The 56,769-nt window shown below is 40.2% G+C and overlaps 1 protein-coding gene across 1 annotated transcript; it reads left to right on the forward strand.

Annotated features, from left to right (window-relative positions):
• The first annotated feature begins 19,106 nt into the window (after positions 1-19,106).
• Positions 19,107-30,715, forward strand: LOC124261477. The gene is made up of 7 exons (XM_046695798.1): positions 19,107-19,168; positions 23,641-23,774; positions 24,415-24,632; positions 24,980-25,186; positions 25,340-25,536; positions 26,911-27,135; positions 28,443-30,715. The coding sequence occupies exons 2-7, from the start codon at positions 23,660-23,662 to the stop codon at positions 30,379-30,381; spliced, it is 2,901 nt and encodes a 966-aa protein (XP_046551754.1). The 5' UTR covers positions 19,107-19,168; positions 23,641-23,659; the 3' UTR covers positions 30,382-30,715.
• Positions 30,716-56,769: the final 26,054 nt, after the last annotated feature.

Consider the following 56,769-nt stretch of genomic DNA (forward strand, 5'->3'; position numbering starts at 1 on the left):
GTGTTTATTGGTTTACGGCGAAGGTCGCGGGTTGCATACCAAAGACGTTACGGCGACGTTGTAATCAGGCCAGGGAGAGGGATAACGTCGTATTAGACTAACAACAAGTCTCTGAAAAAAAGTTCATAGTAAAAAATATATATATATAATGAAAAGGAGCCCTGAAACTTTCTTTATTTTCAGAAGCTGAGGAAATCTAGACTTGCCACATTTTCTAGACTTGCGTGGGCTTTCTTGGATATATTCATTTCAGGGTCTGTACGACGGACTAACGTCGTATGTATCACGCGGGTTAATGTCAAGGTCGAAACACGTGTAGATAGTAGTCGTGTAAAGAAAGCATTCAATGGTTAAATTCTCTAGACTTAACGCTTAGTCCTCGAAAACATTTTTGAAACAAACAAACATAAGTATTATTACAGTTTAATTTGCATTAACCTGAGGAAATTTGAGACTTCCTTCATATAGGGATTTTCCTGTAGAGATAAGTAATCTGAGACAATACATTTCCAACAGATATGTTTGAAATCAATACTTTCTTAGAGTTAACAACTGTTCAGATCAAGTAATAAAAGGTACATGGTGATAACGTATCATTTGATTCAGAAGCATGTTTGTTCCAGTGACAGTGCAATATGCCAATATGTTATTTGAAACACCATACACACAGCGTCACATTTCCATACGTTTGTATGTATGTATGTATGTATATATGTATGTACGTACGTACGTATACGTACGTATGTATGTATGTATGTATGTATGTATGTATGTATGTATGTATGTATGTATGTACGTATGTATGTATGTATGTATGTATGTATGTATGTATGTATGTATGTATGTATGTATGTATGTATGTATGTATGTATGTATGTATGTATGTATGTATGTATATGTAGTATGTATGTATGTATGTATGTATGTATGTATGTATGTATGTATGTATATGTAGTATATACGTACACGTGTGTGTGTGTGTGTGTGTGTGTGTGTGCGTGTGTTTTAACTTTTAGTGAGTACTTTAGTGATGGTTGTAATGTCGCATTTTGAGGTGGATAGGCTGCTTGATAACATCGTCAGTGTGGACGAACCCCATCAACATCCTCCCACCCAGCACAGACAATAACTGTTATATTCTAACAGTACACAAACGTCACCCTTGTACCTATCCAAGCAGCACAACCCATATGGTGGAATGCACGTACACAACCCCAATCTGACTCACGCAGACATTACTCTGCTGCTGATGCAGGTTTACATGACGAAGGAGACAGGTAAAGATGTTCCTGTATACTCCTGACATAATGCATCCCTGACATCCCACGCCCCACTTGCAGTCACGAAGCACACTACGCGACATAAAACCGAATTCAGTTTGAGCACATCACTTCGCCAACAACGCCTATTGTTTGTTTTAAATATAGCCGTTAACGGGAGATTGCATCAGATGTTGCTATGACAAATCGTGTTTGTGTTAGGAGCGAGCATTTGCTGAGGGCAAAGAGTATACATGTACAGTATGATGCAAATCACTGTTTCATTTTACTTATCACACTCCTGCATTTAACTTGCCAAACCTTCAAGACAAGCCTATATATTTCTGTGTCCACCTGTCCTGTGAAACCATTATACGTAGATATGGTAGCAGCTGTTCAATTCAGTCGCCAATAACAATAGAATGCCACTATGAATAAGAATAGTGTGCATTCCAAGCCTGCAGCTTTAAAGGGTGAAGCTGTAAAAAGAGCGAGTACCTGAAAAATACTTCGTCACTGGCGAAAATACCTCTGTTAGCTGTATGTCACGGTAACCTCACTTACAACAATGGTTTGAAATAGTTGTGGCATGTTGATGTCCCTAATCCTTGTGCTGGTACTCGTGACATTTGTGTACTTGTAAGTTAACAGTTTCACCGTATGTACATCTACCGTCTTACTCTCTGTACATGAACCATCTTACCCTCTGTCCAACTACCATCTAACCCTCTGTTCATCTACATTTTGACCCTCTGTACTTCTACCATCTTACCCTCTGTACATCTACCATCTTAATCTTTGTAATATGCCATCTTACCCTGTACATCTACCACCGTACCCTCTGTAATGTACCGTCTTACCCTCTGTACATCTACAATCTGACCCTCTGTATTTCTACCCTCTTACTCCTGTATATCTACCATCTTACCTGTTCATCTACCATCTCACCCTCTGTACATCTACCATATTACCCCCTGTACATCTTCTATCTTACCCTCTGTGCATCCATTATTTTACCCTCTGTACATCTGCCATCTCACCTCAGAGCATATGCCATCTAAAATCTGTACATCTGTCATCTTACCCTCTGTACATCTACTATCTTACTCTTTGTGCACCTAACCATCGTACCCTCTATATATCTACCATCCTACCTGTTCAACTACCATCTTGCCTCTGATATCTACCTTCTTACCCTGTTTATCTACCATCTTACCCACTGTATATATATACCATCTTACCCTGTTCATCTGCCATCTTATCCTCTGTACATCTGGGGCGGTGGGGTAGCCTAGTGGTTAAGGCGTCCGCTCGTCACGCCGAAGACCCGATTCGATTCCCCACATGGGTACAATGTGTGGAGCCCATTTCTGGTGTCCCCCGCCGTGATATTGTTGGAATATTGCTAAAAGCGGCGTAAAACCAAACTCACTCACTCACTCACTCTGTACATCTGCCAACTTACCTCTGTACATCTACCTTCTTACCCTGTTCATTTGCCATCTTACCCTCTGTATATCTATCATCATACCCTGTTCATCTACCATCTAACCCTGTGCATCTACCGTCTTACCCTCTGTAATCTACCCTCTTACCCTGTTCATCTACCTTCTTACCCTGTTCATCTGCCATCTTACCCCCTGTATCTCTGTATATCTACAATCTCACCCTGTTCATCTACCATCTCACCCTGTTCATCTACCATCTTACCTCTGTAATCTACCTTCTTACCCTGTTCATCTACCATCTATCTATCATTTTACCCTGTTCATCTACCATCTTACCCTTTGTACATCTGCCATGTTACTTCTGTATATCTACCTTCTTACCCTGTTCATCTACCATCTTACCATCTGTACATCTGCCATGTTACTTCTGTATATCTACCTTCTTACCCTGTTCATCTACCATCTTACCATCTGTACATCTGCCATGTTACTTCTGTATATCTACCTTTTTAACCTATTCATCTGCCATCTTACCCCCGTATCTCTGTATATCTACCATCTCACCCTGTTCATCTACCATCTCACCCTGTTCATCTACCATCTTACCCTCTATAATCTACCTTCCTACCCTGTTCATCTACCTTTTTACCCTGTTCATCTGCCATCTTACCCTCTGTATGTCTACCATCTCACCCTGTTCATCTACCATCTCACCCTGTTCATCTACCATCTTATCCTCTGTAATCTACTTTCTTACCCTGTTCATCTGCCATCTTACCCTCTGTTTATCTACCATCTTATCCTCTGTAATCTACCTTCTTAACCTGTTCATCTACCATCTTTCCCTCTGTACATCTACCTTCTTACCCTGTTCATCTGCCATCTTACCCTCTGTTTATCTACCATCTTATCCTCTGTAATCTACCTTCTTACCCTGTTCATCTACCATCTTACCCTCTGTACATCTGCCTTCTTACCCTGTTCATCTGCCATCTTACCCTCTGTTTATCTACCATCTTACCCTCTGTACATCTACCTTCTTACCCTGTTCATCTACCATCTTACCCTCTGTACATCTGCCATCTTTCCCTGTTCATCTACCATCTTACCTCTGTTCATCTGTCATTTCACCCTCTGTATATCTACCATCTCACCCTCTGTATATCTGCCATGTTTTCTGCATCTACCATTTCACCTTCTGTAGACCTACCATCTCAGATTATGTACGTCTACCATCTCATCTGCTATACATCCACAACATAACCCTGATTCGGCTGCTTAGTTCGCATAGACGTGTTTAGGAAAGCTGTGAATTAATGTACCTGTCACTTGAATATTGTTGATGCTCATCTCCTAGTGCTGTACCAACACTTGTAATGGCTCTTTGGAGTTTTGGTACGCCTGTGTGTTTATCTTTCGCAATTTCGTGCTTAATGACTGTGTTGAAAGAAGAGCCAAATGCAGTATTCACCCGACTTGAGGTGTAGATATAAATTCTCAATATTTTATTTACTTTATTTCATGCCCAGCCGTCTCCTCGAGCATTTGGTTGCCCCAGCACTGACATTTAGTCCAGAAATAAAGTTATCTTATTAAACATATGTATCTTCAAAATAGCAATAAAAATCCTAATGTAGCTCAGAACAATCCTTAAGTTAGAGCTTAGGCAATCTAGACTTCAAAACATTCTAGACTTGAGTTGGACTCCTTTTCAATGTATTCTCCGGAGACAAGGAGACGGACAAAGTTGCCCTTGATCACAGATCATCAGATCATATATTGAAAACCCATTCACCCCAGTCTTTTCTAGGTCCCTTCTCAGTTCTACATAACCTTATTTCAGGGACTATACTGTAAATCACAAGACCAAGACCTGTGTCTCATTCCTACTTTTGTTTAATGACTGAATGGTATATTACATCACTTATTGTTTTTGAACTATATTTCCTGAACCATATTATTTTCCCCACTTTCAAGCCCTAAATGAAGCAAGTAAAACTGTTCCTCGGTTCTGAATCTCCCACCTCCCAGGGCCCCATTTTCAGATTAAGAGGAGTTGATACTAGACTTAAGTCTAGACTTCTAGCAAAATTAGATATTTCCAGAGACTAAGCGTTAGTCCACTAACATCATTTTCATCTGCCACCTTGAGCAGCTCACAAATCACCGTCACACGTTCCCTTTACATTACGGTCAGCTTTGCTCCAAGGCTATACTGAATGCTAAGCCCATGGATGTATAGTACTTCTATCCTTTAAAGAGGCAAGTCTAGATAAGCGGATGGTACAAGGATGCCAGTCTGGTAGAGGGGTATTTATATTTTTTAGAAATTATCATTCAAACTATCAATTATTATCTTAGAGACTTGTGCCAGTTTACATTACGGTCAATCAAAATAGCAATGTGTTTGACGCTAACGTGCCCCTATGGTTTACGTCAAACTATCTGAGAATGTTGATATTATGGTATTTCCTGTTAATTACTTGTATGTCTCTGCCTCGTGTACCGTGGTAGTTTGATCAAGCAACCAATCTGCATACAAGTGATAATAATATACTTCTTGCCAACCAAAGCGCACTATAGGTCAATAATCTCATCTTGAACCATCCCTGAAGATATCAGACATTACAATGCCGTAGAGTTAAATACTTAAGCTCAGTTTCATTTTATTAGCTTAATCTTCAAAAATAAAGGTAATTAACATGTTTGTTCAATTTACATTGCTATCTCGGAAGAATGATATTTACAAACAAAACAAGAGAACGTCTCGGCAACAGCTTTGAAGATGGAGCTCAGAGGTTTGAACACACCGGTCATAGCCTCGTTATGACCCCAATCACCATTACCGGAAGTCAAATAAAGAGTATGGTCAAACAAAGTGATAAAAATACATGCGTCGTTTCATCTTGAAAAGGCCATGAAATGAAGATATGGCAAATCCGACTATGTTCTGGTGGTCTGCTGACAGTGGATGAGAGCTGTATTAAGTTTTAGTACTCGAACTGATCCTAGTACCCACATGGCATCTGAAGGTCCAGTTCAGGTGGGCAGTAGTTTGAAGTATCGTTCCATCAACAGTAAAGTGAACGAAACCTTAATTAGTGATCTGTTTTGTTTGTTGTTTAACGTCGCACTCACCAATATATGGCGGTGGTATGAAAATAATTGAGCATGGACCACACAATCCAGTGAGCAAAATCATGAGCATCGATCAACGCAATTGGGATATGATGACATGTGTCAACCAAGTCAGCGAGCCTGACCACTCGATCCCGTTGGTCGTCTCTTCGATTATTTACACACCGCCGCCATATAGCTGGAATATTGCTGAGTGCAGCGTGAAACAACAAACAAACAATACACACGATTGACTTCTCATCTTCATGTTCTCGTTCAGAGGGAGATTGCCTCTGTACAACGTAGAACAATGAAAATAGCCTTTGGATGTGGGTGTGACCTTTTTCAGACATTGACGGTCATTTTGACTATTAATCTTGCGATAATTCACTCGTGACATCTCAATTGTTCTATGTTCATAATGCAACCGTAGCGGGATTCATAGTTAGATTAACAGAGAAACAAACGATAAGGAAAATATAACCAGAATGACATCCCTGCTATGAATACCTTCAATAAAATCTTTTTTAAAATGGCACATAAGTTAATTTCTTTTTCCAAGATGTCATATATTCAGGCAGGTGAATGAACGGATATAGAAACATATTTCTATATTTTTGACAGACAAAAATTCAAGTTCGGGAAGAAATGGGAAATACAAAACAACAGAAACCAAATTGTAATTGTAAGCATGTGTACATAATAAAACCTAGTTATCTAAAAAATGTTTTTTGTGCCATGACATAATAACAGACATCGGCTTGTACTTCTTTCACCCAACAGGATTTTTAATATACAAAAAAGCGTTTTAATATTAGGTCCTAAATAAATTGTGCTTAGCAAGTAATGTTCTTAACGGACGTTAAGGTGAAGAAAACTGTTTATCTTCAGTTCAAATTAATGATAGGTAACACGTTAATAGGGGAAGACGCCTCTCATAAGCCGTCTTCTAGCTCACACGACGATTGGTTGTTGTTTTTTGTAAATTGATGAGATTGATTGATACATACATTCTTATAGTTCAGATCATCTTAAACCCCGATAGGATCAGGGCTAGAATTGGTCTTCGGCGGAGAATTTGGTAGATACCCGATGTATATTAAATTAAACAAAAGACTTACATATTTTTGGCATAAAATGGTAACAAACACCCGCCAAGCCAAATTATCATATCATATCTATTCTATCATGTTGCTAGTTAGTTCTGAATTTAATGTATTTCGCTGGATTGAGACCAATCTACAGAAATGGCATGACTCCATGATACAGAGCTCCAAATTTTCTTTTTATCGTATCCTAAAAAACAATATAGAATTTGAGATATATCTCTTTCTGCCAAAACATATCTGTTTCCGGATTTTAAGATTTTAAGTAATCACCTCCCTATAGAAGTTGGCCGTTGGGCAAATGTACGATAGAGAATATTGTCTTTGTAATTTATGTAACTCTCAAGCTGTGGAAGATGAACTCCATTATCTGTTCAAATGCTATGCTTTACTACTGTATAGACAAACATATTTACCTTCTTATCTGAAATCAGTTACCTTATGGAAAGTCCTCATACTGTTCTCGTCTAAACAAACCCTTAATCTTAAAAATCTTGCTATGTATATTAATGTAATATTTAAGTCCACGAAAAAACATTTACTTTTCGTTTTTTTTTGCTTTTATCTGCTATCTTTGCATATTAATTTATATGAAAATAGTAATATTTCATTCTCATGTACCACCGTTGGTGGTGTTTCGAGAAATAAATTGAATTGAATTGGCAACCCATGCTTATCGTAAGAGACGACTAACTATATCGGGTGATAAAGCTTGGCTGACAACGTATCCCAGTTTAGCAGATCGATGCTCATGATGTAAATCACTAGATTGTATGGTCCAGGTTGTACATTTGACAGACCGGCATCATATAGCGCGAACATTGCTAAGTGTGGGGTTTAAAGATAAGAGAAGAAACACAACCAAAAACTTTATGTTCCTTTCTGTACATATATTATTTACTTGTGTACTTCCTAAACATGGCAATGACAAAGATGAGGAGCATGAGGATGAGAATCAAGCATCTTCTGACTGTTAGTGGAGAGTGGCAGGTTTCACGTAGGTACGAGTTACGTCATGCGCCGTGGTATGTTTGCTGATAACAGAGGTGCTAAATTTGATCAAAATGTAGACATTCCAACACAAGTGTACCGACCGACTAACACCACGAGACAGGCTCCTAAAGACTTTAAGTCTGTTTTTTAACAACTGTTTGGCAGCAACGAAATGACTACGTACCTGCATCCTGGGGTGTGGGGTGTGGGTGTTGGGGGAGACCCTCTAAGTAATGGCGGTTTTGTTTGTTTGTTTGTTTGTTTGTTTATCGCAGAACTCAGGAACACCCCAGTTATATAACGGCGGTCTGTAAATAATCGAGACTGGACCTGGCAATCCAGTGAATGACATCATGACCATCTATCCCGTTAGAGGCGACTAAAGGTATCGGGTGGCAATGCTCGCTGACTTGGTTAACACATGTCATTGTATCCCAATTGCGTAGAACGATGTTCATGATGTTGATCACTGGATTGTCTGGTCCAGACTCGATTAATTGCAGACCGCCGCCATATAGCTAGAATATTGCTGAGTGCGGGTTAGTGAAAGATTAAGTGAGTGAATGTAAGGATCACTGAGCGAATGAATAAGTGCATCAATTAACGTCTAAGTGAGTGAATACTCGGATTAGAGAAGTATTTAGCGAGTAGAAAGACTGATTAGTGCGTGACTGAGCGAGTAAACACGTGGCTAAGTTAATAGCGGAATGGGATCATATAATATAATTCCACATCAACTCCTTGCTACTTATATTCAAGAATTCAATATTTATCTGTTGTGATATTACTAAATAAAACCCGAAAACATTTTGAGTTATTCGTACTTACGAAACAAACGGTATGTCAGTGTTATACCGCCATGCCGTCAAGTTTTCAGCTTTCACCATTAAGTAACAACGTCTTAAACGATATTGGATTGCCTGAAGGCGAGCATTTATGGATGTTAATTTCTTCATTTTGAGGAACACGAGGTTTTTCAGTATATCATATATTGTATATATTCTATTAATCAAATAAACTGAATGGTTGTCAGTCAAAGCTGTTGCAAAATAACTGTCAACTGTTGTGTTGTAAGAATATACTCCCAAACGTAGTGTTGGTCAAATAGAGAAGTTGACATCAATAAATTCTAGCATTTATCTGTATCACATCTAAATGCCGTTTAAAGACCTTGGATAGTTTGGTTTGTTAAAACGTGTCAGCGCCAAATCGTAGGCCTGGGTTCGATATGTGTGGAGTCATTGCTGGTGTCTTCCGTTGCAAGAATTTCTAAATGTGGCGTATAAGCACACTCACCTAAACATGTCGAGATAATAGAGTTCAAAGTGGCGAGGTTTTACTTTATGCTGCACAGAATACATGAACACTTTCTGTTTGTCAAATAAAGTAAATGTTTGTCCGTCCAAGCTGTAGCAGAATTGCTACAAATTGTTGTTTGTGTTGTTTCTGTGATTGTTGTTATTGGTGCTGTTCGTGTTGGGAATCAGTCTCCAGGATCTATATTCACCTCATAGTGCCGGCTCGTAACAACACGGTGAGTGAGTTAGACCAGGTTAAACACCTCGTTAAAGAGGTATTGTTTTGATCCGGCATAACGCAATATTCTCATAAACATGGGGTAGTTCTAACGACTTGCGTATTGTGCTGTCAGAATATGCCAAGAATAACATGCACAGGGGTGAATTACATATTCTCAGGCTTCTCAGGAAACGCTCTATTCTTTACGGATCAGTGGGGTAGTCTAGATGTTAAAGACTTCACTCGTCTCAACGAAGACCCGGGTTCGATTCCCCAATATGGGTACATTTTGTGAAGCCCATTTCCGGCGTCCACAACTATGATATTGGTGGTGTATTGCTAAAAGCGGCGTAAAACACGAGTTACCTTCTCATTCTTACCCTTTTACATCAGCAAGAGCACCGGAAACAATATGAACATAGTTCGGTTACACACACACATTAGTTTGTTTGTTTGTTTCACGCCGTACTCATCAATGTTCCAGTTGTACGACGGCTGTCTGTAACTGGACCACAGCATCCAGTGATTGACATCATGAACATGGATTTGCGCCACTGGGATACGAAGACATGGTTCAGACAACTTAGCAAGCCTGAACACCCGATGGCAACTTTGTACTCGGACAGTTATGACTAACATTGGCGGATCCAGGAATTTTGAGAGGGGGTGGGGGGTGGTTAAGGGGTTTCGAACCCCCTGACCCCCATTGGCTCCCCAACGAAAAAAAAATATATCTTCAATGCTTCAATGTGGTCTTAAGTCATTTTCAAAGGGGTGGGGTTCGAACCCCCTGAACCCCCCTCTGGATCCGCCAATGACTAATGTTAACAGGGATGGCATCGTCGTTCAAGTCGTGTCTCCTTATCTCGATATTTCGATGTGAATCCAGTTTCTTCCATATTTATGCTTCTCCACCGATGTAAAAGTAAACGTGATGGCTGTCTGCATACACATTTATACCACTAGTCTTTCCCGCTGACCGCAGAGAATAAAACATGCACATTCGATCTTTCCCCTTATCCTTCTTCGCTCTGGCAGTCTGTATTCATCCCTTCAGGGGCCCTAAGGTTGGTGACTTGGGTATAGTTTAACCCCGCTTTTCACATTATCCCAGGTATATCACGACGTGTCAGTATAATTTTGGAGGAATGTCTGCTTTGCCACACTCAGCTGTGTCAGGATCTGCTGTATGTCGCACCGAGATAAACAGAATCTGCCACAAGTATTCGTCAATAAACAATACTCCACATTAATCTGTCTCACAGTCCCAGAAGCACAAAATCTTCCCTTGCCCTCCCTGCAATGCTAAAGCCCTAAATGAAGCAAGTCTACATTTCCTCAGGTTCTTCCAATTTCAATTTAAATGAGATTATTTGCAACTATTATGTATAATTATATATATTTTGTTCTATACTCCAAATATGCATGCCGACATTCTGCGGGTCAGAAACGTGAAACATGTCACCTAAGGCATAGGTACAACCGCCATGTGTTATCGTCACGTGCGATACGGCTCTGTCACAGATGAGTACACTTACCCTTTCCTAATGATTGCACCGTGAAAGAAAGAAAACCCATCAACCCACAAACCAATGCCTGATAACCATGTCAATGCCAGAACCTGATATTTCATCAAAGGTTTCCCAATACCATGGACCAGCTATTGCCTACACAGACTGTTACGCTATTCGTATGTTTCGGGATGCTGAAAGTTCTTCCCTGGCGATGAGATTAATATTGATATGCCAGCCATGTAGCTCATCCTTTGGCAACATCCTAATTTGCCCTTGCCGAGAATGTGTTTCCAGACTATGTCTTTTACAGGGATATGTTGGAGGAATGGTCATGATGGATGAGGAATAGTCATACTGGATATGGTTCCTCTTGTTAACTATATTGATACCATACTGATCCGATTTCAGACATCCGCTGCCCCAGAGTGTTTCGTACACGTTGTTTGTTGTTTAACGCCGCACTCAACAATATTCCAGCTATATGGCGGCTGTCTGTAAATAATCGGGTCTGGACCAGACAATTCAGTGATCAACAGCATTGACCTGCGTAATTGGGAACCGATGACATGTGTCAACACAGTCGGCGAGCCTGACCACCCCATCCCGTTAGTCGCCCCTTACGACAGGCATGGGTTGCTGATATTCACGGGTCGTTTCTTATACTCATTCCTAACCCCAAGTCCTAACCCACCAACTCCTTGCTAAAGCCATCGTAAAATCGTAATTGTAATGAGATCATTGACTCTGGCGTCATACCCATGAACCGTTTTCAAATTATTCTCTAGCCATTCCTTCTCGTCCTGACGAAGGGTGAACGAAATGTTTTGAGCCTAACTGCAATGGACGTACCATGCATCATTAACCGGCTGTATTTGAACTAAATACAAAACCAAGCAGCCAGTTTCTTCAGGCATCCAAGTGACTACCAGTAGATATTTTCTATTGACGAAAATGGTAGGAAATGGCCACCACGCTGTCATCCAGTACCTCCAACTGAAAGGTCCATGTGCCCTCCGTGCTATTGTGGCAACTCTAGGGGATGGTGCACCTTCTTTTGTTATTTTTCAACCGCCACTGTAAAGAGGCAGACATCGAGTTATTGGGGGAAGAGACACTTTTGTTGCTTCACTATCCCTCTGAGTATGCCACACTATCTCTATGCTGAAGCCCTAAAGGTTTCTAAACTTCTTCGTTTGTTTTTAGAAACAAGAATATCAAGCCGCCTCCTGTCACCGACAGTCGATTTTCTGGGCCTCCCTGCGCCTCCCTGGTGCTCAATGCCATGTCCATTTGCAATATTTTTCAAAACACGATAAACAGTGGACAAAGGGATGCCTGTTCTACTTGAAATCACTTTAGCTGATCTGATGTCCTTGTTATAATACTCTCAAATCAACTTCCTCTTCTCCAAATCACCCATACTGAGTATCACTTAAAATGTCGTCTGCTAGCAAGTAAACAAAGGGGGATAACTCTTCACAAACTAATGAAAAAGGATTAACGGAGTTGTCTCTCTTGAATGAAACCAAGCACTTGACAGCTGGTCAAGGTTGTTTATACTAGAAATCCAATTAAACATATTCCTAAAATTCTCAATAATTTCTGGTCATACTAATTGTTCCACTATCCACATCATTAGTTTTCCCTACTCCTATCCTTATGTCCTGTTCTTATATCTCCTATCCTTATATGCACATCATTAGTTTTCCCTACTCCAATCCGTATGCCCTTTTCCTATGTTCCACTACCCACATCATTAGTTTTCACTACTCCTATCCTTATGTCCTGTTCTTATGTCTCCTATCCTTATATGCACATCATTAGTTTTCCCTACTCCAATCCGTATGCCCTTTTCCTATGTTCCACTACCCACATCATTAGTTTTCCCTACTCCAATCCTTATTCCCTGTTCATATGTTCCACTATCCACATTAGTAGTTTTCCCTACGCCAATCCTTATGCCCTACTCTTATGTTCCAATACCCACATCATTAGTTTTCCCTATTCCTATCCTTATGCCCTGTTCGTATGGTCCACTATCCACATTAGTAGTTTTCCCTACTCCTATCCTTATGCCCTACCCTTATAGTCCACTATCGACATTAGTAGTTGTCCCTATTCCTATCCTTATGCCCTGTTCGTTTGGTCCACTACCCATAGTAATAGTTTTCCTTACTCCAATCCTTATGCCCTATTCTTATGTTCAACTACCCACATCTGTAGTTTTCCTTAACATGACTGCTGATACGAGGTCACAACGAAGTCCCGGGTTCTGATGCTGATGCTGTACCTGTACCGTCCTCTGTATCGGATTGATGGAAGACTAATGATTCAAGCACCTGTTTACGAGCAGAACGTGTACACAGATCCCAGCGATGAGCCCCTGTAACAACAGCTGAGAGATTCACACCTGCCATTTTGTTCCTCTTGGTATACTTTTCAGAATTCTCGAAGCACTTTTCTCTCATAAACGAGATAAAGAACCTTATCTCTGCAAGTGTTCTTCGAGGTAAAATTGATGCTTGCTGCGTCCACGTCACACATTAGTTTTTTAAAGTAATTGTTATCTTTTGTTTTCCTTCTTGGCAAAACGTGTGTTTTCCCGCTATGAAGGCATGGTGTTTTAATCTGTTATCAAGAGCAATATGAGCGGAACGATGTTAGACAAACCACAGCAAACGTTGACTTTGACAGCTATTAGATTACCTGGCACCACGTTATCGATAGGATCAACAACAGTACTGTGTGTTTCTGTTTTCTATGCTTGGGCTGGTTTAAGTTGCCAATGCACTGTAACTCAATGGACGTTATGGTAGCTCAGTGGTTAATGCGTCAGCTTGTTACATCTCAGGTATGAGTTCGATTCCGAATATGTGTACAACTGTGACCTTTTCGGTTTGGTGTCCGCCCACAGAGATATTGCTGTCTGCTTTATCAAGGCTACACATTCTTCTTTAAGTACGGCTGCAACGTCTGAGGTGGTTGATACTGCCACTACGACAGCGTTTACTACTGTGTGACAGCAGTTGCTACTACAGCTACAGCTAGTGCTAATGTTGCTGCTGTTGAACCGATACGATAGCAGTTACATAAGTTTTGACAATGCCTCCATAACCACGCTTACTACAGCTGTTCCTGCTTCAATCACGACACCACCGGTAACTCGACAATTCCATTTTCAGGAACCTTTACTATAATTAATGACAGACAGACAGAAATGTTTTATTTAAGTGTCACAGGTCAGTTACATAAGAAATATACATACTTAATAAACATTCATGAAGAAAAGAAAACACTGTCATCCAGCCATGTATTGGTGTACGAGATACTAAACTATAAAAGCTAAATTTATCGTAAAAGTACATTTTGAAATAGATAATGGTTGCTGTTATAAAATATATGTCTGTCTGTCTGTGTGCATGTATGTATGTATGTATGTATGTATGTATGTATGTATGTATGTATGTATGTATGTATGTATGTATGTATGTATGTATGTATGTATGTATGTATGTATGTATGTCTGTATGTATGTGTGTGCGTGTATACATGTATGCATGAATGCATGTATGTATTTACGTACGTATGTATGTATGTATGTGCATGTGTGTGTATGCATGTATGCATGTAAGTGTGTGTGCATGCATGTATGCATGTATGTATGTATGCAAATATGCATGTGTGCATGTATGCAAGTATTTATGTATGTATTTATGTTATGTATGTAATTTGTATATGCATGTGTGCATGTATATATGTATGTATGTATGTATGCATGCATGTGTGTGTATGCATGTGTGTGTGTATGTGGGGCGGTGGGGTAGCTTAATGGTTAAAGCGTTGGCTCGTCACGCCGAAGACCCGGGTTCGAATCCTCACATGGGCACAATGTGTGAAGCCCATTTCTGGTGTCCCCCGCCGTGATGTTGCTGGAATATTGTTAAAAGCGGCGTAAAACCAAACTCAGTCAGTCAGTGTGTGTATGTATGTATGTATGCATGTATGCATGTATGTCTGCGTGCGTGCGTGCGTAGGTGCGTGCGTGCGTATGTGTATGTATCTGCGTGCGTGCGTGCGTGCATGCATGCGTGCGTGCGTGCGTGCGTGCGTGCATGTATGTATGTATGTATGTATGTATGTCTGCGTGCGTGCGTGCGTGCATGTATGTATGTATGTATGTACATATGTATGTATGTATTGTATGTATTGTATGTATTGTATGTATCTATGTATGTATGTATGTATGTATGTATGTATGTATGTATGTATGTATGTATGTATGCATGCATGCATGCATGCATGTATGCATGTATGTATGTATGTATGTATTGGCTATCCACACACCATTATCACTCTCTTGAATCTCCTCCGCTAGGCCGTTGATGTATAGTGAGAATATATAATGTCGGCGACAGTACACATCGCTGTTTAACTCCCCTTTTCACGGTGAAAAATTGTCCCATAGCATCATTCTATCGCACAGTTCAAGTATTATTTTCATACAGCGTTTTGATAGTATTGAAGATTCACCCTTCACGCCGAATTTTCTTAGTTTTAACCATAGGCAATCTCTGTCAACGTTATTGAATGCTTTATTTAGATCAATAAAACATGTAAACGTCTCTTGTTTGCTATCAAGCCTGCTTTTGATGATAGTGTAAAGACCGTACATATGTTGAAAACAACTTTTCGAAAACCATTTTGCTGTTCCGCTAAAATATTTGAGGACTCAAGCCATGAGTTTATCCGTATATTCAAGATAGCACAGTATATTGTGCATGGTACAAAATCAGGGATATTCCTCTGTGCGTCACAGGATATTTTTTTTATCTGTCTTAGGTTTAACTATTGGCTTTATGACAGACTCTCGCCATGCACTTGCTACGATATTTCTCTCAAAACAAACATTAAACAGTTCATGGAAAGTTTTACACAGTCACTATTTTTCAATATTTCCGCAGGAATGTTATCTAATCCAACAGCTTTCTTATTTTTTGCCCTTTCGACAGCGTTTTGTACTTCTGCTGTGATAGGAATGTTCAGTGCATCATCACAATTCCCATTAGAACAAAGTAGATTAATCCTACTTCTTGTCCCACAACAACTACCACCACTACTAGCAGCAGTTGCCATCACTGCCATTACATCGTGGAGACGCTGCAGCATGTGCCCGCACACTGAATCCATCAGGGTGATAAAGATGCCAGCATGTGTTATTTGCAACATCTGTAACACGTTCCCGCTCAAGACAAACATATTATTAACCAGCTGTAGTTGATCCGAAAAACTGTGTCATACTTAGAATGTATATTCCTCCATCTTTTTCATGTTTAATTTGCATGCAGAGCTACAAATAACCTTTTGGGTCATTGAGTTATGTACTCACTTGTGTTCATCTCAATTGGGTATCCGAATTTTCCTTTGAGTAACCAAATAAATTGTACTCACCTCACTCAAACTCAATTGGGTATTTTGCCATTTTCCATTAAGTTTGAAAATATAATAAAGTTTAAATGTTAGTGTTTGTTATTTATATTTGATCTGTAATATGAAAAACGATAAGAAAGACTGCAAGTTGTCAAGTTCATGTCCTGACATAGAACCTCTCAGTATACCTCAGTTATTTTATCTATTCACCTGTACACAAGCTAAGATTTGACACTTTTTAGTGTACGCATTTAAGATCACATTTATTGAGTATTTACACAAATTCAAGTGTACTTGTACGCAATAGATTTAATAGAAATTGAGTTTTCACATAAATATTTGCGTAATTTACGCAGATACACAGCTTATCTGTACCTCTGTGCATGGCAATGTATTTTGTACATGAATCATATCGGGAGCTCTCTGCAGGCACGATGACATGTACTTGGTAACTCTGTGACAGTCTACGACAAGGTAATATCAATCTCAATGTCACACGCCACATATCAATGTCACACATCACAAATCAATGTCACACACTACAAATCAATGTCTCCGCCAATCAGTCACAAATCTCAAACCAATGTCACATATCTCAAATATATGTCACACACTACAAATCCATATCACACACCACAATTCAATATCTCACACCACAGTTCAATATCTCCGCCAATCAAAGTCACACACTGTAAATACACATCACACACCACAAATCAATGTCTCCGCTAATCTGTGCCATACACTTCAAATCAATGGCTCCGCCAATCAGTCACACATCTCAAACCAATGTCACATATCTCAAATATATATCACAAAACACACACCTCAAATCAATGTCACACACCGCAATTCCATATCACACACCTCAAATCCATATTACACCCCACAAATCAATGTCTCCGCCATTCAGAGTCACACATATCAAACCAATGTCACACATCAAATATATATCACAAAACACACACCTCAAATCGATATCGCACATCTTAAATCAATGTCACACACCGCAATTCCATGTCACACACCACAAATCAATGTCTAAGGTAATCTGTGCCATACACTTCAAATCAATGGCTCCGCCAATCAGTCACACATCTCAAACCAATGTCACACATCTCAAATATATATCATAAAACATTACCTCAAATCAATGTCACACACCTTAACTCAATGTCTCCGCCAATCAGAGTCATACATCTCAAATTCATATCACACACCTCAAATCCATGTCACACACCAGTTACACAGGCTCCACGACTACCGTTTTACGTCCGCATGCATACGAATACCTCCTCACTCCCAGTGTAACTAACATGAGTGATAACCAGTCAGTGACCAGATCACGACAGCATGTAATTTAACTGTCAGGTCATGGCCGACAGAAGGAATCCAACATTCTTAGCTTATTTTAAATGCGTTGATTCTTCGAAGTAAAATGAGAGGATTTTACGACGTTTAAAAAACCTTGCAAAACACCATTGCTGAAAACACGAGTATGTTGTGTCAACGTCCGAGTCAACAATACATAAACGTCAATACTCGCAGCTTGCAATAAATGGATTCAGAGCCATACCAACTGCTTTAAAACATGAACAATCAACAGCATCGCCGACAACGTGGTAGCCGTTAACCAAGCCACTGCAGCCAGCTGCACAGAGTTGCCTCCCATAAGTGTACCTACCATTAACATGCATGGAAGCGGGGGTCCAAATACGTGTTAGCCCTGATTATCCACGGGCGGATTTAGAGGGATTGAAATAAATAATTTATCATCGTTTGGTACATGTTATGTTGATACATTTCTTTGTCTTTGCCTGGTTTTGGTGTCATTAAATACATTTGCCACTTACTTCACCGCATTGGATAGCGAAGTGGTTACAACGTTCGGTCGTCACACCGAATTCGCTTTTTCGATTCCCCACACGGGTAAAATGTATGAAACCCGTTTGTTGTGCCCCCCGCCTTGATATTGCTGGAATATTGCCAGAGGTGGCGTAAACCCAGACTCACTCAGTTTATTGTTAGACGTTAACATAGTCTATGTGGTTGATAATACCACAACAACATTTTGAAAGAATGAAATATTTCAAATTTGCGTTTTATTTTTAGCTTCATATTTTGAATCTTTGAATTGCATGTTTAATGTTTTGGCATATTGCCAGCGGAAAATGCATCGGAAAAGGTTGAAAATAACGGAAATTAGTGTCCTGATTGCTATAATAGACAAATTCTGCGATTTTTCTGCATGGTACATTTTCTGGATGTTTATAGATGTTCGCAGAACTCTTCTAAGACTGGTGTACACACAATGTCATACCAACTTTTGATAATCGCTTTTATAACTAGGTAAAAGTGAGTGAGTTGTGTTTGAGGCTGCTTTTAGCAATATTCCAGCAATATCACGGCGGGGGGGGAACCAGAAATGGGTTTTACACATTGTACCCATTTGGGGAATCGAACCCGGGGTCTTAGGGGCGTGACGAGCAGACGCTTTATCCACTAGGCTACCCCACCGAACCGTAACTTGGTAACAATCCCATATGATAACATATTTTGTTTGTTATGTAACGGCAGAGAGAGAGAGACTTTCAGTCAGTGACTTTCATGTCATCGGCTATTATCGCAGCTGCAACGTAACGATAACGGTTGTGTAAGCTCCGTACATGATATGTATAGTTTGAAGTGATCAAAGGTTGCGATAAGCATATAGATACATACACCAAAGGCTTGTCACGTGGTGTTCTTTTCCCGGAACTTGATATCAGGGGCGTTTCACGAGGAGGGTAAGTGATCCACGTCAATATAAAATATGGTAGTTTGTAATTAATAATATTTGTATCGATACATGTTTATGTTAATAATACATACAGTGTGATGTAACACCTTCCCGCGAAGCGGAGTTGGTGTGGGTTGGCAAGGAATGTGTGAGAGTGGTGGGGTTGCTTGCCCTGTTTTACAGACTATTTTCCCTAAGTCTCAAGAACGGAACCAATTCATCACACAGGTGAGCCGTACAAGGAAAATAAGCCTTTCTCTCAATGTAACTTTGTTTTGAAGGCCTGTCAAGATATATACATATATAGTCAAATGATACTTTATGTCCAAATCGTCTACGGGAATATCACTCACATCGGAAGTGACTCCGGGTATTTTTCATATACGTTTAGCATATTACGGCGGTCTGTTTTAATACATCACAACTTGAGGTTGGGGTCCGATCCACAAAATGTTCGTAGCACAACGTCATTCATAATCCTATGGTAAACTATATAGTGCCGTAGCTCGTAACGTTACGAACGTTTTGTGGATCGGGAGTCTGGCCTTGTTATTAACACGTTTTATTCAGGACAGGGTCGGGACAGATTTCCCTCATGCATACACTGTACATAAACATGAGAACAATGTTATTCCTAGCCGAAGTTGATCATCTCAGGCAGATCAGGAGACGTATCTTGTGTCCACAACGTATGAAGTCCTATGCCAATATTGACCGTTTAGATTCGTTGTCTAACGTCTTACCATGGTTGTCTGATAGGAGCAAAGGTATGTAAGGTTGATATAAGTTTAAAATTAAAGAATTATTGAGACCATGATGGGCGCATTGTACAAGGGGCCGAACGTTGTCGTTTTCAGTATAGAAGGTTAATTGGAGGAAGGTTTTTTTAGCTCAAAGTAATCACATTTCTATTATCTTCTGAACAGCTAAATGAATACTGATTACATGCATTGGCTAAGATGTTAGATGAACGCTTTGCCTCTGACAACGTATAATGTTGATAGAAACAACTCCGTTTGAATTGAAAAGGAGACCCAGTGAGGCGGGGCATGCAGAACTGGAACCTGAGGAAAATCTAGACTTGCTTGGTTTAGGCCTTCCATGTCAGTGAAGTTTGGATGGAGGGAAAAATAATACGGTTCAGGAGCCGTGAAACAAACTTGCTAAAATGTGAGCCATGGCGGGACGAGTGTAGTATTGCTTCTGTGATACTCTACGATTGTGTCTGACTTATAATTAATTATTAAAATGTAGGGGCGATAAAATATTATTTAAAAATACAGTTCGCTCTACCACCATGTATAGTGTAATAAAGCACACTTTCGCTGGTAGAGCGAACTGTATTTCTTTTCTAAGATGCCAAATTTAATACTTTCTAAGGATAATTACGATTAATTTAAGGCAAAAAAAAAGAACGGTGTCGGTGACCTAAATTATTTCCTCGCACAGGGCTAACTGGCTCGATGTTCTATTGACGTGTCTGCCCTCTAAATATCTTCTCCGAATTATGTTAATTACATCTGTCATTAACGTAAACCATATGGGGCAATATGAACGTCGCATTTCTTCTACCAACGTTAGTTTAGATCAGTACATCCAGATGAAGCTGAGTAGTCAAGCTACATTCCACGATTGCATTGTGGGAATGTAAACATTGCGAACGTTACCGTGTTGCTGAAAACTTGTGAGTCGAATTGACACATTTTAACCGTCGTAAAACATAAACGTAATGTTTCCACGCAAGCGTCCTCGTACTTTAACTTTAATAGTTCAGGGCGAAAGTGTGGTTTATTACTCTATACATGGTGGTAGAGCAAACTGTATTTCTTAAATAAAATATTGTCGGCTCCTTTGATCTTTCGCAGAAGCATCTTAGGAACAGCGATACAATACAGTGTGGAAGATGTTCCATTCAATCCCTACTCCATCCTAATCCTCAAACAACTATGGTTTGATACAAGTACCGTTTAAAAGACTCTGTCACATAGGCACTGATGCATAATATTCTTACAAATGTCTAAACTCACGATGAATATGCATATACGAGGGGCGTCCCAAAAGTAGTCGGCCTAACTATATTCTCGATGTCTAATGTTAGAAGAGCTTCCATTTTATTTAGACGGAATCATTAGCAAACCCATATCCAAAGTTCACATATGGGGGTAATGTGGTTAACAAGATATTAGTCATCACAACACATTGGGGTATAATATTTCTTTAAAATTTGCAGACAGTGAAAAACGATCTGTCATTTTGTACCTCTTGGATAATGGCATGCCCTCAGATAATATCATATAAAATATGTTCAGTATTGTACTGGATGACTTTCCGTCATAATCAACTTTCAAAGATTTGGATTGCTTGATTTATTTTTAGACGGGGCTGTTTTTAAAGGAGACCCCCATTTTAATCTTTCAAAATTGTGTCCCGAAATTAAAGCTGGCACTGTTTACAATATATTTAGTGTTGACACTTGTGTGACCATTCAGTATTTAGTTTGAACCCTTGGCATCATGTATGAATAAGTGAAAACATTAGAATAAGTTATGTCCTTATGTTTACCTCATCTGAAAGGGGTTGGGTAGTGTCTCCAAAACAAGCTCTTTAAGTAAACATCATGGGGGGATCTGTTTGATTGGCATTTAGAAGTTGGTGACTAATAAGAAAGTAAGAGAGTTTATAGCATCATATATAATAAAGAAGTTGTTATCCATAAACTCTCTTACTTTATCATGGGGGGAATCACTTTAACAAGCGATTGTAGTTTCAAATTGCATTTTTATGCACTTTAATATCTACGTTTGATTCTAGAGGATTTCTGCCTATCTCAAACACACAAAATGTTTCTTGCATATTTTGTGTCCTGAAGTTTGTGATGCATTTATTGCAGATTTTGCGTCTTTTGAGGGTACCAAGATATAGAGTCAAACAAAACTTGGATCGTGATGCTGGAACATGGTTAACAGATAACATGTACAAGTATCAAACATAAAAGCAGCAGCATTTGTATACTGTTCTAGTTGAGGCCGACTACTTTTGTGACGCCCCTCTTTTAACAAATATTCGAAACGTCTCCGTCACCTGCATATGTGTAATCTCGAATGTCTCAGTGCATGAAATCCAATACTACAGCAACGTGTATAACATTACATACGTTAGTACATAACGTTCATCACTAAGTGAAACTGAAACTGATAGTTTTCCACGAAAGGTTGACTCACAGGTTCAGACCTCGGAATTGCTGGTCAGCAGTAGGTATAAAGTTTAAGTATCAACATAAAGTTTAAGTATCTATATAAAGTTCTAGTATAGATTAGCTTATAGATTATGTATCGATAAAGTAGAAGTATTGTTTTACAGTTGAAGGGTCCATATATAGTTTAAGCATCAATAGAAAGTTAAAATATCGAAGTCAAAATGTGACAGCACCTTTGTGTTGAGTGTCCTTTGGTTTGGGGTCGATGATGTAATATCGTTATAGTTTGTGTGTCCTGATGATTCCACCGATATTTGTTTTGTTCAGGAGTTAGATACTTTAGTTATGTCTCTGTTATACACAATAAATATACCGCCTTGATAAGATTGCACAGTTTAGTCAAACAAGTTAATGCCACACGAAGAAAACCAATGCCAAATGCCACACGTCAGTGTCAAACACCTAAAATCACATATATCCTCTACATAGAGACATGTCTAATCGACAAAGTCATCCATCATAACTACCGTTATGTGCAGTATGGATGGACTGAGTAAGGATCACAACACAATCAGATGTCTACAGCCTATTAACCAAACACATGTATGGAGTTCCTTAACCTATCCAGACTTACGAATTTCGGGTACATTGCCTACTATATAACTGTCGTTCCCTTCAGGACATGTCCGAATAACATCCGGTGATTGATAGAGGCAGTATAATTATATTTGTTGTATTTCATAAATTCCTATTTATTTGTTTGTTCGTTCGTTCGTTCGTTCGTTCGTTCGTTCGTTCATTTATTTATTTATTTAATAATTTATTATTTATTTATTTATTTATTTATATGTTTTTGTTTGTTTGTTTGTTTGTTTATTTTATATATTTATCTAATTTTATATATTTTTTTGGTATTTTGTTTTCTTTGTGTGGGGGATGGGTTATATTCCTTACTTTGAATCATTTTAGCAGATATAATGCACTGGTTGATCAAGAGCAGAAATCAAGCACCAAACACATTCTTGGGTGATAGGTACGAAAACATTACATGTTGCAGATGTTTTAAAACCTTGCAGCATGTGCCATATATGTTTTGAGACAATGTGTGAAGCTTTACATGTGCAATTCAGTATGCCAGGGTATGGTCGCCTGTTTGGACCCAAAAGTCCCAAATTCTGAAGATTGAATTCCGTTTCATTACTGCTCATGTGTATGTAATGCTCAGCGATGCACAATAGGTCGGCCCATTCTTATATTGAGGGAAGTATACTTCTCTTCAACAGGGAATGTCGAAGGGATAAGATGAGTGGATTTAAGAACAGAACCCGACCGGGTGGGCGGAGAAGGTGGAAGGACACAGAGAATGTGACAGAAGACAGCCCTACGAAAAGTAGTGACTATGCAACAAAAATATCAGGTAAGAATCGTTATGATCATCATTATTATAAAAACACTGTTCCTGGGGCCTTTCACTATACAACACTGCCGCACTACTTCAACTTGGCCACCAACATACAGGATGGGGATGGGGTAAAGCAGTGGTTAAAATACAAAACAATGGGGTTGTAATTCCATTATGAGGTCAGTGCACGAAAAGACATATTTGAGTAACCTGTATGGATTTCCACAAATGATCCCAAGCTGTACACTCACTACGTGAAATTCACTCACTCACTCCAGGGTTCAGGTTCGACACACAGTCCTCCACTCTACTTCCCAAGAAAAATAAGTAGGTCAGACGATTCCATTACTAGGCTGGTTTCGGGTCGTGTGGAGTTGCGATTATAAAAAACCAAGCTCTTTGGACGGAATAGCAGTTTTTATGTTGCAATCAAAAAATACGAACTCCACTCCCTTCACAGACGAGTTCGGTCCCATGCCGGATTACGCCGTCTTCCGCAGGACGAGGAAGTTCGATGTTAAATCGGTTATGAGTAGAATCACTCACTCACTCACAAAACAATGGGGCTGTAATTCCATTATGAGGTCAGTGCACGAAAAAGACACCTCACTCACTCACCACCTCACTCACTCACTCAGATATTAATGTCTTGCAGTCAAGACTTCAAGACACAGTTTGACTCAAGGTTCCAGCGATCTGTGTGAACTATACGTCAGTGGACCTTGCTACTGCTCTCGTTTGCATCACCAAAAAAGGTCCCCGTACGTCTGGCAATACCAGATAAAGCCTGATGTATGGAGCCTACTGTCAACCGTTCAGATGGAACTGCTAGAGCAAGCTTTCTGCAACAATGAGGAAAGAACAGTCGTGGAGGTGAGATCAATACGGGTTTGGTGTGAGCTCAATAAGAGTTCTCCTTTCGTAATGTGAGAAGCAAACATTGGAGTTAGTGAGTTCACTTTTACTCCGCACTCAGTATTCTATGCAATTGGGATACGATGACAAGTTCTAACCAAGTCTGCGAGTCTGACCACCCGATCCCATTAGTCGCCTCTTATGACAAGCATGCCATTGGGTTAATGAAGATCAGTTCTAACCCGCATCTTCACGGGTAGCAAACCATGGAACAAAGATATCCTTTACGCTAGATATTTCTGGGGCACCTCATACCACAACACACATTTTTGTCATATCCACATCCGTTGGTTCTTTGCTTCCAGATAAAGAGATTTGGAGATGTCAAAGAAACTACTGTCACGTTTGACGAAATTCTGGACCCACCTTCGAGAAGTTCAGTCAATAAATTCAGTTTCCAAAGACTGTCAACTCGGTCCTACGCTGAGGCCGGAAGTGACCCCATAGTCCTCTACACTCAGTGGGTGTGGTACTGGAAAGATAACAATGACAAGTGGTCTTCCTTTGTTCCGGTAAGTCGGATGTACTTTTGTTGATCCCTCAACTCATTCTGAATATTCTTCAAATACAAATTGTCTGCTGTGCTTCCAAATATCAGTCTTATATTTACTGTTCCGTTCATCAACTATCTGCTACTCTGATAATCCTACTGGCGATTGCTACAGCCGGAACTTCAGCTGACCCTGGAGACCAAGTACCTGGCTGGACAGAACACCTACTTCTACACTATCGCAGATCAGGAATACCGCCTGGACTTCACCTCTCTGGTTCAGGTCAACAGGAAGTATCTAACTCGGAGGCCAGTTCAGAGGAGGCCGATGTTTGTATATCTTGATGACGCCAGGAGCCGCCAACAGACGTGGTAAGATATCTGAGGAATGAGTGCTATGTAGGTTCATTGGAATCTTTCATTAGAGTCAGGTGTTGTGTCTATTGACAACGCCTAACAACCCCGCCAAATGTGGTAAGGCATCACTGAAATTAAATGTGTTCAGTGAGGCCTTTCACTGGAGACCTGGATGACTTTCACAGATCTGTGACGTCTGCTGGCGAGATCCAGCACCGCCACTAGATGTGGTAAGATATCCGTGACATGTACGTTCATTGAAGACTTTCACAAGAGACATGTGACCTTGTCTGCTGGCGAGGCCCCAACACCGCCACTAGATGTGGTAAGATATCCGTGACATGTACGTTCATTGAAGACTTTCACAAGAGACATGTGACCTTGTCTGCTGGCGAGGCCCCAACACCGCCACTAGATGTGGTAAGATATCCGTGACATGTACGTTCATTGAAGACTTTCACAAGAGACATGTGACCTTGTCTGCTGGCGAGATCCAGCACCGCCACTAGATGTGGTAAGATATCCGTGACATGTACGTTCATTGAAGACTTTCACAAGAGACATGTGACCTTGTCTGCTGGCGAGATCCAGCACCGCCACTAGATGTGGTAAGATATCCGTGACATGTACGTTCATTGAAGACTTTCACAAGAGACATGTGACCTTGTCTGCTGGCGAGGCCCCAACACAGCCAGAAGATGTGGTAAGATATCCGTGACATGTACGTTCATTGAAGACTTTCACAAGAGACATGTGACCTTGTCTGCTGGCGAGATCCAGCACCGCCACTAGATGTGGTAAGATATCCGTGGCATGTACGTTCATTGAAGACTTTCACAAAAGACATGTGACCTTGTCTGTTGGCGAGGCCCCAACACAGCCAAAAGATGTGGTAAGTGACATGTACGTTCATTGAGGCCTTTCACAAGAGACATGTGACCAGTGTCCAAGCAGACATGTTTGTCGTTAAAATATATCTATGTAGGGGTTCAAAACCACGGACAAGTAAGATACTTGTCCCTAATTTTCCACTTTGATTTTTATGACATAATCATTTTTATGTAATTATGAAAGAACTGAAGCAGCAAAGAAGGATTGTCCATTTTGAGCAGATATGAAATGAAGTCCAAGTTTAAGAAACGGTAAGCAGAGATTATCTAGTAGCCCACGGCGATCGCCCCGAAATGAAAACTGACTTGTCCCGGGCGTCGGGCGATGGGATTTTTTAACCCCTGCTGCTAAAACCCTAGAAAGGTGCCATATTCAAGAATGATCTCCATTAACAATTCCGTTGATATGAAAATACCCTACGATTCAGTCCACTTGCGCAGCACAAAACCATGCATGATGCCAAACGAGAACGTTGTAATGTCCAGACCTGTAATTCAGTTCCAGTCTATTGATGTCCCCGGCGGCGGTCACACCAACTGACGTCCCCTCGAACTGGGCTCCGCTTGACCGTTATCAGGACAGTGAAAAAGTGGAATTGGATGCAAGCTCCGATGAATTTACCACTGTGATGTCATCCATCTACAAAACTCTGTCAGCGGAGAGATGTCAAGTCCAGCGACTATACAGACTGCAGAATGCTTTACTTTGGCACAATTTCCTCAGGTAAAGTATTACAATTTCAATCTTTATTCTCATAAATTTAGTATTTTAAACCTTCCGACCCAACTTCCGTGAGGGCCGACATCGTTTCTTCAGGTAATAATTTCTTCTTGGCTGGTTGAGAAAAACGAGTATTGCGATATGTCCATTTGCCCGGTTGCGAAATAAAACGATTCCTACCCAAGGAGATTCGTACCCCAAGAAGCTGTTTTTGTTGCATTCGTTCGTCATTGGGGTGAACAGTGCACGAAGTTGGAGCACCCGCACAAAAGTATGGACTCATACCTATCTGTTGTAAAGCGGTATCGTTCATTCATCAACATTTACACCGACCTTTATTCATTATATGGTTTCATTCATTAACTCCACCAATGTCCTCAAGTGGCCCTGGCAGATAAACTCAATCAGCATCTGAAATGGTAGGTTTATTGCTTTATCTGGCAGTCTGTAATATATTGGTAACAATGTCGTTCATTTATCAACATTTACACCGACCTTTATACATTATATGGTTTCATTCATTAAAATCAATCAACCAATTAACTCCACCAATGTCTGTGACTTGTAGTCTTCAAGCTGCCTTTATCAGATAAAATTAAAATCAATCAACGCAATCAGTATCTGAAATTGTAGTTTTATTTCTTATCTGGCAGTCTGTAACGTACTGGCAACATGGGGTAATACATAACCAAATAAGTCATGATGTCCTTGAAGTCGATCGGTGGAAGGAGTTGACAGTCGATGTGAAACTACATATGTGTTGTTTTGTGAAACACAGATTCAAGTCGATTATTGTCTCAAATCCTATCATTTTATTTTTTGGTACGAGTCATCCAGTTGATTAGATATGAGTGGGTACATGCTATCGAATATGTGGGTACGAGACCGCCGAAAACGTTCAGGTTCATATCTTCGTGGGTACGGGTTGTCTCCAACCCTGGTTCCGAATTCAAAACGGATCACTTGCCACTCTCAAGGCAATCGACAGTGACTTGTTTCTGAAAACTCGGATGTGTTTTAGGGCGTGTTATGTATTGTTACTGTGACAGATTTTAACCATTGTCGTGGGTTTTTGCGTGCTGTCAAAATCCTGTGTGTAACAATATATCTTATGAAACATGCCATTTACTGATTTCATATTTAGCTCTGAACGAAACAAAATTAATGCTGGGCTAACCTTCAGACCACATTCTGCTAGAATTATTAGAAAACGGAAAATGGGTTTATTAACATGTACAAAAACTATATTTCATATATGTATAACAAAGCGGTGAGAAATCACCTATTTAAATACAAATATGATGTTTCAGTATGAGGAAGACACTTCAGATGTCTCATAGCACAGAGAGCATTGATCAGCGACAACTCTTCCACGGCACAGACACTCTAGACGTGGTCAACAACATCTGCATCAACAACTTTGACTTCAGAGTCAGCGGCAAGAACGCCACTGTGTACGGCAAGGGGGCGTACTTCGCCCGTGACGCTAAGTATAGTCACAATTACACCAAAGGCAGGAATAAGTACATGTTCCTAGCCCGAGTGCTTGTTGGAAAGTACACACTGGGAGACAGCAGCTACACGAGGCCTCCACCGAGAAAAGGCCACGTGTTGTACGATTCTTGCGTCAACGACATTAACAACCCTTCAATATTTATTATATTTGAGCGAAATCAGTGCTACCCCGAGTACCTTGTCGAGTACAGAGATGGAAGTGTTGATGAATCCGTGTCTGTAAACAGAAGAAATGGACCACAGGGAGCCGCTGGTACTAGTGTTACCAGTGCTTCCAAACACTCTTCTCCTTTACAGCCTGTCCCGGCTGCAACATCCCCGACAAAAACACCCTCTGTGAAATCTACTGGAAACTCTTCTCTAAACCAGAATCAAACAATACCTGCAACAAGTACCAGTGTTATGGGTGCTTTGAAACACTCGTCTCCTGTGCAGCCTGTCCCAGCTGCACCATCCCAGACAACAGCACCCTCCATGAAATCTACTGGAAACTCGTCTCTAAACCTGAACCAAACATTACCTGCAACAAATACCAGTGTTACCGGTGCTTTGAAACACTCTTTTCCTGTACAGCCTGTCTCAGCTGCGCCATCCACGGCGAAAACACCCTCCGTGAAATCTACTGGGAACTCGTCGTTTCTAATGCAGAATCAAACAATACCTGCAACACCTGCAACAATACCTGCAACAAATACAGTTTCAGCTTCTTCCAGCTCCAGCAATCAACGCCAGGTTAACCCTGGGCAAAGCAACACAAGCGTTTCACCCATACACACTCCGCCCAGAAAGAGATCATCTGTAGGAAATGGAGCTGTCCTTGGATTGGGAAGTCGTGGTCGTGGTCAAGGTATTGATGATCAACACACAGGAAACGCGTCTCTAAACCAGAATCAAACAATGCCTGCAACAAGTACCAGTGTTACGGGTGCTTTTAAACACTCTTCTCCTGTGCAGTCTGTCCCGGCTGCGCCATCCCCGACAAAAACACCCTCCGTGAAATCTACTGGGAACTCCTCCATAACAACTACAGTTTCAGCTTCTTTTAGTTCCAGCAATCAACGCCAGGTTAACCCTTGGCAAAGCAACACAAGTCCTCCGTCTGTACACACTCCCCCCAGCAATAGAAGATCATCTGTAGGACATGGAGCTGTCCTTGGATTGGGAACTCGTGGTCCTGGTCAAGGTTGTGGTGATCGGTGGTCAATGGTCGATGATCTTTCTGAAGCCGAGAAAACCATACGTACTGGGCACAGTTCAGCTACATGCAGCAACTCTTCTGACGACATGTATGACAATTCGTCCTATTCTGATAAAACGTTATCGAATCACAGACCTGTACATGGGCAGTCTGCCCTTTCTCAGAAAACGTCAACCGCTGAAGGTTCGGGCTTGAAAAGCCAACACCACCATAGGGACAAATCGAGTGATTATACATTACCCACATTCACATTGAGACAGTCGGTATTATCTCAGAAAACGTCACCTAGTGCAGGACTGAGTACCTCAAACAACCACAATGAAATGGATGCCTCACGCGCTTGCTCCCAGAGCGATCAAAGTCAGATCTACTACAAGGTCAGTTGTACAAGAACTACAGCCATATACGCCCGGCCTGGTGACGATGGCAAAACAGGAAATTCAGCAACATTTCCACGTTTTCTCACTACTGGAAGAAACTTAAAACCAGTTCCGTTTAGTCCTGAGAAAAAAAGGAAAGATTGCACCATAATGTAACAAAAGACAGTTGCCCTTTCCCATAGTCGGCAAAAGGCCACGTTGATGTATTCACAAAGACTCTTAACTCTGAGTTAACGCCCTTGCTTTTGAGCATCTGCATGCAGGAAGACAGGGCCCTGCTTACACTGTCCAGTAACTGCTTTTAACGAATGGCGTTGTATGACTTGACGTATAGAGAATATCTCATACAGATGTAGATTTTCCTTTGGCATGCAATTTGCACGTTTGCAATAGTCATATAGTGAAATAACGGAAACGTTCATTTTTGTGATGTGACTAAGGGAATTACATATGACATGACTGGATTCGAATTGTCTGAACCAACTTAATCACACCAACCAATTGAATCATTTCTTTGATGGGCATTTTAGAAGCTGAGTTGATGAAGAATAAAGATAATTATTATGGATATACAAAAACTTCTTTTATTCTGTGGAGGCGACGTTTCGACATAGATTCTAATGTCGTGGTCAAGCAAGTGATACATGAGTTACAAATTGAGAGTATATATACATGAGTTGTTATTACAGTAGATAGGCAATGAGTTGTTTTCACAATAAATGAGGTTGATGTACATCGCTTTTATAAGAGATTGAGTAAGTTGATTGGAAGCCACAAGGACTGAATTAGAACTTATGCAACTGATAGGAAGCCAGGTGGATGTATATACAATGGCTGGGGTTGATGTACATAGTTGAATTGAAACAGATAATATTATTGATTACTTTATCAAGTGATGGTAGCCATTAGGAATGTAGTATCCTTCATCTCTTTTAAGGGCGGATGCTAACTTCTTGATGTGTACTGCTTCCAAACGTTTACGAATTTTGAAGTCTGACTGGTTCTTTTCTATGGTTTTCTTTGAATTATGATATTGTGTAACAAATGTGTCGGAAGTGCCAGATGAAAGGGAGGGACCTATGACAAATAAGGCATTGTGACGAGTATCTTTTCAGGGTGATTTCCACCATGAGTGGCCAGCACTAAGACAATCAACCACATCTAAACCATCATCCTAAAATAAAATCACTGAGTGAGTGTGTGAACTGCAATATATGTCGCCTATTAACTGAAGATCTTCACCTACATGAACCTAAATCGCTCCTACCCAAAGATAGAGGAGATGCACGTAACAGTAAAGCACCTTAGTACCTCAATGTAGTAACAGAACCATTCCACAGTCAATGGTGTAATCTAAGCAAATAAAAGGATGCAGTCAAACGTTCGTCTAATCAAAGCTGAAAATAGTACGCACTTAAACGCTGCTCTAACCATATATAGTGAACTTCTTTGGATGGCATTTAGAAGTTGGTGTGCTGAACAACGGGGAAAGTTATATGGATATACAACTTCTTTAATATAATGTAAGCGACGTTTTGGTCCGCCAATTTCAAACCTGTCCTGCCATCATAATATCTATCAAAACCCATCTTTTCCCCCAAGTTTCCTTCTAACAAAAGTTAGATAATAGACATGTTATACCAACAACTGATGTTCTACAATATACTGTTACACTCCGCCGCCATTTTGAGTGAATGAGTGAGTTAATATTTAACGTCACATCGGCAATATTTCAGCCATATCGTGACGAGAACAATTTATATCAAAATTTAATCAATAAATTTAGAACATAAAAATCTGTCATCGAAGGACAATAAAACTACTAGAATATAACAGCTCTTAATTTAAAACTAGTACGCTATCATAAAAATATATCACGAGAGACAACAGTACAATATAAGAACGGGCTACAGATCACCAGCAACTGAAGGTTGATCACCATACTAAGGACAATGGGGACTTACAGTACCTTTGCTACCTACATGGACCCTAGTTGCCATTATTAAAATCACAAAAACTCTACGCTTAAAATCCTGGTAAGTTTGAAATTTACTTTGAGAGTTTTGGGACTTACGTACCCTCTCAGGAGGACAATAATCTTACAATACTTTAACTCCCCTTGAGGGTACAGCCATCTGAGTTATTAATTTAAACTTCCCATCATAAAGTATTTATCTATTTACAAATCTGTTAACAAATCTAATTCTTTTAAAAATGCAATAATTAAATGAGGACTTATAGTAGTAAAAAGATCCTTCATAGTTCGTGATTTGAAATAGATATCCCTTGTCATGGAATAATCAACACAGTCAAGCAGGATATGCTTGATCGTGATTCTTTCATCACAAGGTACACAAAACGGAGGATCCTCACCTTTCAATAGGTACTCATGAGTATATCTTGTGTGGCCAATACGGCATCGTCGTATGATGACCTCTTTAAATCTGGACTGACAACCCAAGTACGTGTAACCAATGTAGGGTTATATTTCATGTAATTTATTGTTACCTACTTGGGTGTCCCACTTCTTCTGCATTAGATTACGGATATAGGATCTGATGACAGCTTTATAATCAGAGTATGGAATAAGAAGTGGTGTCACAGATTTATTGAGTGTGGCTGGGTAACCAACAAAAGACGATGTCGTATTGGCCAGTTGCAAGATCATTATGCAATTCAATTATCTCAATTAAAAGTAGATGTTTACAAGAGATTTTTTATAGCCTGAAGTCAAGAAAGAGAATCTGAAAATATAGTATATTGTTTATATCTGGGGTGCCTATTAATATATTTAAGAACTGTTAGTATAGCGTTTGCTTCTGCTGTGAAAATAAAGCTGTTATCAGGCAATCGAGAAGATATTGTTCTGGATCCAATGACAGTGGCACAAGCTACTGCGCCACCATCCTTGGACCCATCTGTAAATAAGGATTTGTATGTATTATATTTATTTTTTAACTGACTAAATTCTTGTTTATACTGTAATTCATTAGTTTCGGATTTTTAAGTGTGGTCAATGTTAGGTCAATTTGGGGCCTAACCAATTGCCAAAGAGGAGAAGAAAGAAGACGGGAAGGAGTTATATTTTCCAGCTCAGCAGCAGAAATGAATTGTTTAATTCTTAGCCCAAGAGACGGAACAAGAGAAGTCTTTTTGTTGTATAAATCCTCATAAAGAGGATTGAAAACACAGTTAAATGCAGGATTAGACTCGTTAGAATAGAGTTTTGTTATATAATGTAAAGATAATTTTATACGACGTTGGTTAAGTGATGGCTCATATGCCTCAACATAGAGACTGTCAACAGGAGAAGTTCTAAAAGACCCAATAAAGTCTTAGGCCTTGGTGGTGAATGGAATCTAATAGTTTTAGGTTGCTGTTGCAGGCTCCACCATATACGATGGAGCCACAATCAAGTTTGGAGCGGACTAGTGATCTATATAGGTGTAGCAGGGTAGTATGATGCCCTCCCCACTTTGAATTAGAAACTACTAAAAAAAGTTTAATGGGAGTCGAAAATTAGACCCAAGAACTTGGCCTCTTTGACAACTTTAATTGGAGTGCCATTTAAATTTAGTTCTGGGTCCTTATGTGGCTTTTACTTTCAACAGAAGTATATACAATAAGTTTTTGACTTACAAAATTTAAAGCCGTTTTCAAGACACCATTTATTTATTTTGTATAACCACAATTGCAGCTGCCGTTCAATAGTATGCATATTTTTACCACTACAAGAAGCATTAAAATCATCCACAAACAGCGACACGTCGATTGAATCATTTAAAACCTTGGACAAACTATTTATCTTCATACTGAATAGTGTGACAGACAAAATGCTGCCTTGTGGGACACCCTGATCCTGATTGTAATGATCAGACAGGGTGGCACCCAGGCGGACTTGAAATTGCCTGTCAGTTAAAAAGTTGGATATGAATTGAGACAAACGGCCTCGCAATCCAAAATTGTATAAATCTTAAATTCAGAATCAAAATGCCATATTTCCAAGGTGTTTTATGATATAGTGCTTTATTCCCCAAGTAATAATTATATTACGTTTTGTAAAACACACCTATCACGTCGGTCGATGACTTGTGGCACTGTCTCAAGTCGATAGTTGGGATATGGGGACAGACAGACATATGCGTATGTACACAAGCCATTCTTGTAGAAGTATGAGAGACTATGGAACATACATTTAGAACAATACCTTTTCACATAATAGTAGAAATGTATATGTGTGAAATATCCACACATAACAAGACCAGATGAAAGGCTCAGGGTGTATAAAATTCCATAACTGATACAATAAAGCCCGACGGGGAGTTGGTCTGGTTGGTCTGTTGTTTCTGGAGTTATTGTTGGATTATTGTTTGGACAAGCTAAAGGATTAATTACAAAATGCCACAGAATTTGAAAGCATGTTCATTTTGTTTCTATACGACTAAACCAAATGACAAGAAAGCGTCCTGTTGGATTAAATCATACGCAGGTAAGACGTCATGTATTATCGCTTTCTCGTCTCGTGTTATCGCTTTCTCGTCTCGTGATATCGTTTTCTCGCTTTCTCGCCTCCGAAGTTTAAGGCGAGAAAGCGATGGCCCTAAGCGATGGCCCTAATCAGCCACCATAGATGGTGGCTAGTGCACGTGCAGTGCATGATGATGAAATTGATTCTGCGCGTAGCTGGACGCGCCATGCTCATAAGACTCTCACGTGGTCGGTGTAGCTTCACCCATCGCACTACACTTGATCGCGGACAACGTGGGACCCTTCGATGACAATGGCAAGCTCCAGTGGGCGGCACTCATAGATGCTAATATAATACGGGTCAGTTGTCAGGTCGGTCCTCAACTTATCCTTGTTTGCCAGTAAATGTCCATGTCATTCAGTACCAATCGTCTCTTTCCGTAACCTTCAGAAGGACAAGTGTGACGCGAACTCAAATCGCAGTTGCAAACAAGATGGTTTAGCCCAAATAATAGATACACATTTAAGCTACCATATACTTCATTCCTGCCCCAACAACGAAGCACATGTGATGCATGTAGTCTCACCTTAGTCAAGTGAGTTTGTTCAAAAATTGCCTCTGTTCACCCAGCAAAAATGGGTACCCTGTGGGATAAGTCATGTCACTATAACCTTTTAGCGCCTGACAGGCAGCATGGGTTATCCGGGGTAATAATCTGGTGTGCTATCAGCATACCTGGTGGAGTTTGGCGCTATATAAATTGACACATTATTATGTTTTACAGATTAAAGATAATATGCAGCAGAGAGGGTTCGGGTAATTCTGGCACAGTCAGGCTGGTGAGGCTCATCATCAGCTCAGGGCCCTTGCCCCTCTACAAGCAGCCCAGATACAGCGAATGGGACTTCTCCCAGGAACCGCTGCCTAGTCGAACCCACCAAGAACTTTCCGGAGAATATGAAGGCTCCCTAACACTGCAGCCTTCTGAATTACCCAGAGTGTCAGAAGGGCTGTAATTCCCGGTGGAGAACCCTGGCACTCTCCTGATCTGCGCCAAGAGATCAGGAGGTACCAAACCAAGGGCACCGAGAACAATGGGGAGCCTGACGACAGTGTACTTGGGATGCAAGCGAGACATTTCAAAGGCGAGGTCTGCATATTTATCATGCTTTTCCTTAATCTTGCCAATCACATTCCTGTCAAAAGGGACAGAAAATTCAATGACATAAATAAATTCATTGGCTTTATCAAAAAAAGCATAAGATCAAGTTTGTTGGCTGGAAGTCTTCTGAGGCTGTTTACGGGCCTATTCCACAGAAGTTTGAAAGCATCATTTTCCATGACGCCCTGACATGTTCAGGGTCGTACGATGGATGGACCTCGGAGTCCAAGCCACAGGCATGGCGGAGACGGTAGTAAAGCAACGAGCCATGCCATCATGTCGTTTAAGATATGCTGTTTGTGCCAAGGAAGGGCATCCACTGACAAGGTGTTGGACAGTGTCCTTTAATTCATTGCAAAGTCGACATTTCATATTGATATTTTCTTTAAGAATCACACTTAGGCGATTGCGAGTGGAAGTGACTGGTCCTGAGCAGCTAAAAAGGAAGCCCCTCAGTTTCACATTTAAGACCAGCCGACTTCATCCAGGCGAAGGAGTCGGTGGGATTGCTATTCTGTTCAACACACTGCATGTACACACGATGCAATGGCTTCTCAGAAAGCTTCTCCACAAAAGACCGACTCTGGGCAGACTTGGTGAAGAACTTCACCTGGTTTACTCCCATCGCTGTACCGTCCAGCAGTACATCGCCATCAACAAAATCAACCTCAAATTTCAGATTCTCCCCAACAACCTTGGCACGCTTAAAATAGCTGTGGAATTCCTTGCTTTCATCATGAGTCTTCACATGCATCACTAGAGGATCATCTGACAAATAAATATATGCAAAAGTACACAATAACATTCTATAGTGAAGAGCCTCCACATTGATCAAACCCCGACCTCCAGAATTGATTGGCATGTATAAACGGTTAAGAGAGGAACGAGGGTGGTGGGCTCTGTTATCAGACATGATCCTTCTGGTCAGACGGTCAAGACTCTGGATGTCTTGTTTTGTCCAATCAACTACTCCAAAGGAATAGGAAAGAAATGGCACAGCAAATGTATTGGTGGCTTTGACCTTGTTTCGAGCATTTAGCTCTGAGCTCAAGATTTTCTTTAAGCGAAATTTATACTCGGCCCGAAGTTTGTCTTGAATCTGGGCATTCTGGAGCTTGTCTCGAACTTGCATTCCAAGATAGGTGTAGGCCTGATCTTCCACAAGATGCTCAATAACTCCTCCCCTTGTAACTTGACCGATCCATCATTAGTTACTTTGCCACGTTTCAAATGAAGAGTATTACATTTGTCGAGTCCAAGTGTCATGCAAATATCATTCGAAAAGGACTCGACAAGGACAACCTGTTCTTTCAAATTGGAATCTCCTTTGGCAAGGAGCCTCGATGTCATCCATGTAAAGGAGATGAGTAAGAGGTGTTGGGGATCTGTGCTGAGGAGGTCCGGGATGGTAACCCTCCTCTTCATTGAGCAGAAAGCTCAAAGGATTTAAAGACAAACAAAAAGCAAAGGACTAAAGGAATCCCCTGAAATATTCCCCTCTGATTGGAATAGATTCCGAAGTCTGCACACCTGCCCTTGTGAGTACATCTCAAGTTGAGTCGACCAGCAACTCATTAAAGACTTGAGTAAATCAAGTAGTCGCTCCGGGAGGTCAATACAACGAAGAGACTTCAGAATCCATTCGTGAGGGACAGAGTCGTATGCTTTCTTGTAGTCAATCCAGCACATGGAAAGGTTGCGGTGATATGTTTTAGCCTCTTCCAAAATCATTTTCTGTACAAGAAGTTGATCCTTGCACCCCCAACATCCCTTTCTTGCGCCCTTCTGCTCTCTGTTAATTATATCATTGGAAGAGCAGTAAGATGACACGATGTTTGTCAAGCACCCTGTGAAGATTTTGTATTGTGTATTCAACCATGTGATAGGGCGGAAGATTTTGGGATCAGTCAAGTCTCCTTTTTAGGGAAGGAGTATTGTGCGACCTTTGCAGAACCATGGAGGAACATCACCTGTGTCCACAAGAGAATTGAAACAGTGAAGTAATGGTGTTTGGACACAGGGGAAACAGTTTCCAATACCGGTTTCGAATGCCATCAGGCCCTTGAGCTGTATTAGATTTGGACTTTTGATGACACTTTTCAGGCAATCTGGTGAGATGTAACAGACAAACGACCTAGTTACTTTCTCATGCATTGCATGGTCATAATCACGGACCCATGGTGCCTCCAGGTTACAGTCGCCGGGTAGAGACCACAACTGTTTCCAGAACCTTTATTGGCATCCATGGGAGGCCGTTTATCATGCTCACCATCACCGTTTGTTTTAAGTTGCCTGTAGAAGTGCTTTTCATTATTTCTAAAAAGTTTATTTTGTTTGATGAATTAATTTTTCTTTTCCCATTTTTCTTTCTTTCAGTTCAAACCTTTATTTTTGCCTCTCAAGGGGAATCGATAATTTGGAGAAGCATCTTTTCTTTCGCTGTGTTATATTTCAGTTTTAATTTTCTCCAAATTGCCTTTTGTCGTTTAGACATAGGATTCCCCTGATGATCTTAACTTCAGGCAAAGCACTATCCAGGAAATGTATTTTCTAGTTTCTGTTAGTTTCCACTTGAAACCGGTTTTTTCTTTGGTGTATTGTTCTTAGTATTGGATGTGTTTTCTTTGGAAACTGTGTGGAAGTTCCTCCAAGGTACGAGCGGCAGCATAGACACAACAATTAACTTCATGTAATAAACAGTCCACAGAAAGTTTCATAGAAATAATGTCATTTAATAAATTAATTTCATTTTGGGAAAAGATTCAGTTATTTGTTTAATTGGCCTCCGTTTTTCTAAAAGGTAAATCAGATATTTCAGCATAAATTAAATGAAACAAAAAATACACAGGATTTTCGGAAAGATCTGCAACTGAGGAAGAGGAAGAATGAGGATCCGAAATTTCGGGGCCAACTGGCTCAGTGCCGGAAGAGTTTCCATCAGGAAGAGGAGAGAGGTTAACACGGACGTCCATCAGAAGTTTTGGGTCTGCTGCCACTTGAGCATTCTGCTCATGCATTATTATGTTTTACAGATTAAAGATAGTATGCAGCAGAGAGGGTTTGGGTAATCCTGGCACAGTCAGGCTGGTAAGGCTCATCATCAGGTCAGGGCCCTTACCCCTCTACAAGCAGCCCAGACAGCGAATGGGGCTTCTCCCAGGAAACGCCGCCTTGTCGAACCCACCAAGAACTTTCCGGAGAATATGAAGGCTCCCCAACACTGCAGCCTTCTGAATTACCCAGAGTGTCAGAGGGGCTGTACTCCCGGTGGAGAGCCCGGGCACTCTCCTGATCTGCGCCAAGAGATCAGGAGGTACCAAACCAAGGGCACCGAGAACAATGGGGAGCCTGACGACAGTGTACTTGGGATGCAAGCGAGACATTTCAAAGGCGAGGTCCGCATATTTATCATGCTTTTCCTTAATCTTGCCAATCACATTCCTGTCAAAAGGGACAGAAAATTCAATGACATAAATAAATTCATTGGCTTTATCAAAAGGACAAGAGCAGGTTTGTTGGCTGGAATTCTTCTGAGGTTGAATATGGGCCTATTTCACAGAAGTTTGAAAGCATCATTTTCCATGACGCCCTGGACATGTTCAGGGTCGTACGATGGATGGACCTCGGAGTCCAAGCCACAGGCATGGCGGAGACGGTAGTAAAAGCAACGAGCCATGCCATCATGTCGTTTAAGATATGCTGTTTGTGCCAAGGAAGGGCATCCACTGACAAGGTGTTGGACAGTGTCCTTTAATTCATTGCAAAAGTCGACATTTCATATTGATATTTTCTTTAAGAATCACACTTAGGCGATTGCGAGTGGGAAGTGACTGGTCCTGAGCAGCTAAAAAAGGAAGCCCTCAGTTTCACATTTAAGACCAGCCGACTTCATCCAGGCGAAGGAGTCGGTGGGATTGCTATTCTGTTCAACACACTGCATGTACACACGATGCAATGGCTTCTCAGAAAGCTTCTCCACAAAAGACCGACTCTGGGCAGACTTGGTGAATAACTTCACCTGGTTTACTCCTATCGCTGTACCGTCCAGCAGTACATCGCCATCAACAAAATCAACCTCAAATTTCAGATTCTCTCCAACAACCTTGGCACGCTTAAAATAGCTGTGGAATTCCTTGCTTTCATCATGAGTCTTCACATGCATCACTAGAGGATCATCTGACAAATAAATATATGCAAAAGTACACAATAACATTCTATAGTGAAGAGCCTCCACATTGATCAAACCCCGACCTCCAGAATTGGTTGGCATGTATAAACGGTTAAGAGAGGAACGCCTCAGGGAGGTCAATACAATGAAGGGACTTCAGAATCCATTCGTGAGGGACAGATCCGTATGCTTTTTGTAGTCAATCCAGCACATGGAGAGGTTGCGGTGATATGTATTATACCAAGGGAAATAAAAGCTACTAGTTCGCACATAATATGCAGTTTATTACATTGTATCTGATAGTGGGTCTACTACATGGCATGAGAATGAGTGTTGGTCGATCAACGCATCCTGTCTCAATTGCAACTAAGGAGTGTCTCTCTCAACTCTGGGTTATATCGAGTCTGGTCCGAGCGAACCACGGGTTGATCTCATGAAGAAACACCACGTCATCAACTCACGATTAAAACATTCACCCACGTCACACATTGTTACACCGATCGTAAATTGTAGGACGACAGTCTCCATATTACAATGGTTAGAGTGTCTGCCCTTAGAGAGGAAGTTCCAAAGAAGTGAAAAGATTATATGTGTGCATGGAGTGTACTGAACTGGCTATTCATGGTACATTAGTATACATGGAATATACTGTCTGAGTTGGGTATCAGTGTTAAAGTATGACATGAAACATTAGTGTACATGGACTATACTGTGTCTGAACTGGCTATTCATATTAAAGTAGGACATGGTACATTAGTGTACATGGAATATACTCTGTCTGTACTGGCTATTCATATTAAAGTATGACATGATACCTTAATGTACATGGAATATACTGTGTCTGTACTGGCTATTCATATTAAAGTAGGACATGGTACATTAGTGCCCTTGACTAGCTCAACCAGCCACATGATAGATTATCTTTATTTTCTCCAATTGTTACATGTTACAAAAATATGTCAAGTTGAATACACAATGAATAAGTAAACAGTTAATTGTGCAGATATTTTAGAGTGACAGACAGACATAAAATCAGCCGCTAATAACATAACTTCCTCCCATTCTGTCATATTTAAATTACCAAGTGTTGTACAAGATCCACCAAGCAAATCAGCAATTATTACATCGTTTTCCCAAAATTCAACAAAATCAGATATATTGATCTTGATATAATATCACAAATCCTTTCAAACATTTCATTTCTCAAATCATTAAGATGTGTACATGACATAATAACATGTTTAACAATATCAGAAGCTACTATTCCACATATACACTCTCTGGATTCAATCATTTTACAGCCAATGTGAAGAAAATGAGAGAGTTTGTAAAATTCATGCTTATTAGTCAAGGCTAGTTGCCACAGTCCACTTGGATTAAAGGGCTCTCGGATAAGGCAATATCTGGAGAGATCCTCTCTCACTGCTATCTGATGACACAACAAACTCTCATAAGCGTCACAGATCTGGATTTAACAATATCATTCTATTTTGCTTTAGAGCATATAACACCTGTTGTGATATATGTATCAAAGATTAGTGACATGTATCCAACATGCATGCACGTGCCACGTTCCGTGACGTCAGTGGGTTCGTCCTGAGACGTGCAATACGTTGTTGCACGTGCATTCCGGGAAAGAGAAACAGAGCAAATGAATGCCACAATACTGTCATCACTTTGGAAAGCTCAACCCCTGCCCTTGCGATCGTTCAAAAAATTAAACGGCTATTGAAACGCATAGCATGCCAAGGCTCACGTCTGCACAACGTCATGAGGCCATTGTTGGTCCGTGGGGAAATGTCTCAACGACAAGTGGCTGCACATTTCCACTGCCACCGGAACACCATTTCTGCACTGGTGAGACGCTACCAGAACACAAATGACGTCATCGATCGGCAACGTTCTGGACGACGTCCACGGGTAACAACGCCAAGACAGGACATATGGAAAAGGGTGACCCATCTTCGCCACAGGTTTCAGACTGCAGTGATGACTGCCCGAACCATCCCAGGACTTCGCCATATCCACCCCAACACAGTTCGACAACGTTAACGTCATCAGGGGATCAGACCAAGACGTCCCGCCATACGGCCTATCCTTACACAACGTCATCGACAGAGCTCGCCGAATGTGGTGCCGGAAATCATGTCCGCAGACCCTTGTTTTGGTGGAGAGAATGTTGTTTTACAGATGAGTCCAGGTTTCGCATTTCCCATAGTGATGGACGTCAACGTGCCTATAGACGCGTGGGAGCCGTGCTGAAAAAGGTGATACAAACTGTGGGGCCTGTGATTTTGGAGAGGAATCGCTTCGGTGGTTCCGTGATGATGTTTTGGGGTGGAATAACAGCACGCCAAAGAACTCCTTTGGTGATTGTTCAGGGCAACTTGGCTTAACTGGTGTGGGCTACAGGGATCAGATTCTTCTTCGACCTGTGGCAATTCCATTTCTGCAACGTCATGGCCCTTGGTTAACATTCCAACAGGACAATGCCCGCCGTCATACACGGCAAGGGTTGCTATGGATTTCTTGCAACATACTGCCTAACAACGTCAAACAAGCCATGCTTGTTTACGAGCTTAACCATGTACAGGATAGGTGACGGGGATTTACCAATGATGGTCATACATCTGGATTCAAAAAGACGATGAAGAAATAATTTATTAACAACATAGGCATCGTTTAGACGGCAGATTCTACCACACATAAGCAAACAAGATTTTTCTATATACCCTTGAATTGGCAGTGGACCCAGGGTATCTAGAACCACAGGAGAAGCAGTGCCTTTAGGCAGGCCTTGTACCTTTCTACAGAAATACCTTTGCGTTATAAACTCCAACATATCCAATTCTTTTGATGTTAAGCTGCTCCAGACAGTACAACCATATAAAGCACATGGTAACATGACATTGTTCCATATACGAAAAGCACAAACAGGATTGAGTGAACCATAGCACAAGCCAAGGTCATGATACATATTAACCAGTTTACGGGCTTTTTCACATGATGACATTGTTCTACCATACGACTTATTACATGAAGACAACTGAACTCCAGCGTACGTAACAGATTGCATGAGGGGGATGGCCACAGAGCCAAGATACAGACTAACTGGTGCAAGAGATCCGTCTGTATTGAATACAAGCAAGGCACTTTAACTGACGTTATACTTCAACTTCCACTTCAGACCATAATCACACACAACTTCTAGAAGAGTCTGAGAATTACGTGGATTGCTGGAAGTTAAAGTAGTATCATCAGCAAGAAGAATACCTGGACAGTGTCCCCATGGAAGCTGGAGACCTAGACCCGAGTTATCTAAACTCTTTATTAGATCGTTAATGCATAGGCTGAATAGCCAAGCGGAAATCACTCGCCCCTGCCCAACACCATGACTAATTCTAAAGCCATCAGAAACACGTGATTGCATGGGCAAGTATGACATTCGAAGCAGTCTCTGGGATATACTCATACTTTGAGATGTTATTAAAGAGGACACAGAGCTGGGATGTTAGGGACCTGCCTGCATACTTTAAGTGCTCATCACACAAGAGATCAGGGCCAGGAGATTTGCCATTCTTTAGGCGTTATAATGAAGAGATGATTTCATCACTGGTAAATGGAATATCCAATATTTCTTGAAATATATCTTGCTTGTTATGAACAATAGAAGAAATTTCCTTACAGACACCCTTTTCAAAACCATGATCATAATCGTCGGAAGGTGTTGCTAGTTTACTGAGATATTTGCCATATGAGTAACATATCTCTTGAGAAGTGCTGCTAATTTTAGATTCAAAAGTTCGGGTTCTTATATGCCCCTTTTCATTTTTCAATCGCTTGGTTGTTCTAAAAAAATCGTTTCCAATTCAGCAGCATTATAAACTTCCTTCTGAAAACAGACTTTGCTTGGTTATATTGTACCTATGAAACATCATCTTTTGTGCGTGGTTTACCTTTTCTACCCACGTCTTACGTCTTCTTCGCATATCAACATGAACAGGTTTAATATTGTCTCTCTTCCACGCAGGTTTAAGATATGGTCGAAAATACGTTACTGGAATGTATGTAACAGCTGCTGCTCGAAGACACCGGGTAATGTACTCATTATGTGCTTCAATACAGCCACTAGCACATGAATAACCATCAGGGGTAAAATCCAGTCCACGGAAACAGTTTCTGTTTCATAGCGGTAGAGAGTCTGTTCGTCACAGCTAGCTTTACACCAGTTCAGTCTATATCCACTAGACTGAGCTGGTTCTGGTGGAACAATGGAGGTCATCATCACGGGTAGGTGGTCCCATACTGTGAAGGGAGCGTTGGTATCTATGCAGTGGGTTAACACACTGCTCATGTTGTCCTCTCTAATGAATATGTAGTCTATCAGCGATTTGACAGTTCCACTTTTGTTGCTGTAGGAGTACGCCATGTTGTCGTGTAGAGGTATAACAGATGATAGATGTCTCGTGTTCATAGCCCGCCACAGATGTCTAGCACGCAGTTTCAACGCACAAGCTTGTCGTAGGTCTGCATTGAAGTCTCCCATAATCATAGTGGTACCAATCTGAGAATAAATGTCATACAGTGCCATGACGTCATTAAGAGCTTCTGTGTAAGCACTATCAGGAACATTGGACGACGGGAGGTGGGTACCCAGTAGGAATAAGCTTTGTGAAGCTTTGTTTGATCTCAACTTCTATTATCCTGTCACTCGGTGTGTCAATCTGCCGCATAGATCGACATATAGCAGAACGTATGAAGAAGCAGACGCCGCCAGATCCGCGTTGATTACGTTCGTGTTGTTGCGAGCATTTACAGAACACATTAAATCACTGTTTATGGATTCAAGCAAATGTTCATAATGCGATTGCAGCCAGTGTTCACATACAAAGACAGTATCACATTTTTAGTTGTTCTGTAAGATAGTTTGTTCCGTACATAACTCCTCTCACATTCCAGGTAAGTAAATGGAAAGTCATGAGAAGGAAAGTCAATGGTATAAATGATGTCATGTTCATATTTGTCATATCGACTTATAATCGTTTCCATACCATTCTTTGTTTGGAACCCATACTCTGCATCTGAGTCCATCTGGCCAAAACTTGCTGTCTTGGGTTATCTTTCTGTTCGGCTATTCATATTAAAGTATGACGTGATACATTAGTATACATAGACACATACTCTATGTTTTATACAAATACCTACCTACAGCACCATTGAGGAAAGCCAATATAGCAAGACCCATTGATTCGTCACGCGGCTCAACAGTCATAAAAGATGAAATTAAAACACCATCAATCCTTTGTCAGTGAGTTAAGTTCAACTCCAGTTGGAATAGAACTGTAGAAATACACAGGCTTCTCATTGGGGAGACCAGAAAAGGACTCGAGGCATCGAACCCCATGATCGGCGAACCTTGTATCATAAGGCCACCGTTCGGTCTCAAGACTGGAAGGACAGCAACCGCTTCGAGAACATTACTCCAGTGGGGGCGTAGGTGGAGACCAGAAATAGGATCAAAACAATGAAATCATGTCATTAGGATGAACAATGATGAACCCTTAGCGCCGTTTTCATACCATGGCATTAATGTTGAAGTATGACCGAGGTGGCGTTCCCCAAGTTGGTGAATCACACAAGCTGTGCCGATACTGATAGTGATGCTGATGTTGATGCTGATGCTGGTTCTTGTGCTGGGTGTTGGTACTGGCATGTGGAAACTTCTGAAACTCTTATTCGAAACCACCCCATCGGCACTTACAAGGCACCAACATGGTAATACTCCAACTCAACATAAAACCTATGCCATACTAAATATATGCTTTGGGTGTTGTCGGAAGTGACTTCCAGAAACAGGACCTACTTGATGATGATCATGAACACACGAACTATGGACACTGTCGCCACGGTGCCGGCTACAAGGTCAACGAGTACGTAGGGGTACAAGAAAGGGCAATCTCTCTGGCACCATCCAGCCGTCCCCTCATTCCCAGGAATCTCGCTACATCCCGTATACGTCTGAAATATTGGACAGAAGGAATACATGTACATATTTCATCTTCAATTTAAGAATTCAATAAATGCATGAATTACAAATGTAGAAATGCAGTGCAGTGTTCTTTTTAGACTGGAATCCTGCCACAGAGACTGAAATACTCACAGTTCCATTCTGAGACTGACATCCTGCAAGACAGGGATTGATATATGTCTCCCCGTCAACCCCACACAGCGGCACGAAATGTTTTGAGCCTAACTACAAAGACGTACCATATATCATTAACCGGCTGTATTTGAACTAAATACAAAACCAGGCAGCCAATTTCTTCAGGTATCCAAGTGACTACCAGTAGATATTTTCTATTGACGAAAATGGTAGGAAATGGCCACCACGCTTCCATCCAGTACCTCCAACTAAAAGGTCCAATTGCCCTCCATGCTATTGTGGCAACTCTAGGGGATGGTGCACCTTCTTTTGTTATTTTTCAACCGCCACTGTAAAGAGGCAGACATCGAGTTATTGAGGGAAGAGACAATCTTTTGTTGCTTCACTATCCCTCTGATTATGCATCACTAACCCTATGGTGAAACCCTAAGGTTTATACATTCATGCTTCACTGTGCATCTGATCATACCCCACTAACACTTTGATCATGTCTCCGCCAATCAGAGTCACACATCTCAAACCAATGTCACACATCTCAAATATATATTTTAAAAAACACACACATCAAATAGATATCACACACCTCGAATCGATATCACTCATCTCAAATCAAATCAAACCAATGTTTCCGCCAATCAAAGTAACACACCTCATCCATGTCACACACCAGTTACACTGGCTCCAAGAATGCCATTTGCATGTTCTCCATACAAATACCTCGTGTCTCCTAGTATAACTCACATGGGTGATAACAAGCCAGTGACCATATCACGACAGTGTGTAATTAAAATGACGCTACTGTTCGACATGTCATCATAAATTAACATTCTTAGTTTATTTAAAATGCGTTGATTCCTCGAAGTAAAATGAGAGGATTTTACGACGTTTATAAAACCTTGCCAAACACCATTGCTGAAAACATGGGTAAGATGTGTACACCAGAATAGAATTCTTTCGACGTCCCAGACTACACGTAAACTTCAATACTCGCAACTTGTATGTAAGCAGGGGTTGAAATACGGGTTAGCCCTGATTATCCAAGAGCGGATTTAAATTGAATAAAATAAATAATTTATCAGCATTAGGTAAATGTTATATATTTCTTTACTTTTGTCTTTGGCTGGTTTTGTTCGATTCCCCATATGGGTACAAAGTCTGAAAACCGTTCCTGGTGCTTCCCCTACCACACACACACACACCTTGATCCTTGATATTGCTGGAATATTGCCCTACTCAGTAAATTGCTACATGTTAACACAGTCTATGGTTGATAATACCACAAGAACATTTGAAACAATGACATCTTTCAAATTTCTGCGACTTTTCTGCATTTTCTTGGTGTTTTTATGCGTTTGCAGTATTCTTCTAGGACTAGTGTACACACATTGCAATGTCAACATTTGATAATCGCTTTTGTAGCTTGGTACGAATCCCATATGGCAACAAGTTTTGTTTGTTTGTTGTTGCAATATATCAGCTATATGATGGCGGTCTGTAGATAATCGAGGCTGGACCAGACAATCCAGTGATCAACAGCATGTACACCCATGTCATTATGAATGCAACATCCACAGCGACTTTCAAGTCATCGGCTATATTCACATCTGCAACATTACGATAACTAACGGTTGTGTAAGCTACGAACATGATAGTTTCAAGTGATCAAAGGTTATGTCATCGATACGTTGATGCACACACTAGAAGCTTAATCACGTGGTGTTTGTTTCCCGGAACTTGGCATCAGAGGCGTTTCACAGACAGGGTAAGTGATTCATGTCGCAGGTTTTTATCAATTATATTTATTAATTATATTAATTATATATATAATTATATCGATACATTTCTATGTTAATAATGCGCGTCATACAGTGTGATGTAACGCCTTCCCATGATTCGGACTTGGTGGGGATTGTGGGAGGGGTGGGGTTGCTGGCCCTGTTTTAAAGATTATTTTCCCTAAGTCTGAAGTACGGATCCATTTCCTCACATACGTGTACTGTACGAAACATGAAGCCTTTCTCTTAATGTAGCTTGTAATTGAAGGCAGTCAGGGAGTATATAGTCAAATGGTACTATATGTCCAAATCCTCTACGGGAATATCACTCACATCGGAAGTGGTTCGTATTTCTCACATAAGTTTCACATATTACGGTCCTCTTTAAATAACACTACTGAGAGACTGGTATTGTTATTCACGAGTATTATTCACGGCCAAGCGTCTAAAAAATGCTATTCCGAGCTGAAGCTGATCATCTAAGGCGTTTCTTTCAGAAGACGTTTCTTGTGTCCATAAAGTAGAGTCCTGTGCCAATATTGTCAGTTTAGCTTCCGTTGTCTAACATCATTCTCACGATGGTATGATAGAAACAAAGGTAAAGTGTTTATGCAGATATACGTTTAAAAACGCAACCCTGTCGTGCTCATATTCGGGTTTTGCTTTGTTGGAGTAAGTGGACGTTCCAAGTAAATCCCGTTTCAGATATATTCCGAACAGCCAATGCTTATCTTGTGTTAGATAAACGCTTTGTCTCTAACAATGTATAAGGTTGATAGATATAATTCCGTTTAAATTGCAAAGGAGCCTCAGTGAGGCGGAAAATTCAGAAGCTGAACCTGAGGGAAATCTAGACTTGCATCTTTTAGGGACTTAAAAACAGAAATGGAAAAATAATATGGTTCAGGGATCCTGAGACAAACTAGCTTAATGTGAGCCGTGGCTACACGAGTGTCACTGTACCCCGTGGTATTGCTTCTGTGATAATATACGGGTGTGTCTGATCGACACAGTAATTATTTAAAGGCCGCTGCGATATAGTATTTTACATCGATACAATACAGTCTTTCAATCCCCCTTCTTAATCCACAAACAACTATGGTTTATTACAAGTATATCATAAAAGCACTGATGAACAATATTAGTACAAAGGTTTAAACTCAAGATGAATATGCATTATGTAAATCATAACAAATAGTCGATACATCGCCGTCACCTATTTATGATTAGTCTCGGATTGCATGAAATCCAACACTACAGCAAGGTACACAACGTTCATCACGAAGTGAAACTGAAACTGATTGTTTTCCACGAAGGGTTGCCTGTCCGAGAACTCACAGCTTTACCGACATCGGTTATGCTGTCAACAGTAGGTACCCGGACGCTTGTGTGTCAAGTTTAAAATGTCAATATATAGTTTGTGTACTGATATCAAGTTTAAGCATCGAAATAAAGTTTAACTATCTATACAACTTTTACGTATAGGTATGCACTTTATGTATCGATAACCTGTAATGAGTGAGTGAGTTTAGCTTTGTATGAGCATTTTGTATGGACTTTCCTAAACTATCCGCATTTACGAATTTCGTGTACATAGCCTATACATATATATATACATGTATGTATGTATGTATGTATGTATGTATGTATGTATGTATGTATGTATGTATGTATGTATGTATGTGTATGTATGTATGTATGTATGTATGTATGTATGTATGTATGTATGTATACATTCATTCATTCATTCATCATTTTATTTTATTTTATTTTATTTATTTTATTTTATTATTTATTTTTACATTTTTTAAATTTATTTTTTATTATTTTATTTTATTTTTGGACGTGGAGGGTGTGGGCTGTGGGGTGGGGGTGTTCTTAGTTTGAATCATTTTAGCAGATATAATGCACTGGTTGATCAAGAACAATAATAAACCACCACCCACATTCTTGTGTGACAGGTACGATGTTGCATATGTTTTGAAAACCACGCAGCATGCGTCATATTGGTTTTGACACAACGTATGAAGCTGTACATGTGCTACTCAGTATGCTCGGGTGTGATCGCCTGTTTGGACCTTTTCTGAAGACTGAATTCCGCTTCATCACTGCTTATGTGTATATAATACTTAGCATGCACAATAGATCAACCCATTCATTCATTAAGGGGAACATACTTCTCTTCAACAGGAAATGTCGAAGGGATAAGATGAGTGGATTTAAGAACAGAACCCGATCTGATTGGCGGGGGGAGTGGAGGGGCTATGGACGAGGAAGGGGGAAGGACACAGAGAATGTGACAGAAAAAAGCCGTCCGAAAAGTAGTAACTATGCAACAGAAATATCAGGTGAGAATCGTCATTATCATTATTATTACAAATGCCCTGTTCCTTGCGCCTCTCACTGCAATGCGATGGAGCTGGGGTAACCCGGTGCACAGGGGCTTGTAACGCTAAAAACTGCCATCAAGGTATATAGTGTCACTAACGGGGTCTTATCACTATATAAAAAGGAAAGGGATGTAACGAGGTCAACACACCAAGTTTGTTTCAGGGCGAATTCAACAATGATCACTGTATCTGTCCCATTTAAAGTATGCACACACTTCAAGCCAATAGATTTACCTACAAAATAAGACATAGAGCACAAAAATCGAAGCCGTACTTTGGGAGCTAGGGTCTTCGGAAGCTCGAAAACTCGTGATTTCTCGATTCCGAGCCAAAATCCCTGCTCAGAATTTGTAGCGGTAACTCACCTATTTTCTTGTTTATTTCACAGTATACACATACGACATGCACCAAAACATGTTGAACTGATGACGCCTGTCAGCGCGCTAGTCGCCATTCTTTCGGAGACATTTACATCTCACTGTCATAATAAGTTTACGTACATTTATTCATCGCAAACAGAATTGTGCCGTGCCCGTTCGCCATTGACGACCTTGGCCTTACCCTGCCCCGCACTGAAAAGAGTAAGCGATTTGATGGGACATATTCTATTTTTAGCCAATGAGCTCCCTTGCTCTTTTAAGTGCGGGGCAGGGTAAAATCACGATTTTTCGAGCTTCCGAAGACCCTAGCTCCCAAAGTACGGCTTCGATTTTTGTGCTCTTTGTCTTATTTTGTAGGTAAATCTATTGGCTTGAAGTGTGTGCATACTTTAAATGGGACAGATACAGTGATCATTGTTGAATTCGCCCTGAAACAAACTTGGTGTGTTGACCTCGTTACATCCCTTTCCTTTTATATAGTGATAAGACCCCGTTAGTGACACTATATACCTTGATGGCAGTTTTTAGCGTTACAAGCCCCTGTGACCCGGTGGTTAAAATACAAAACAATCGGGTTGCAATTCCATCATGGCATCAGTGCGCAAAATGACATATTTGGGTAACTGTATGGATTTGTCACTCACTCACAGATATTGATGTCTTGCAGTCAAGGTTTCAAGGCACAGTCTGACTCAAGAGTCCAGCGATCTGTGTGAGCTATACGTCAGTGGACCTTGCTCCTGCTCTCGTTTGCATCACCAAAAAAGGTCCCCGTACGTCTGGCAATGCCAGATAGAGCGTGATCTATGCCTACTGTCCAACGTTCAGATGGAACTGCTAGAGCAAGCCTTTTGCAATAATGAGGACAGAACGGTCGTGGAGGTGAGATCAATACGGGTTTGGTGTGAGGTGAATAAGAGTTATCTCCCTTTGTTTCGTAGTGGTTCAAGACCAACAGTAAAATGTGAAGAGCAAACCATGGAATTAGTGAGTTTAGTTTAACGCCGCACTGACCAAGACAAAAAAGTGATCAACAGCATGAGCATCGATCTACGCAGTTGATGACTTGTGCTAACCAAGTCAGCGAACCCGATCCCGTCAGTCGCCTCTAACGACAAGCATGGGTTACTGAAGATCAATTCTAACCCGCATCTCCACGGGTAGCAAACCATGGAACAAAGTCCTCCTTTAAGCTAGATAATACTGGGGCACCTCATACCACAACAGACATATTTGTCATATCCACATCCGTTGGTTCTTTGCTTCCAGATTACGAGATTTGGAGTTGTCAAACAAACTACTGTCAAATTTGACGAAAGTATGGACTCACCTTCGAGAAGGTCAGTCAATAAATTCAGTTTCCAAAGACTGTCAACTCGGTCCTACGCTGAGGCCAGAAGTGACCCCATGTACCTCTACACTCAATGGGTGTGGTACTGGAAAGATAACAAAGACAAGTGGTCTCCCTTTGTTCCGGTAAGTCGGATGTACTTTTGTTGATCCTTCAACTCATTCTGAATATTATTCAAATACAAATTGTCTGCTGTGCTTCCAAATATCAGTCTTATATTTACTGTTCCGTTCATCAACTATCTGCTACTCTGATAATCCTACTGGCGATTGCTATAGCCGGAACTTCAGCTGACCCTGGAGACCAAGTACCTGGCTGGACAGAACACCTACCTCTACACTATCGCAGATCAGGAATACCGCCTGGACTTCACCTCTCTGGTTCAGGTCAACAGGAAGACTCTAACTCGGAGGCCAGTCCAGAGGAGGCCGATGTTTGTATCCCTTGATGACGCCAGGAGCCGCCAACAGACGTGGTAAGATATCTGAGGGATCAGTGCTATGTAGGTTCATTGGAATCTTTCATTAGAGTCAGGTGTTGTGTCTACTGACACGCCCACACTGACAGCAGATGTTGGAAAACATCAGTGACATGTATGTGTTCGATTTCAACGAAAAGTGTACACAGCTAGGTACAAGGTGTCCAAAATAGAATTGCTTGCACCTTGTTATTCATTTTACCAATGTAAAGTCCACATATTTGCCTCTTATGAAAACCAGTTGCTATCACTAATCTCTAAAAGTGATAAGTGATACCAACATCATACCTTGTATATCCTGTGATTAGATGGATTGTATGTTGCCTAACATCCAAGTTCACCGTTGTTCTGCATGCCCAATATGTTAATGACTTTAGAAAGTCTGAAGCTATATCATGGTTTCTTTCATGTTTTATAACCGCAAGCTTTACGAAAATAGAACCATTTTGGTACCTTTGTTTGGTATAAGTGAGATAGCACCACTTAGTGTTCTTTTCACAAACAAATCATTATTACATATCTATCTTATTCATCTGAGAGACAACGGGAGAAACTTTCGGTAAGTACAACAAATTTGAAAATGCATCAAAAACTAAATTTTGGGTGGAAGATAAAAAATGTACTTGTAGGTAACAAATATCACATAATTCCTTGTATTTCATAAATGTTTATATATGTCAAGGTATATAGCTCATAGCTGGTTTATTAAAACATCGAACATCTACATGCATAGGACATGTAAAATAGAACTGATTACAACCAGTTTAAGGCTTTCTGTTTGTTTTGTCTCAGTGTATGTTGGAAAGTAGCAATGACATTTTAACTGATGGAAATATACTTCTCATCAAAAGTTTAGACTCACTAGAAACACTCATTTATATATATATTGTTATATTGTGCGTTTTTGTGACAAGTTATGTTCAGAATTCGCCAATTTTCAATGATTTTTATCATTTATTGAACTCATGACAATAATCTTTTCAAAGTTACGAATTTGTTGTACAATACATCAACTCATGTGTAAGCAATACCTTTAAACAGTATGGACTATTTTGCAAAATTTAGTTTAAAACAGTCGCCTGAAGTAAGTGGATATATTTACACCAGTGAGTCTAAACTCCTGATGAGAAGTGTAGAACTAAAATCATTACATCTGAAATATTATTTACCAAATGTTTCAACTGACATTAGTATTCAAAGAACGCACATCACAAACGTTCAAAACGCTTGAACCATTACCATATACCATTATGTACTGATAAACATGTCACTAAAACAATCAATACGTTATACGTCTTACTGAACTATAACTCTGCTTTAATTACCCACATTTTGCAATAACAATTGCTATTAGATAGACATTTACAGAACCTACAAAAAACGAGCTACCTACGAATAAGACATACCTTCGACAAATCTAACTACTAAACCCATGCAACTAACTTCTACTACAGTCTCAATTCTTCTATGTTCGCAAGTGCATCGGTGACAGCCCTGGACAAGACATACAACTTCAAACACACTTGCTGATGTTACCTACAAATACGGAATGTTACCAACGAATACACATCTTATCTACGAATCTACCATTTATCGCGTGATATCATGCAAGCTTTTACTTTTATCACCAAGATCAAACTTTTCTGACATTTCAATCAAAAAGAATCCATTATATCATTATAATAAACCACGAACTGCAGTGCATCCCTGAATAGAACATTTTTACTGAGCGCTCAGTTATGTAGTCATTTGAAATTCCAAGGAACCATTTCAATCTATTAAAAGACAGTACTGCGTACCTAATCAGTTTTATGATCTGCAATAATTTTCTTCAGTATAAATTATGTTATAGCAGTGTATTGTGTTCTCTATTTCATTTTGTTAACAACAAATACATGTTATGTACAAATACCGTGAGCCACAACCGGGGAATTCCCAGCGGGACACCATGTCTTACCAATTTGAGCCCCCATGTCAATTCCACTTGCAGTCGGAGGCCTTTTTTTACAATAATAAGACTTAAAACCTCATTAAAATTAAAGTTGGTTAGTTGTAACAGGTGTCATATGCATCCTCTGTTATTGTGACATGGGTATATTGACATAACATTCTTTCAGAAAATGTAAACTACACTTATTAATCACCAAGACGATGTCTGGTCTCATCTATGATGACTTCAAAATGGAAAATGTCACGTGTTGTCATTCCACCAATCTATTTGAATGTGATCAGTTGTTGGTACTTGTAGGTAACATTTGGGAGTTAAAATTTACCAACGAATACATGTTATTTTGAGTGATATCTTCGTAAAAACAGCACAACAAAGGTTCAGATGTGGCACACGTATATCTTGTGGCCCGTTGCACTTGAACTTAGGATATCATCCACTAATGTGTTCGTCTGTGGAAACAGCAACATATTTAATGGTATTTGTAGGTAACGTGATTTTTTTTACCAAATCAGACTTTGATTTTCTAACATTTCTTTTAGATTATTACTTGTAAGAAATATTATGTAACGCCATTGCATCTGAGTACTTTACATATTAATGCTGTAAAAAGTAATACACAACATAACTTTGTGTTGCATTTACGTGAATTGACAGAGTCATTGAAAACTGTATTCGTAGGTAACACAAAAAAAATACCACTTGAAAACAAATTACCAAAATTACAAATTAAGCCCTAGACAAAATCACTTCAGAAGATTTATTCACGAAATATTTGGCAATCAGATTAATAAACTTCTGTTCATTCAGTATGACTAGTATTTAACACATAACATGATTTCAACAAAACATTTGTAAAATATAAGCCAAAATGAATAAAAACGGCCTGGTTTTTTGTCTCCACTAGGCCTAATTTTTAATTTAAAATAGTCATGTTATATATGGCCCGAATCGTCTCACTTGTGCCTATGTGATGGGCACCCTGAAATAAATGAAGATAGTAATGCTATAATGTTATAGGCCCAGACATGCTGTGTACACTTTTCGTTGGAATCGAGCATGTACACTGATGACTTTCACAGATTTGTAACCTTGTCTGCTGGCGATTTTCACAAAGGACCGGTGGCCTTGTCTGATGGTGAGGCTCAAAAGCGCCAGTAGATGTGGTAAGACATGTAGGTTCACTGAGGCCTTTCACAAGCGACAAGTGTTTGTCTCCGTAAATTAATTACACAACGGACATGTTTGTCGTTAAAATATTATGTATGTTATATGCTAAAACCATAGAAAGGTGACATATTCAAGAATGATTTCCATTTAACAATTCCGATGATATGAAAATACCCTACGATTCTGTCCACTAATTTCCTATATTTGTATTCAGTTCAAGGGTATACATATATTTGCATGGCCTTTATATACACTACATTGATTCAGTCAAGATACATTTAAATCTTAATATTTTAATGTCAAATACATGTTCACATGTTTATACCAAAAGATATACTGAGTGGAACTATTGAAGCATACCCACCAGTGGTCTCCACTTCTGCTCAAATTTATGTTCTTTAGTGTACGTTGTTGCAATATATCTTTCTATTTTCATTATCTCTTTCAGAGATTTCTTGAATTTCCAAAATACAGGAATGTTATTTTTATGCTCATATCATGTATGTATTTCTTGGCTAGGAGAATGATATGATTTATAAGATAATCTGAGTATTGGGAACCAAAAAAGATTGTGGACTTAGTTTGGACGAAACCTGGTATTTTGTATTTCAAAAAAGCTTCAAAGTGAGACCAGAAGTTTTTTGGTATGCTGACAACAATAATACACATGTTCTATATCTTCTCTTTCTTCCGTACAAAACGAACAAACATCATCATCAACAATTTTCATATATAGCAACTCACGTTTTCTTGTGAATAAATTTGTATTGAAAATCGATCAATTCAACGTCTTTAGTACATTTCCTAAATTTAGTCAATGTAGAGTTCCAGTTCCTATCTTCTGGAAATTGGGTTTTCCATTTTGTACATACCTGAGGTAGATTGTCTTTCCTTATTAAAGTATCATAAAAGTATATTTAGAATATTTTAACATATTTCTTAAGGGTTCTGGAATATTAATATTTTCTCCGATGAAATATCCATCAGATATAGAGAGGAATATGTGATAACAATTTATTGTAATGTGGTACTGTACCATTCAAGTCATATTTGTTTTTTAATTGCGCGAAAGATAATATACCTTTGGAATT

Source organism: Haliotis rubra, unplaced genomic scaffold (assembly GCF_003918875.1).
Source record: "Haliotis rubra isolate DU_JTF1 unplaced genomic scaffold, ASM391887v1 Scf8, whole genome shotgun sequence".
Classification (NCBI taxonomy): Eukaryota; Metazoa; Mollusca; class Gastropoda; order Lepetellida; family Haliotidae; genus Haliotis; species Haliotis rubra.

Coding starts and splice junctions, on each gene's coding strand:
- LOC124261477 (XM_046695798.1), top strand. CDS start 23,660: ATGAGTGGATTTAAGAACAGAACCCGACCGGGTGGGCGGAGAAGGTGG. Junction 23,775..24,414: donor CTATGCAACAAAAATATCAG/GTAAGAATCGTT, acceptor AATGTCTTGCAG/TCAAGACTTCAAGACACAGT. Junction 24,633..24,979: donor AGGAAAGAACAGTCGTGGAG/GTGAGATCAATA, acceptor CTTTGCTTCCAG/ATAAAGAGATTTGGAGATGT.